The sequence below is a fragment of the Pipra filicauda genome, unplaced genomic scaffold, assembly GCF_003945595.2.
Source record: "Pipra filicauda isolate LSUMZ 115617 unplaced genomic scaffold, ASM394559v2 scaffold392_size659746_pilon, whole genome shotgun sequence".
In the NCBI taxonomy this organism is placed as follows: Eukaryota; Metazoa; Chordata; class Aves; order Passeriformes; family Pipridae; genus Pipra; species Pipra filicauda.
Window position 1 is genome coordinate 70,208 of NW_024104523.1, and position 70,207 is coordinate 140,414.

A 70,207-nucleotide genomic window follows, 5' to 3' on the forward strand; every position below is an offset into this window, starting at 1 on the left:
TTTGTTCTCCTTCTCTAGGAGCTGGAGAGTGTGCTGGTGGGGCTAACGTGGTGGCTGAGGGTCACTGGTGGTCTGGGCAATGCTGGAGTGATGCTGGAGTCTCATAGTGCCACTGCCTCATTGCTGCTTTGGCCACGGCTCCTTTCAAGATCTGAAAAGATGAAGCCAAATGGCGTGTTGGAAAACCTTCCCAGCTCCAAGGGAGATGCTGTCTAGGAATTGCTGGCTGCTTTTGCATGCTTTTTGGGTGTATTTGACCTGTTTTAACAGCAGAAATGCAAGCCCAGTGCAAAATCAGCTAAAGGTTGGACAACTTTCTGATTGAAAACATGGTCCAGCTATGGTGTGGTGGGCAGCTGTGGTGTGGTGGTCCAGTATGTGGCCCCACAAGCCCATCTGCTGTGGCTTATCTCAGTCCCCAGGGCTGGGGAAAGGTTTCTTGTGGCTCCACAGCCTGCTGCTGGCCCATGAAATGCAGTCAGAGCTACGCAGATGCCACGAGCCAGGGCAAGCTGACTCCTTCCATCTCATCCCACAGAGAACAAACAGAGCTCAAGGTAAAGCGCTGAAATTTCGCCGTGACCTTTTCTTAAAGCATTATAATCAAGTTGAACGTTTCCAGTTGTCCCACTAATGTTTGCCCCATGGGAGAAGGCGTCCTGCTTTGAGGGAGGATGTTTGTGGCGATGAGCTCGCTGGCCCCGGGAGCTCATGGCGCTGGATGCCAAGTGCCTGCTGGGGCCAGGGAGGCGGGGGGCAGAGGGCTGGGGCTGCTCCCTGCCTCCCGCTGTAATGCAGCCAGGGGAGGGAATCTACTGAATGCTCTGCATCTGCTACATCCTTTGCTCAGGGCTCTTCGACACATGGATTGTAAAACACACACCGCCTGGCGTGTCGCTGGGCACCCGTAAGGCCTCCCACGTGTGATTCCAGGGTGTCACGGTTGGCTCAGGCCTGTGGGTTCGGCAGCTCCTGCCTCTGGGGGCAGGTTGAGGTTGGCTTGAGGGAATCTGGAGCAGGTGGGGCTTGGTCCAAGGATCTGGGGCATAGAGAGCCTTCAAAGTACAGCCTGGACACAGAGGAAGCCTTTCTGGGGAGAAGGGATGAGCTGTGTTTCCGCTGCTGTGTCTGCTAGACCCGTCTTTCTCGTGAGGTCATGGGCTCTTTATGCTGGGTCTTGTGGTGCTGGGTCTGGGGACATGGTGTTCAGCTTTCAGCAGTTAGAACCATCTTGGCTCAGCCTGAGCAGGCAGCTGTCCCTGCTGTGTCTCCTGCTCCCTGTGGCTTGTCTGGCACAGACACTGGGGTTTCCGTGTCCCTCAACCAGCAGCAGAGAAGGTGATGCTGTCTCCCTTGATGGGGAACAGAACAAAATCCACTCGATGTCCTGCTCGGTCTCCCAGAGCCACACAGGAGGGGTGACCCAAATGCTCCATGAAGGTTGCCCACTCAAGCACAGCAGTGTGTTTGCTGCAGGACTGGGAAGGAGATCCAGCTTGCACTGTGGAGGGGAAGATGTTTTGAGGACCCTTCCCCATCTAGGATGCTCTCACTGAGTTTGACTCAAAAAGCCCCATCACCTTCAGGAATGCTTTTCCTGATTTTTGAAAGATATTTGTGGGACAAAGGATGGAGATACTCATCTGTGTGCGGGAGCAGTGGTGGTTGGAACCAAAGTGCCAGGACAGTGGCACAGGGGCTTCCAGACCCATCCAGATACCCATGGGACTGCAACCAGCCCATCATTGCAGCTTGCTTCAGCCTCACCACCCTTGCCAGGCATTGCACCTGCCTCCCGAAGCAGCTGGGTGCCTGCAGCCACATCCATGCATGAGGTGAGCCCTTCTCCCTCTGTGCCCAGCCGGTCCATGCTTTCCATATCCCAAAGCCTTTGTCCTGCAAAGCGAGGGTCCCCTCCGGCTTCGTGCGCGTGCTGGCTCCACTGACATTTAGCTGGAGCTGGCTTGCAACGATGCATATGTATGAGGAGCAGGCGGGAGGGTGATGGGGGGCTGGCCCCGCGACCCCGCAGACACGAAGCTGCTGCTGCTGCTGCTGCTGCATGAGGCTCCAGGGGCTTGGGGTTTATTTTCGAATTTTTCTCTTTGAAATGTTCCAACAATCCCGGTTCAGTTTTGGCCGGGAAGGCGGGCTGGCTGGGTGGGGTGCTGCTGCTTCCCAAGGGCTTCCTCCAGGCAGCAGCTCTGTTTGCACAAGGCATTGGATGCAGCTGTAACATTCCCAGCAAGGATGTGTTTTAAGCATGGAAAATCTAGTTCACCACACTGTTGAAGTCTTGTCTGAACCAGCTGCCGTGCCATGTCGTTGTTTTTTTGTGATCTGGGCGATGCTTGGGACTTCAGGAGCAGCACCATCCTGTCTGTGGTTGGTCCCAAATGGTGGGTTGTGGGGTGCTAGTGCTGTGCAGGTGGGGGGCTGTGTGCTGGGGGGGTTCAGGGTGGCCCCTCCTGGGTGATATTTCTTTATTCCCCTCCTGTACATACCCAGAGTGCCTAAAGACATGATCGTACCCTACTTGTTTCCTTCCTAAAGTTGGATGGTGCTTACTGGCAACCTGTCCCTGAACACAGCGTTGCCTGCTGCTGCCCACAGCTGTCCTTGGAGGAGGGTCCAGCCTGGCTTTTGGGGGCAGGTAGCTGTGCATCCTGGGGCTGTGCTGTGAGCAGAATGACTTGGGAAGCTGCTGCCACGTGGATGTGGTCCGAGTGGTGGCAGTGCCTTCCCAGGCTCAGATGCAGTCATCCCATGGGATAGTTGGGAAATCAAAGCAGGAGGCCACCGAGGGCCATAGGGTGGAAGGCAGTGATCTCCTTGAGAACCCTCAGCAGGGCAGAGAGGTGAAGCGTGGTCTGGGAAGCCCTGTGACGGGCAGGCAGGTCTGGTCTGTGCATGTGTGTCTGCTTGGACTGTTCCTCACTCCCAGCCATTAATTGTCTGCTGATGGTGCAGCCTCTCAGGCCAGCACACCAGTGCCCCCTCCCCACCTCATCGTGACCCCTGTGTCCCCCATCTGGCACCAGTTCTGGGTGCCTTCCTCACTGGGGTGGGCAGATGACACCACTCCTTCCTCCTGGGCAGGTCTCCCTTGCACAAAATGGCTCCCTCCGAGCTCCCCCCACTTCCCCTTCCTCCCCTTCCCCAAAACTTTCTTGCTCTGGGGTTCGCCGCAGAGCCGTCCTCCGTCTCAGTTGTTCCCGGCTGTCAGAGGTTATATATATCTGCTCTGCTCATGCTCATCCTCTGTAACCATTTTCTGCTACAGAATCTTCTGGCTGCTCGTTGAAGCCTTAATCCGTAATGCAGCGATCAATGGGTGTGCGCCTTCACCACTCGGATGCTCATTTTTTAATCCCCACTGCCTCCTTCAATGTCATCCCTTCCCATTTTTCTTTATAGAATTTCAGGTCTACTGTACCTGCTGATTACTTAGCGGAGACCGCTGGACATCTCCCTTAATTAATTCCATCGATTTCTCAAATCCCACAAGGTTTGGGGTCCTTAGATTTCTGAAGCAGCTAAATGGAATGTCTAAATTCCGACATTTTCCCTCTATAAATTGTTTTGCCAGGGAGACGCTGGGAGGCAGCGCTCCAGCTTTATTTATTTGGAGGCGATGTTAGCCCCGGAGCCTTCCCCGTCCTTGCTGCGGGCACCGAGGAGGGCACTGGGAGGGGGATGCTGCTCACCCTCATTGCCCGGCCGTGCCCCCCATCCCAGGGGTGCTCTTGCAGACCCCCAGTCCTCTGCTGCCATGCATCCTGGTAGTAGCATCCTTTCAGCAAAGGAGCTGGGTGGGACTGGCCTCGGGAAGGGAATAAAGCTCCTGGAAAGGACCTATTTACCAGTTGGGCCCTCGCCGCGTGCGGCTGGGGAAGACTCTGTTGCTATGCACAGGGAGCTTAATTTTATTATTACTCTCTGCTATTTAATGTCTGTCTCTCAGGCAGCTGGTGATGTTTTAATGAAGCTGGAATTGCGTAGTCTGTAGCGCTGGATAATCGTAAGCTGCCGAGTCAGAATCAAATTAATAATTCATGAAATTAAAGTGTATAATTAATTCGAACTGTGCAGATGAGAAGGGACCCGAGTCTTCGACCTGGAAGGAGCACACACATGTCCATAAAACATGCGTACGTCGGTCTGCAATGAGGGAACATCCAATCTGAGCTGGATCCCTGGCAGATCTGCCTCCCCAGCACAAGTCCTTGGGCCGTGTAGCCCTCCTGGCCTGTAAGATGGAGAGGCTCAATTTTGGTTGGTTTTATTTGTGAGCTTCCCTGCACAGACTCTATTTTCAGGATAAAATTTCTACACTAGCATTTGGTCCAAAAATGGTGGTAATAGATGGTTGGGAAATGTTGCTGTCCACGTCTCCCATCCCCTTGGGGAGGAGAAACAAGACGTGCCTCTCCCCTTTATGGTGTCATTAGTGTTTCTGTGGTTGTGTTTGTCTTCTCTGAGCTGGTGCAAAACTACTGGAAATGGAGCAACCACTGGGTTGTTCTTTGAAGGACTCCTGCAGCAAAAGTCCTGAGGGGCTTTTTGGGATTGAAAAAGCGGAGGGGTCAGTTTGGCAGAGTTAACAGTCACCCTGCCGACATGGCAGGGATGTGTCCCTTGGTGGTTTCCCAGTAATTTGCAGTGCAAAGAGCAGCAATATGTGTTCCCAACCCCATAAGTAAAAGCCAAAGGGACTCACAGAGACACCACAAAGGATGTAGGCTTGGAAGTTTGAGATGTACCAGTTGCAAGCAGGTAGGACAACTGGGCAGAGCAGCACTGGAGGTTTTGGGAGGTTTTATCTTTGTGTCTAGTTGTACCCAACAGCAGTATTGCTGATCTGTCTTGTAGGAGGCACTGACCCAGTCCTCACATTTCCCTGCAGGGCCTTGTCAGAATAGAGAGGAGCACTGGGCAGGTGAGCAGAGGAGGTTTCACCCCTTCACCCATGCTGTCTCCTGGGGAGGCGGGTCTCGTTGCATCCTGATCCAGGGTAGGACAGATGGGAGTTGTCTTGGGAGCCATTTCTCTTGAGCCTCTTGATGCACAGGGAAGGGGTTTCCTTATGTGAGCAGGGAACCAAGTGAAATTGGAGGAAATTTGGATACAAGACATGCACAAGCTGAAATGAAGCATCCACTTGGGTCTGAAATGATTGTCTTCCCAGGAGTCTTGAGTTGTCTATGCGCTGAAAACTTGCTTATTCAACCAAGTTGAGATGTTAAATATTTTGCAGCTTTGAAGGCCACAACTTTAGCATCTATGGTCTGAGGAGAAGCAGACCCAACCAGACTCCCCTGCCTCCACTGTTAAATCATCTGAGGTCATCTCTGCGTCTGTCGTAGAGCAAAGTCCTGCTCTCTTTCTGCCTGGCCAGAGCAGGCTTTGCCTATTCGGTTACAGCTTCCCAATTTATGTTATTTTTGTGTGAGGCAAAATGTTGGCATTGTGGATTTGGGGCGTGAATTTCTTGAAGACATTTGTGAGGGAATCTTTTATTCATACGAATTTAAATTTTTTTTTTAAGCCAAAAATCTGGCTGCAGCAAGATAATGTGATTTGCTGTAAATGCCGTGGCTGTGAAGGATCTCAAGCACAAAGCTGATGGAATATATTCTTAGAAAACTATTGGATGAAAGCAAAATTGCACTGAGAGGACAGTGTGGGTTCGTTTTGGGGGGTGTGAATCCGGACCCTTCCCCACTTCTTTAAGTTGACTGCAAAATCCTTTCCCCATGGATGGGTACACACTCTTGCACCATTCACAGCCATCTTGAGTAGTAGCTGTGTTTAGACACCTGCCTGGGTTGGGAAGGGGAGATTTGGTGCAGCCATCACTTCAGTCTGTTTAATTTTTCCTGCTCCATTTGGCAGCTGGTGGCCCTGGGAGGGGAGGAAAGCTGGGAATTCCCCTTTGTCCAACCCAAACACGGAGAGCAAGGTGTGTTTGTGTGTGGACAGGCGATAGACGTGGGATGGTCAGTGGCTGTTCCAGCACTCACTGTGTTTCAGTGGTACAGGGGAATCCTGCCCGATGCAGAATCAAAGCAGAGGTGGAGAAACCACTTTTTTTTTTCTTCCAGGCTCTTGTGCACACAGGAAATTCGAAAGGTTGCTTTTATTTTGCAGTCGGAGGCAAACATAGCTCTTTTTCGTGTTTCATTAAATGAGGTTCTTCTGATCATTTCCAGGGCCTGTTGCAGCTGTTGGCTTTGGCAATCCTGAATGGTTTTAGTTCCAGAGGAGAGACAATATTTCAGTATGGAAGGTTCTTTAAACTCCCTGCTTGTGTTTTGGGAGCCTGGATATAGCAGCCATCCACCCTGTACTGTGTGATGAAAAGGCAAGATACGCAGGACCTTCATGCTCATTAATTGCGTGCAATTAAGCTCTGAAGCTTTTGCAATACCTACTGAAATCAGGCAATTACTTCTGTGGTTGCAATTCTGCTTTTGAAATCCCAGTGGCATCTCCCTGCCTTGGTGGAAATCCTTGTCCCAGGGTTTGGGGTGCTGGTGAGTGGTGCAGTTTGAGGACCAGGAGAGTATAAGATATTTTTGGGAACTGTCCCCAGTACTTTTCTAATAGCTCAGAGCCAACCACGCATCCCGGCCATGTGCGAATAAGGCATGAAACCGAGTCAGGACAGCACAACTTGCTCCCTGAGCTCTTTCTTTCAGTGTTCAAATACAGCAGGCCGTAGCCTGTTTCACCTCTCTATCTTGTGGTTTCTCCATTGTAGGAAGAAAGGGAAGGGCAGGATTTCCCCCTCCCTGTGAGTGTGGCTAAACATCAGTAAAGGGCTCTGAGGTTGCATGGCACTGGGTAAATGCTGAGTGGTATTAATAATAACGTGCCCCTTTTTGCTAATGTGCTCCCCTTTGGAGTTCAGGTCTTTTATTATTATTATTACAGTAGCTGTTACGACACAGGATGTGGGGAATCTGAGGAGTGGAGCTGGCTGCCTCCATCGCTCTGCCTCCATCCTGCTCTGCCATCCCCTACCTGGTGCCTGCCTGCAGAGTGGGTGGTTTATGTACCAACCCCTGAGCAGCTCCTGCTCCCTGGAGGGTGACAGGCAGCTCAGTGGCTCCCTGGCTCTGTGCTGGCTCATCCCCACCAGGTGGGGATGGCGGGGAGCCCTCTGGCTCTTGGGTTGGAGCTGCTCCCTCCTCCTCACAGATCCAGGCAGCTCTGCGGGGGCAGACTGGAAGGTAGAAGGGGGCAGGGTGGTCATGGGGTGGGCACCCGGCAGAAAGGGTTACTGCCAAACACAAACAAAAACACAATGCAAATGAGAGGCTTGCAACAGGTAGCCTTAATCAGATGCTGTCAGATGAATTCAGCATCTCTCCGATTGTCGCCTGCACTAGCCTCCCGTTCGGAAGCCCTCATCTGCTCCAGATGTGGTTTAATTTACTGCGACTTGGCTAATTACTGTAATTAAGGATTAATTACTGTTAATTACTTTCACATAAACTCAACGCCAGTCAAAGAGCGGAGCCTTATGAAGCCTGCCACAGCAGCGAACACAACCACGGCAGCTTGGGTGGGCCCACTGGGTCCTCGGGGCGATCCCGAGCTGGTACCCACTGCCCGGCCAGCCCCTGGCCCTGGCCCTTGCCCCACAGATCACCCCCTTCCCGGCCCTCCCGGGGCTGGTGGGCAGGCATGGCAGGGCTCCAGATGGCATCCAGTGAGCCAGCCACCGTTATTATCGTTAATAATTAGGTAGAGCAGGGATTTGCTGTGCAAACCCTGGTTAGGAAGGGGAGGCCAGCAGCGTCTCCGTCAGGCTCTGGAAAGATGCAACAGATTAGCTACCTTCCCTATCCTCAACCGTTCCCAGAGCTCCCACCTTCCGTGTCCTCCACCACCCCATCCCCAAAACCAGGGTCCTTGCTGAAGACCCTTAATATGTGAGAGATGCAAAACTGTTATGCTTCCCTCAGCGTGACGCAAGCAAAAGGTGCTTTAGCAAATAAGGGAAGAAATCAACCCTGTATCTAAGGGAACGGGAGCCAGGAAAACCTGCCATGGGTGCGGGAAGAAGTGCCAAAATGATTCATGGACAGTGCAGTGTGGAGTATTCCCATGGGAAACAAGGGTCTGCTGGTGGCGGAGGGCCTGCCCTGCTTCCCTGGCTCCCTTAGACTTGTTAGGCTCCGTATCTATCGACCTTATTAGTTTTAAAAGTCCTGGGGCTTTTTCCATCACAGCAAAGGGAGAAAAAGCCTTGGAAAGGGGGGACATGAGGTGTGACAGTGGTACCAAAGCCAGGAGCAGGCAATGCCCCATCCTCATCCGTTGCCTGCGGCCCCGGCTTGGTCTCGTGGCCACGCGTGTAATATGAAGGCAGGGTGGGGAGAGAAAAATCGGCATGATTAGATGGGTATTGTTCTATTAGATCTCTGCCTGCTTGCTGTTGTGTCTCAGCATTTGAAGATGAAACATATTCATTTAGCTCCCAGGATGAATGGTTTTAATAAGGGGAGCAAGATGAGGTGGGGTAGTCCTGATGACTTCAGAGACCCATCAACTCTCCCCCTAAGGCCATTTCGGTGATGACATGGACCACACGGCCATTAACGCCACAATCAGGACAAGTTTTCCGTGTCCATGCGAATCCTTCAGCTGGGAAGAGCGTGTTTTGGAGCCCAGGAGGAGATGTGTATCAGCACTAATCGGATTGAGCCTGCGGGGAGGGCAGGCAGGGAGTGAAGCAGGGGCTCCTGGGATGCAATTCCCTGGGAATAGGCAAGGGGAAGCAGAGGTGGAGGCTGACCATCCAGGGGGGCTTCAGGGGTTGCGTTGCCAGCTAGTGTCTGGTGGATTTCCACCTTCCCAGCATCCCAGAACTCCACTGATGACATCCTGATTAGGGGCTGAGACCTTGTAGTGCTCATTAGCTATTTCAGCAGGATCCAGTGCCTCCCTCTGCCATCCCACCCGGCCCCAGCCGCTTCACTGCCATCCGCCTCCGGGCTGGCCGTGGCCTGTTTAAGCCCCAAATCAAGATAATTCCCATTATCAGGAGCATCTCTGGGGGCAGGGGAAGGGACACCATGCTGCTGCCGGTGTCCGCGTGGCCCGGCCTTGCCGGTCCGGAGCCGGGGGTGCGCAGGGAAAGCACGCTCCGGTGAGCGAGACGGGGAAGCCAGCCGGCGCTCCGGCTGTCAGCTCCGCTCAGCCCGGCTGTCAGGCACAGGGATGCAAAGGGCCTCATTGCTTTAATTGACACCTTCCCCTCGCATCCCACGCTCGACCATCCCAGCCCCATCCTTCCTTTCCTCTTCCTTGTCCTCCCTGGGAGGTGGCAGGCTGCGGTCCAGCCCTCCTCCTTGCCCCCTGCGCCCCTGGAACCACGGCTGGGGAAGGAGTGGGGAGGCCAAGGATGGACCAGGATGGGTTCGGGAGCGCGGCCGGCCGGCATCCCTTGCGTGACAGTTTTGTGTGTGCTGATCTTCCCAAATATCGGAGAATCCCTTGAGGATTTCCTTGTCCCTGTCCTTTTCCAAGGCACTGCAGAAATGTCTCATGGCAGCACTCCTGGGTAATTGCTGCCCATGGAAGGACCACAACCTGAAGACCAATAGGAGTTCTGGTCATGCCTTGTTGTTTTGGAGGCATCTCTGTGTGCTTGTCAGCGAGAAGGAGAGAGGGCTGGTTGCTCTGCAGAGCATGTTCTGGCTGTGCTGTAAGGCCTTATGAAGCCCAAAGGAGAGGGTGAAAGATGGGGCGGAGGAGCTGGTAAGATGAGCTTTATCTTTCTCAGTTATCTCCAGTGCAGATCATACCCAACATGTCAGGGTGTCCTGCTGAAGGCCAGGAGAATTTGCCACTTTCTGGACCAGGAGCAGGGTTGGATGACCACGGGGTGCCAGTGGCTGGCTGTTTCTTGGAAGAGACAGCAAAGGCATCTTCTCTCTCTCCCAAATGAACGGGAAGCAGCACAGCTCAGGTTTCTTGTCTATCAGGAGCTGTGGACACAGCCTTTTCCACATCCTGCCCTTGGCTGCTCCATCCAGTGCCCCACAGCTTGCCCACCTCAGATAGCAGACAGGCTCCACAGTTGGTCCTTCTGTTGGATGGAGGCTTCAGAAAGCTTTTCTAGGACCATGGCTGGTCCTGCAAGGACCAACCCCCCCTCCTTGCCTGTGCCTGCTGGGAGCCTGCCATGCAAATAAAATATAGCTGTGCCTCTCTTCCCCATCTACCCTCACTGGGGTCTTGTGAACTGAGTCACCTCCAGTGTTCATCCCAGGCAGCCAGTGCAGGCAACAGGGGGAGATCTCCTGTGAACTACGCCGTCTTTGCTGTCTATTTATTTTAAATTTGGGAGCCCTTTGATGTCTGCCTTTGCAGCTCAGATTCTGCCAGGAGGCTCAGAGCAGCCTGTGTAATTAGCCCAGAAAAATGCCTCTTTCATGTGGGTCGGGGGACCCAAGCGGAGAAGAGATTTCCAAGGGCTTTGTTCTGCTGCAGAGAAATGTTGTTCAGGCTTTGGTGGGTTTCGACAGAGCTCTTCTCGCCCTTTCCTTTTTCTCCTACTGTGGGGTGGAGCTCGGGGTTTTGGCAGGGAAAGCGCACGTGGCGAGCTGTGGCTCTACGGGAGACTGGCTGTTCGGTGCTGGCCTGGGGTTTGGGTACGTGCAGAAGCATCTTGCACTTGAGCAAGGGATCAGCCAGACCCGTGCTCCAGCTGGCCCAGGGCAAGAGAAAAGACAAGCCAGATATTGCAGGACCGCTTCCCACAGCTTCAGTTTTCTTCCTTATTTGCCCTAAAAAGCATCCAAGGCAGGCGCTGCTCTCCCAAGCCCTGGTGTCCCTGCCTGCAGGCGTTGCTGCTGCACAGTGCACAGCGAGGGTGTAAATCAGAGGGCAGTGATCCCTCTGACATCCTGCTGGCGGCATGTCCGGGCTCTGGGTCAGCTCTCAAACCAGTGATTGCCGGGGTCGGGTGGTGGTCGAGGACGGTAGGTCTGTGTTTGCTGTCCAGCCAGGGTGGTGAGAGCCACAGCAGTTGTGCTGTGACTCTGGGTGTCCTTTCTTGCACCAGGGGTTTGCTGAAGCACGGGAGGCCCTTTGGGTTGCCTTAGGATGACAGGTTGCAGTTTTCAGCCTGGCTTTTTCCCTGCCTTTCCCTCTGCCCTTAAGTCAGCAGTGGCAGATCCGTGGCAAACAGGCCATGTGCTTTCCTCTTGATTTTTGGTGTGAGTAGGGCACTGATGACCTCACTGTGCTTCTGCATCCACTAAAACCTTTTATCCTTGTGCATCATCCTGAATGGTCCTGGATCAGACCAAGAAGCACCTTCCTGTAGGTGCTGCTGTCCTAGATGTGCTTTTGTCCCTCTCCTGCCTTTTTTTTTGAGGAAGGAAGGTGCGTTGCTTTTCAACCTAGGACCCACCCAGGTTGCAGTGGTACCAGCAAAGAGGGGCCAGAGATGCTCTGGCAGGAAAGGTAGAGATGTTCTCCTGCCCTAGGAGGTGGATGCATTGGCAAACTGTTTTTCAGGATTCTATGGCTTGGTTTGGGAACATATATCTGTGTTGAGGTGATGGGGGGGTGATGTACTCTGATCTTCCCCGTGTGACAAGATCTCTCCACTTTTAAAGCAGCAAGAGGCTGCTTTATTGAAAATTGAGCAGTGAATGGATTTGATTTCCCCCATGCATTTTCTCCCCTGGGACTTAAAAAAACCACAACAAGCAGCCCTAACCTACCCAACAAACCCAAAGCCAACGGTAATTACATTTCTCCCCAAACTAGGGCTGTGCCATCGTGCTTCAGAGGTCTTAGCTTCTCACTGTTGTTTCTCATGTATCTCTCGCTTAAAGACGTGGTGCCATGTTCCTGCCTAGAAGGGAGCCATGGGGCCTCCCTCGGGAACCTGCTCCTCTTCCCAGTTCCGATTCCTTCAGCATTTACTTGGGGGTGAATGGATGCAATGGAACCCCCTGCACGTGAGGTCCCTGGTGCCTGCGTGTGCTGTGCCTGTGTATCTGTAGGGTGCAGGTTATATATGGGATTATGGTATTTAGATCAGGTTAATGAGCACACAGGAGAGCGAGGAAAATGGATCATTTATGGTTACGATCTGGCTACTGTCAAAATAGGGTGTTATTTTGACGGTTGCTTTGTCTTTGCTCTCCGAGCAATATGAAGGTAGTTTCTTAGCAACAAAACTGTGTTCGCAAACAACACCGGTGAAAAACAACCCCCCAGAAAAAACGGAGGCGGCCTCCAGAGCACCGTTCCCGTGTGTCCCCTGGCCACGCCACATCCCCTAATTAAATGGAGAATATGTTACCGGACAGCAGGGGCTTGTCCATGGTCGTGGTGTCATGCAAGCACTGCCCTGGTCCCCACTGGAGTGGATTGCTTGGGATATGATCACCATCCTTTTGCAAATGGGTAAACCGAGGCAGCTTGGGATGAGTGTTATGGGGTGGTCTTTGGGTGACACAGGAGGGTTTCTCCTGAGTGATGCTTGCCATCACAGTGCTGACAGGCACTGTCTCGGCCCTCTCTTGGCCAAGGTCTTCTCCAGGGTCTCATCCCTGCATCTCAGATGGATCCCAGAAGGAAGGCGGGAGGGAGCTGCCTGCAAGCCATTTTGGCAGTGGTTCTGCTGTGCAATTTGGAATGTCTCTCCTTTGAAGGCAGCACTGGGCCTGGTGTCTGTGCTGACGTTGGAGTCCATGAGAGCAAGCGGTTCCTCCAGCCAAGTATCTGCCAGGCTGTGTCGGGAGAACTTTTATCATTTCTGTCACAGACATCACAACTCGCTTGTCTTACCATACATCTTCCTAAATGTGACAGAATATTCAGCTGTTATTAATTGAATACTCTCTAATTTAACTGCTTAGCAGGAGGGAGAGCGACTGGTTTGTCTCAGCACCGAGAGCTGCTGTCGGGCATGCAGGAGGTTTTGGGGTATGGAGAAGTGATTTGTGGAGTGAAATGGGGCTTTCTTTAGTATGTTCCCCTCCCCTGCCCCCCCGCCCTGCATGGGCCTGATCCTCATCCTGCCAGGGAAGGGTTCCAGCATCTGCTGTGGCTTCTGGTTCTGGGGCATATGGCCAAGCCCAGGCTGGAGATGCTGAGGGCATTGCTGCTTCTTCCCATCCTGGCATTACTGTATGGAGATGGAGGGAAAGGAATATCCTGAGAGCATGGCCAGAAGCTGGTGATGCTCCCTGGGTGCCTGGGACAGAAGGGTGATTTGGACTGCCTTGTCCCAGTCTCCATTCAGGAGATTGGAGGTGACACCTGCGGCATGTAAATCCCTTCTTCTCTGTGAAACTCCTTGAAGCAAAACTCAGCCCCTTCAGTGGTGTCCTTGATACAGTCACATGCCCATCATGGCCTGACCATCCCCTCATTCCCTCGCAGATCCCAGTTATGACTTCCTGTCTTCTTCCTACTCCTGAACATCCACATCCAAAAGCACCAGAGATGTCCCACGTGCAGACTGGTTGTTATCATAGAGTTACTGAGGAGCTCTGATCCTTTAGAGGACATGGGGGGCACCCCTCCTTACTCTCACCTGGGCAACAGGCTGTTGTGGGACCGTCCTCTTCAGCCACCCCAGCCCTGTGCCTGCTTGCTCTCCCAGAAAGTTCAAAGCCGGAGTCAAGTTTATTGTTTCTATCTCGTTTATTTTAAGTATAGTTTTACACTTTATTATATGCTGTGACATCTTAAATGGAGCCTGTCACTCTATCTTGACTACTGCTAGGGGCTACAGCCACTTACTGTGTCAGGCTTTTCGGCAGCCCTGATTAACGATATCAAAAAGAATGGATCCCGGCACAGGCACAAGCACGAAAACCAAGGGCTGATTTGCATACTCAAATTTTACAACACATCGAAAGCCTATGGCCTGTGCAGGTACTGCCCTGACACAGCCCATGGATGCACATTCCTGCTGCCACACATCCCTGCGTGCGGGACCTGTACGTGCTGGTAAGGGTTGTGCACACCTAAGTCTTATTTATTCAGTGTCTTCAGCCAAAATGAAAAGCATTGCCCTTTTTTCCCTGAGTTTTTTCCTCTCCCTGGACAATATATCAATTAGGATAGCTAAACGGAATAATATTTTTTTTCTCGTGAGCCTGTTGGGATATGCTGCAGAATTACCCAGGCAAATGCTTATTTTTTCCCTGAAAGTAACATTTTGTTAGGTTAATTCATGCACTGGAGAAACAAACTTTCTGTTCTTCCAGTCCAATCTCCACTTACAAGTCAGGTTTTTGTAACCCTGTCATTGAAATGCGAGGTAGCCTACAGTAATTTGAATATTTCATTCTGCCGGCTGCTAATGCACTCTGCATTACAGATGGTACTTGCTCCATCCTTCTGGACTGGGTTCAATTATAAATGAAAGTAGGGAGCTGAGATTTGTCTTTTTGTCTGTGCTTAGTTGGAATAACACAATAAAGCTTGATGGGTAAGAATTCCTCAAGCTGCCTCTTCTTCGCCTGCGACGTCTCCGGTGTAGCTTTCTCCTCTCGATAGCGGATCCCACTTGCCTTTCAAGTCAAGCCTGGAGTATTTGGGTTGGCAGTGGTGGGGTTTTTCACAAGTCATTTTTGGCTCAGATGCAATGTGTCCCCTTTTTGAAAGCTCTCGGCTCAGTCCTCCTCTTTCTCTGTTTATTTATTGGGCTCTGCATCCCCTTTTGCATCGCAGGCCAGGAGCGGTGGTAGGAGAAGCCTCCTCGGGCTGGGGAAGGAGGGTGCTGCATGGCTTTTGTGGTGGTGGGGACACTGCTGGGATGGTGGGGACATCTTCCCTCCCAGTGTGTCCCTGTTGACAGGGGCAACAACCCGGTCCGCAGACAGAGAGGAGCGATGGGAATGCAGGGCAGCCCTCCTCCATCCCAGGGTTGCTACCATGGACTCTTCTGAAGGCCCTGGGAATAACAGGGCCCCTAGAGATCCAAAGAAAACATTTACCTCTGCTTTGTGATTAACAAGAAGGGGGGTTGCAAGCCTCCAGCCCAGCTGCACGGGGGCTCTATATTACATACAGATGCCTTCTGCGAGCTCCTTCCCCATCCCCGGCCGGTAAAAGCAATATTGCCGAGGGAGTCGGAGGAGGTGAGGGCAGGGCTTTCAATTTGGTTTTACATTTACAAGGACCAGATGGCCTCGCTGGAGATGATCTTTGATCTGGGACGCAGCCGGAGTCGGGCAAAGATTTTTTTTTTCTTTTTTTTGCTCCCTTTTTAATCTCCTCTCTGGTTCTGACGGGGGCCTCTCTTGCAGGAGCAGGGGGAGCTGTGCGTCCTTCTGTCTGGCCGGTGTACTGTGGGGCTGGGTGTCAACCCCCCTCTGCCCCAGGGCACTGCCAAACCCTGGAGGTGGGTGAGCTTGGTGGTAAAGCCCTGAGTGAGGTTGTCTGAGGTAGAAGGCAGAGCCGGATCCCGTTACACCACCGCCCCGCAGCACGGAAATCTGCGTCAACAGCCTCTTGCATGGAATATAATTAAACACACACAGGCACCTCGAAACAGAAATGTCACTAATTGATCCTTTTTAATTATTGTTCCCATTTTCTCTGGTGTCTCGCACCCTTCCAGCAGCGCGGAGGTGCGGGGGCTCTCTCCTCCCATCTTGCCTTGCCAGTTTTGGGTTTCTTTCTTCCCCCCACATGTTTTGAATGGAGCGGGAGTGAAGGCATCCGATCCTATTTCACAAGCGCTTGGACTCTTGCAGCACTCTCCCTCCTGTCCAAACAGATCGTTTACAGAAGGGGCCTCTATTTAAAGAAGGAACTGAACGTTCAGAGCTGTTTTCTGGCCTTAAAACGCTGCCGACCGGCTGTTGCCTTTCAAAGAGTCGGGCTTTGTCTGGCGCGCTCGAGGACCGCGTTTGACGCCAGGCTCAGCAGGTCGGCACGGTGGTGCGAGGGACTGAGCATCGTGCAGAAAATGTGCTCGTTTGTTTGCCTGGGATCATTGTATCGCAGCAAAGTTGTGTTCAGGATAGCGTGTCTTAGCCCTGGGAGCTTGATGGACTGTCTAGGCTTGGGCAAACCTGACCTCTCTGCGGTGTTGTGAGTGGGACAAGCTTGGAAACCGAGCGAATGGAAGAGGAGCATTCAGGTAGTTTTTGAGGGGTTTTCTGTATGGCGTAGAGAGAAAGACCTAGAATCATAGAATCATTTAGGTTGGAAAAGACCTTTAAGGTCAAATCCAGCCATTAGCCCAGCACTGCCAACCCTGCCACTAAACCATGTCCTTAAGTGCCACATCTACATGTCTTTTAATACCTCCAGGGATGGTGACTTGTGCATAAGTCTGCAAGGATTTACAGGAACATTTAGTTCTGGAGAGTTGTGGTACTTCAAAAGCACAGGGGTGACATGCATCCAGGCTCTGGGGAGGCTGGCTCTGGTCCTGCCTTAACTGACATCTGTAACACTGAAAGTAGATGCCTGAAATTGTCCAGTTGCTGATGTGTTGCATCTAAATGGTGGCTACATTACACTACAGGAGCTGGAGTGGAATTTCCAATACCCCTGGTTGTGCTTTCTTCATGTGCTTTGCGCTTGACCTGTCCTCATAGGCATACAGCTCACTTTCAGATTTGTCATTGAAAAGGTTTTTAATTGCCTGCTGTCATGGCTGGGGAGACATGGATGTGTGGAGGGATGGTTTCTAATGCTTCTGGAACAGGAGACTGTCTCAGGGAAGAGCAGAGTCCAACCTCCATAAGGCAGACTCTGGTCCATGGCTGACCTCAGAGGAGATGGTCACCGATGGTAGAACTTCGTACTCAGCAGTGGCTACAGTCTCCCCTTTGCCAGGGCAGTAGGTTTCCTACTGCAAAGTCCATTCCTTATGGGTGGAGAATCCTTGCTTCATAGTTCCTTCTTGCTTCTCTCTTGTCTATATGCACCAAAAAAATGGTATTCTGTTCCTGCAGCCACCTTCTCCAAGCACCCAGGCTGCCTTCAAGTGATCAGAAGATTGACAAGGGCCACGCTCAGCTCTTGGGCTGCACCAGGAGTTTGCTGCTGGAAATGGGAAGGTGGTTCTGGGCAGAGACTGTGCCCATAAGCAGGAGACGGGGAGATCCCTTGGCAGTGGAGGGAGAGGACATGGCCCCAGGACACTTTGCAGTGGGAGCAGTTCCATGTGTGTCCCAGCTTTTGTAAAGATGTCTGTTGTTCTGTGCTGCCCACTTTGTCAGAGAGAAAGGGAGGGAAAAACCAGTGTATTCTCTGTGATGGCTTGGCTCTCCTATATTGCACAAGATCCCAAGTCTAGCCCATGGCAAGGCCATCAACTTGGCTACAGAGCAGCAGCACTCTCAGATGTGTGATAGGCAGTGGGTACCTTCAGAGTATTTAGCAAACCCGAGACTTGAGTGGGACATTGCCATCTAACGAGCTCCAAGCCAGCTTTCCTTGGACAGAGTCTCACAGGTCATCTTTTTTGAAGGATGGCAGGAGAAGAGAATCTGAAATGCAGCTTTTCAGCTTGGGTTCCTGCCAGTCTTTTTTCACTTATGACTTTCATGCCCCAGCCACTTTGTGCATTGAGCAGCCATTCGCAGAGGCAGTGTGTCCAGGGGAGATGACCTTTGGAGAGGGGAGCAGGTTGGAAAGGCAGCTTCCTTCTGGGGGAAAACCTCTCTTTGTTTGTTCTCGGGTTTCAGGGCTTGGCCCAGGGGAAGGGGGGGGTGGAGGAGGTGGGGGGGAGTGGTCAAACTGGGACCCTTGTCCTCAGAGGAGCTCTGGAGGCCCCGGCTTCTCATTAACAGATTCAGCTCATTCAAAGGACCCACTTCTTTTCAGCAAAGAGAATTCATATGCAAAGCACCGCGCAGATCCCAGCCCAACTGGCGTTCAGAAAGGGGGTTTATGGCTGGACCTGACCTGGGAGCAATCCCATCTTTTGTTTGCTGATTTGTTCCTGTAGGGCTTAGGGAGCCCCAAGTCTCCAGGCGTGACAAGCGCCAGGTCTGAGCCATCTCCTGAGGTGGGGACAACGACTTACTCTGTCTCTCAGTGACCATTTGTGCTCTTGGTGGTGCAGGGGCAGCTTGGGTCCATCACCCAGACTCCACCAGGAGAAGGTGAAGTCCTGGCACAGGAGGTCTTGAAGGCACTGAGGCTTTTCTCCATGGTATATGGTCCTCTCCTGGCCAGGCCAGCCTGTGGTCAGTCATCCGAGTCACATCTTCTGCTCAAATCTGGCCCAGCAGCAGAGCAGCACTGAATCTCACTCTACTTTCCTTTAACTCCTGCCACTGCTGCTCTGAGCAACTGGAGGTTGGTCCTGGTCCTGGTGGGATAGAGGAGGGTGGGATGGGGGAGGCTGGGTGACCGTGCACAGTGTCTCCCTTATGGTGTGGTTGGTGTGGCTGGAGAATTTGAAACCTGCTGGGGTTTGCCTGTGCAGATAAGGAATTGATTCCACTTCATGGCTGTAACTGGAGCCTGCTAATCCTGCCCTGTTTAGGAAAGGGAAAACTGCTTTGTGAGATAAGCTGAGTGTGGGATTGCTCTAGCCAGCTTCAGCATCACTCCCCAGCATCAGCCTGTTTCAGGGATGCATGAGGTGCTCAGTGGGATGGGAAGGGAACCTGTGTGCGGGCCAACACTTATCCGTGCTCTTCCAAGGGCAGAGTGCCAATAGGACAGGGTTGAGCCCTCGGTGCCCAGAGTTCAGCCCTGGTGTGATGGATTGGTTGCAGAGTGTTACTGGGCGAGATGAAGCTGATTTGCCTGATTAGGTGGAGTTGTGAGGGTCTGCTGCTCCATGGACGTGGCAGAGGTGGCTTGGCAGCTGCTGTGACTGGGCAGGGAGGAGGTCATTTGTCCACTGGGGGGGTGGTTGGCCTTGATTGCCTTGTTTTTAATTTTTGCAAGCACTTACATCCTGCTTGGCAATCTGTGTGTGGTGCAAGAGGTTCAATCAGCTCTGGCTCTGAGTGCTACCTGTCCCCAGATTTCAGGTGTGAAAATTACAGCTGGGAGTTTTGCTGCCGAAGCCAATGGGAGTTGACCACCAGCCTGCAGTGAAGCATCCATGAGGAAAACATGGCTTGTGGGGTCAGGACTACAAAGAGAAAATTAGAAAATACTTAAATTTGATCCACTGTGTTTCAGTCAACAATGATGTAGCAATAACTGAGCATGTGGGGCCGGTGTCAGAAGTTTCCTTACCAGGCTCAGTTACTACCCATGAGCTAAACTGGTCGGCAGGAGCAGGATACAGGGAAGGACTGGAAAGACAAGCTCATCTGTGTTCATTCAGCTTCCCCACGGAGTCACATTTCATGGAGAATCTGGTTTTCAGTAATCACAGCAACATTGTGCCTTATTTTTGTGGCTATTTTAGATCGTTGTCCAGTTTGGGGGGGGATATTCTTTTCCATCCCAGTGTGTTAGTAATAATTTTCCAGACCTTTTGATCATTTTGTAGCTAGATCCTCGCTCGCTATGGCAACCCATTTGGCATTTGGGATGGGGTTAGGAAAAAACTGGTGCAGACTCTTTACCAGTTCTATGAAATAAGTGTTTCTCTTCTGCAGCTTCGGTGGCACATGCAAGCTGCATCCTCCTGAAGTGATGGAGAGCTGCTGCTGGGAGCTGAGAAACTTTTTGACATGTGATAAATTCCCTTCTCCTGTTTCCCACACCCCAAAATTAAGGTTGTTTCTTTTTTTTTTTTAATTTGTGTTGGATTCAGCAAATAACTTGGACACCCTCCACCCCGGAAAGGTGGGAAGTTACTGCTTTTTAAAGCAGTTTGATTGGTTTGAAATCAACACAAATTTTTATTAGGAAAAAAAAGAGAGGGGGGGGGGAAATGGTAACATGAAGTGGGAGGGGATTTCATTTTTGATTTAGGAAGCATTTTTGATTGATCTGAATTTGGGTTGCGACGCAAGTTCTCAAACTGGTGGTGGGTAGAGGAGAGCTGGGGGAAGTGACACTGCCCTGAGCATCTGATGCTTCTGCTGTTGTTCATGGCCTTGGTTGGGTCTCCATTTGGGTTCATTGGCCATGGCTGGAGCTACATGAACTATTGCTCTGAACTGATGTGACTTGCTCCCACCTCTCTGGGAGTATTTTATCACAGTTTTATGGACTCAAGGAACGCTTCTCCACCTTTAAAAGCATCTCTCACAAAATAGTTTGAGTGCTCTGTTTCCAAAGAGCCCTGAAGGACACTCCTGTGTTGGGAGATGAGGTGGGTTTGCAGTGGTACAGGGTGGCTTTGTAAGTGCTTCTGGGTGCAAGCCTCTTTCTTGATTTGTTGCTGGGATTTTTGGTTTGTTTTATGGCTGTGAAAATTGGTGGCAGAAACGGCCCATCAGTTTCACAGAGTTCCTCCTTTTTCTGGGAAAGAAATAAATAAGTAGATGCACAAAAAGCCATTTTGCCAGCTGAATTTTTCCATGCCTCATCTCACGGCAGCCTGTTTTGGAAAATCTGAGCAAAAATCTGTTCATCCATTTGTAAGCTCTGGAAAGACTGGAGTGAGGAGGGGAACTTTTAATGTCAATTATAAGAAAAAAACATGAGCTTCTCTTAATTTCTGCTCCCTGGAAGGGCGTGTGTCAGTGTGTTTAGAAATTCTAGCTTCTATTCATGTTGGAAATAGGTATTTGCATTTTGGTGTTGATTTTTCTCAGTGGCTTTATGTAGATGTGATGAATATATCCAGACAAGGTCTAAATCCCTGTGATTGCTTGACAGTGAAATGCTCCACCTTGGTTACCAAGACTGTGATTCCCATTTAAGATGGACATCGTGTGCTTTGCCAAGAAGGCATTTACGTTGCTGTGTCATGTGGGCCCTTGACTTGGCAGTGTGAAGAATCAGCTAGAGGTGCTTTAGCATCCTCCACAAAGCTCTGAGGGTTTATTTTGACAAATAGGCAACTTTTTATTTAATGAGAGAGCTGTGAGGGTGGGGAGGCCCTGGCACAGGTTGCCCAGAGAAACTGTGGCTGCCCCATCCCTGGAAATGTCCAAGGCCAGGTTGGATGGGGCTTTGAGCAACCTAGTCTGGTGGAAGGTGTCCTTGCCTGTGGCATGGACTTGGAATGAGATGATATTTAAGATTCCTTCCAACCCAAACCGTTCTGAGATTCTGTGATAAGATCAAAAACACTGAGTTTTCATTGGTGTGGGGGATTTGCTGTTGCAGAAAAAAGTAGGCTGCAAACATGCTTGCATTGGAAAAAACCCCAGGAGTTTAGGTAGGTGCATGGAGTTTGGGGCCTTTTCTGCACAGAGAAAGTTTGGGAAGAGCAGCTCAAGCCCATGGCGTCATGAGTCAATCGAGGAAGCAAACCCCAACTCTCCTGACTTGCTTGCAGCTACACATACGAGTACAAGGAGGATGCAGCCAGCCTGCTGCAAGCCACTGAGCATGTAACTGTCCTCAAACATGAGGCAAACGGGAATATTCTTGTCCCAAGTTCAGTGCTGTTGATCTTCAGCATTCACAAATGTAGTCTCAGGCTCCAGGGAATATTGAGATGGGCTTAAAAGAAGGTGATTAGTTACTGGTTTTGTTAGGAGGGACATTTGCTGGCATTGTGGCTGTCTCTGTGTTTACTGGCTGTTGTTTTAGACCTGGAGGTGTAAAAACATATGTTTAACAAAAACAACATTTTCCAGTGAGCTTGTGTGACTCCTGAAGCTGCATCTCCCCAAGCTCATGTTGGTGATGGTGGCTAAATTGCAAAAGGTTGGAAGAGGGCTGATGTTCCAGGTGTGCTTTGAAACCAGGCTGGGCACTGTGTGGGTCTGTGCAGGAGTTTTGAGGTTCCCAGGGAGGAGCTGCAAAGCCTTCCTTGGCTGCACCACCCCTCAGGGGCACCCAGCGGTCCAGGAAAGGGGTTAGGTGTCATTGGTGGCAGATGAGTGTCTTGGTGGGGAAGGAGGCATCTCATCCCACAGTGAGAGCAGCTCCACCAGTGCCCGGCATCTCTGGTTTCCCCATGGGAAGGTCACGCCAAAGGCCAGCTCAGCCCAACAAGGGAATTGTCTATCTGCCTCTCCTGAAACTCTGTTGTTGGGTGGGTTGTTTCCACCCCCACCCCCTCGCCTCCCCCACGGTACATCTTAGGCACAGTGGAGGCAGGAAAGAAAACCCTTCTGAAAATCACAACGTAATTACTCCCATCTGCTCCGGCACTGCTTCCCATTTCTGCCTGCCAGGATGCTTGTCTCCGATGCTAAGTAGCACATTATTTTTGATAAGTTGCAATCATTTACTTGAAATCTCCTTCTCCTTTAAAATGTCCCCCTGGAAAGGCAATTCAGCAAGTTGGGAATGGGCAGAAACAACCATGAGAAAACTCCTTCAGAAGCAGCCGAGCTCGGGCAGGAGGGCAAACGCTCCTCCCGAACTCCTCAAAGCCACCCAGCAGGTTTCTTGGTAGGGTGGCTTTGTTTAAACACCCAGCTACTGGGTCCAGCCCTTGGCTGGGGGTGTCAGCAAATGGGGCTGCAGAGGAACTGCCAGCTCATGTCATTATCGGGAATCTTAACCTGGCAGTCACAGGAATTTCACGGGACCACGCTTCTGGCTGCTGAGGTCAGCGGAGAACAGCCACACCAGCCCTGGGGAACCTCTTCCTTCCTTGTCGCAGCCTAGATTGGCATTCACTGTATCTTCTTCTTCCAAGATGTTCCCACTGCATCCCTGCAGAGGCTGTTCCCACTGCTCCACCTTGCCTTAACCTCTTCTGGTGTCTCCTGCTTCGTCTTTGGCTTCCACCCCAGAAGTCCTGGCTGGCACCTAACTGGGATGAGCACACCCAAGGAGAGACATGAGAATGAGAAGTGGTAGGGAGTGTGATACCACTACAGCCTGCAGCCTCTTGTGAGGGTATATATCCCATGCTGGGAGTCTGGCTGGGACAGCCCCATGTTTCCCACATCCCCTCAGTTTAAGGACACTGACCACAGCAGGATAAACTGCTCCTTCTAGAAGAAAAGTGGAGCTTGAAAGTTTGAGCATCCTTTTCTGTCGTCTACTGCTCAGCCACAGTCTCCTGCTAAGCTTCTGCCATCACCCCCAGCATGATTGCCTTTGTAATGTAGTTCTTCTGGTGTTGACTGCACACCTCTAATCTGGAGGGTTTGGAAGGGGTTGGGAGAAAAGAGTTACTAAGTGGAAGCATTTTGGCATGGCCTTGGAGAAGAGAGGTAGCTGTGTGCTTGACTCCTGCACTTTTCATATTCCTTTGGGAAAATGCTGTCAGGAAAATGGAGTAAATAAGGAAGGGGAGGGTGGCATAGAGGACCAGAGGAATTTGGTACCCTCCTTCGTGGATTTCTTAGGTGTCTTCACAACCCCAGACCATCCCCAGAGTGCTGTCCATTCCAAAGGCATTCGGCAAGGGCTGTTTCTCCTGCCCTGTGCCCCCCACCCTGGCTGTACCTCAGACTGTGTGGCTGCCCCACCACCCCCACCACACAGGTACTGTGGTGTGGAGACACAGACACATATGGAGTGCTGGCTGCCCAACTCATGTGAACATGGAACTGGCTGCTCTGCAGCTGCTCCTTGGAGATGCTGGTGGGAAGCATCTTGAAGGATGTGGAAGCTTTGGTGACTCGATGCAGTTTCCACCCTGCATCCCTGAACTGCAGGGCAGACAAGGAGCCAGGAAGCTATTTTTGTCTTTGTCTTCTCACCTGCTTCTCTGAGGTCAGTCCTGCTGCCACTTCCCTGTGTCCTGCACTGCAGCCACACCACCAGCCCAGAACTAGGACTTGTCAACGTACTCTGAACCCCATGGCTATGATACCTTCCTCAAGAGGGAGAAGGAGTAAGTGTGTGAACTGGGAACCATTTCCCAGCTGCTGGAACAGGTCTCTGTGACCCTGGTGACATCCACGACCGGACTGCAGGCTGGTGGCTCGATGGTCCCCAGCTGCTCCCACTGCTGCCATGGGAGGTGGTGACCCTGTGACAGGGATGCTCCTCGGTTCCGCTCCACGATCAGCCGGGCAGGGACAAGGCACATGGCTTGGGTTTGCTTTTAAAATGCACCCACATATATATGTGTGTATATATATAACATACATATATATATTTGCGTATGTGTGTATGTATATATTTACATATAAAAACCCATCTTGATCAGTGGGGGACCTGGGCGAGGGCCGAGCACCATCTAGTGGCTTATGCCGTGGCTCTGGGAGCTGCCAAGCCAGCAGGAAAGCAGCCAAGGACAGAAAGTCTTGCATGAATTTTCCTCCCCCCAGCTGCCAGTCGCTCTCTTTCTTCTTGTTCTTCCTTTTTTTTCCTTTTTTTTCCTTTTTTTCCCCCCCTTTTCTTTAATCAGGAGCAGCAAATGGCGAGTCCTGGGAATGCCTGGATCCCTATGTGCCTGTAGCCCCTTGGACCACCGGGAATCATTCTGCTTTAATTTATTCTGGTTTAATTTGGTGAGAGAGCAAGGTTCTTTCACCATCAGCTGCCCAGGCAATACAGGTTGGGTGCTGCCTGTACCAGCTCACCCCGAGCCCCCCAGCCAGCAGAGCCACATCCCATCACAGGGGGCAGTTTGGAAGGCTGGAGCTGCCAAGGAGCCCAGCAATCTGGGCATCCTGGCAGGAGGCGTGTTGGAGCCAGGAACAACACCAGGAAGATAAAAAAGGAGCTTTTAAATAATCATTTTGTCTTCTCCTCGGCTGAGCACAGCTTTCCAGGGATAAATAGGCAGCATCAGTCCTGCTTAGACACGTTGGCCTTTCCATTTATTTACTCCCATGCCTTATTTCAGTCAAACAGCCGAGACCAGGCTGGCTCCACACGGTCCCCAGCTGGGCTTAGGTCACTGCTGTGGGGGCACATGTCCCTCCATCGGATGCTGGGAATGCACCCACCCAGCAGGTGCTGGTCTGTGCGTGTGGCACAGGAGTAAAGCTCACGGGAATACACAGTGCTTTTCATCAGGAAGCAGCTCTCTAAACATAAACTAATTAATCACTCGTGCCTACCTGTCAGGTCAATGATTCCTGAGATTTTTAATCTAAAAATATTCCCTTTTGAAATCCAGATGCGCCTGTTTTGGCAACTCTGCTTTTGATTTGTTTATTTGAGGTTCTTTTTATTATTTTTTTTTATTTTTAACCTGTGTTGCTTTCTTTTTGTATTTGGGCTTTTGATGTGCTTTAATTTACTGATTTTTTTTTTGTCCTGGAAGAATAGGAATTTATTCTCTTTTATTTTCATAGCAAGTTTTTTCTCTCCCCACTGTAGCCTGTCACCTTCCCTCTTCTCTTTTTAAGGAATTTGGCTACTTTTACCTCTTGTTTTAGTTTGGTGTCTGGACCGCAGACCCCAGACCATTTTGTTGATGAAATCTGTCCTCTCCCCTTGGATTTATTCATCATGGCTGGGTGCCAGCAGTGCCGTGGGAAGCCTCCCGTGGTGGGGGGAGATGCCGGTCCTGTCTCCTCAGGGCTCGGCAACTGGCACCCAGCTCCAAATTTGGCAGTGTGCCTCCATTCCTCCGTACAGAAACGATCCTCCCTAGCGTGGAGTTATTTATTATTAGATCATTTTATTGGCTGTTTTACTCTTCTTGGAGATTTTTCTCTCTTTTCTTTCCCCCCTGACCTTCCCACCTTTGTTATCAGTGAATATTTCAATACCAAAAATGCCAGTAAATGCATGAATGAAAAAGTGATTAAAATGAATGAATGAAATGTCCTGAAAATAGTAATTTCAGTAGACTTTGAGGCTTAAAAAAACTCCCACAAGCTCATTTTAGACTTAGCCAAACCTCTCAATTTTTTACTGATAATAGCTGTGTCTTTAACTTATTTCAGAGTGAGGAAGACCATACTCTCTGGTTGCTGGGGTTTTTTAGCTGCTCTGGTTTTATTTCTTGTTGCCAACTGATTTCCCACTGCTTTTTGGTTTTATTTGAATGACAGGGAGAATCACTTGCTCTTGTTTATGCTGTGGATTTGAGGGGGGGTCATATTCATCTCAGGTGTAGCGGGCACAGCTTTATCCATGCAATGTTTCCCAGCTCTGCATGTGCAATGAGTGTGTGCTGGGGCTGTGTGTGTGTTTACAAAGTGCTTGGAGCTCCTCTGCCAGATGAGATGGAGAAATACAATTAATTCCTCTTAGGAAATGCCTTTTTTGTTCACTCATCAAGGATTTATTGTATTTATTTCATTTATTTTGCAGCTCTGTGTGTGTGCGTGCAGAGATCTCAAGTTTTCCTTCTGTTTTCAAACACAGACCACAGGGGGGGGTGAGGGGGGGCACGTAGGGCATCTCCGTCCTTCAGACCTGGGACATCCCAAGCAGTCGGGATGCTCCCATGTTGTTTTTCCAGGAAAGCCCTCTCAGGAGAAGGACTTTTAGTTGGAGCAGTAATTGAGGCAGGGAGTACAAAGAGGGGAGGAAAATTCTCTCCTTGGAAAGTTGCTCTGGAAGGATTAATTTATTATTGCTCCTTTTCTCAGCGTGGTTTAGACTTCAGTGGAATGTCTGGATTCTTTAAAAAAAAGCCATTTTCCAAAGAATAAAATTGATTTCATACATTTTTTGCGTGTGCTCCCACTGTGTGGCTAAAAGCATGGCCTTCAAGCCCTCTCTGTCTGTATTTAACAATGAGGAAACCGAGGCACCATCAGCCCTAGGCTCTGTGTGTCTTTCTCTGCCATCTGGGGTTGATGTAAATGACATGTTGGGTGACATGAGAGGACCCCTGAGCAAGATGAGATCAGAGCTGGAGACTCCTAACTTCCCATCCCATGCTTGAGTCGGGATATGGTCCCTATCCCTTCTGGCAGCAAGAACGGGTGCATTTATTGGTTTTTGATTGGTGTTGCTAGTTTTGCTTCCTATTTGAACAGAAAATGTGGATTTCTGGTTAAGCTCTGAGCTGAGCTGGCTGCCAGTTCTGCCCTACTTCTTTCCTGCAGGAAGGAGGGGAAGAGGTAGGAGGGGAAGCAGGGAGCTGGAGTGCCCCTGGAGAGCCAAGTAGCTGCACTTGGTGATGAGTACTTGGAGCACCAGCCTGTTGGGGTACCTTTTGGAAAGGAAGAAAAGCCCTGTTGATGGTCTTAACTTTAGACGAGCATCCCCTTCCCTGAATTAAGTCCTCTCCCCTTTGTGTCTCTGGCAGTGCTGAGCATCCGGGGAGCGCAGGAAGAGGAGCCCACGGACCCCCAGCTGATGAGGTTAGACAACATGCTCCTGGCCGAGGGGGTGGCAGGCCCCGAAAAAGGAGGCGGCTCAGCCGCCGCTGCCGCCGCCGCCGCCGCGTCAGGAGGAGCCGGCTCTGACAACTCGGTGGAGCACTCTGACTACAGAGCCAAACTCTCCCAGATCCGACAGATCTACCACACGGAGCTGGAGAAGTACGAGCAGGTAACAGGCTCCTTTGCGGCAGAGGGGTGGGTGGTGGTCGCGGGACGGTGGGAGCAGGAGCCGGAGTGGGGGAGCTGCCGTTCGGTGCCGGCACTGTGGCGTGGATGAGCACAGCCTGGATCGCTACTGACATCTATTGTTGGGAGTGTATGGGCAAATGCAGCTGGGTATTGGAGTGAAAACATGCTTTTTTAGGGTTGGGAGAGCTGGAGTGTTGTGCTGGGATGTGGCACGAGAATACGCTCGGCATGGGTTGCCCCTTGGATTTGTGCTTTCCGCTCCTCTCCCAAAATCTTGCCCACAATTGACCCTGTGAAGGAGGAGCCCTCTTTATCTTGCTGGCCTCGGTGGCAACAGTTTTTTTCCAAGCAAGACTTAAATCAAAATCTTCCTTGAATATAATTTCTACTTGAAAAGCTCTTTTTCCAGAAAATAATTTCTTTTTTTCTTGCGGAAAATTATCCTTAAAAAAGAAAAAGAAAAACTGTTCGGGTCATAAATGCAGCTATTGGTAACACTGACAATTGCATGAAGAGCTTCACAGACCAACGCTCAGAACCAGTTCCTTTCAAATGCTTCCAGATGTTCTGCAGACCTCTCTTCACCACTGCCCTTGTGGTTTCTACCCAGAGGTTGTGGTTTATGGAGTGTGAGCAAAAAGGCATCCCTCCTTTTTGGGTGCAGGATGGGCTCCACAGCCAGGGGTCAGGCAGGGTTTCAGGTCTCTGGTTTAGAGACAGCCCAGCCCCTGTTTTAGCTGGCTAACTGGATGTGTGGTGGGGATGAGGAATGCCCTACCCCTTGAGGTGCCACACTGGCCAAGCTGAGGTACATTAGCTGGGTGCCCCTGGGTTGGAGCTGGAGTCAGGGTGGCCAGGCAGGGCTCTGGTGTTGGAGAAGCCGAGCGCTGTCACACCATGAAAGACGTTTTGGCAGGGCATTAGAGGAGGCAGGGAGCAGGCAGAAGGCTGGTTAGAAGAATGACCTTTGGTGGCTCTCCTCAGCCCTTGCTGTCACTCCCTCAAGGCATGGAGACAGGGTTGTGCGATAAGAGGAAGCCTCAGCCATGATGGGAGTGGAGAGCACGTCAGGGCTCCTCTTTCAAGGCCCCAGGCTGAAGAGGGAGGGAGAGACCTCATGTCCCCTGCTACCCAAGTCCAAGGAGAGGCCCTTGGCACAGACAAAGACAGGCTTCAGGGATGGACCTTATCTTCTGCTCCTTCCTCATCAGCTGAAGCTGGGGATGGGCAGTTGGAAGGGCTGTGCTGGCCTCGGGGGTGTCTCCTTGTTGGATCTGAGCTGTGGTGGGGATTCAGCTTGGAAAGGTGGGGTGTGACACTGGAAGTCAAGCCCATGTCACTTGTCCACAAAGCCAGTACTTCTTACCCCTGCTTGCCCCTTTTTCCCCATGATAGGATGGGAACTGGGGACTCTGTCCCCAGAGCAGCTCCCACGTCCCAGGAGCACCAAAGGCATTTCCAGCCATCAGTGTCCAAGTGCTGCCCTCAGCCTGGTTTCTGGGGCTTAGTTCTGGGAATCAGAGGATCCCATCATGCCCATGAGTTGCTTGTGCAGATGAAAGAGAGGACAATGAAGTGGCCTTCATCTGGCCTCAAAATCCCTGCCTTGTCCCCTCTCACTGCCCTGTCCTCTCGGCACAGCATGGGGACAGCAGAAGCAGCAGACAGTGCTGTGCCAGCAGCAAACTAATTGGGATTGTTACCTGCTTGCCCTTACTTGTCAGGGCTCCTGCCTCAGTCAGGCTTTAATTATTATCATTATTTACTTCTTATCTGATGTGCCAAGAATGTGGAACAGGGCTGTGTTTCTCTGGGACCTGCTTCTGTGAAGCACAGGGGGCTCTGCAGGACACGTGGTGGGGCTGTAGGAGGAGGGACAGTGGGTCAAAAGGTTCATGGTCTTCCTCGGACACATCTATAGCTCCTCCAGTCGCAGCCAGAAGAACAGTGGCTGGGACTTCTTTATGCTTTATATGAACCCTATATGAACGTTCCCCAACTCCATCCATGATTCCCCTGAGAGCAAAGAAATCAGCTTCTGCTCTTCCCAAAATGTTTGTTGGGAGTCTCATGTTCTCTGCTTGGCAGATGAGAGAAACTTCTCTCTCCCCCAAGTGCCAGCACACTCTTGATCTTGGTCTGCCCTGAAAAGCCCCAACCACTGAGGCCTTCACTCAGGTCTCCCTCCTTAGCAGCACTGTCTCTGTCTTGTCCTCGACACTGTCGAATGACCTTCCGATCCTGGGGTTTCTTTTGCTTTTCTTGCCATCCCAGGCATGCAACGAATTCACCACCCACGTGATGAACCTGCTGCGTGAGCAGAGCCGGACCCGACCCATCTCGCCGAAGGAGATCGAGCGGATGGTGAGCATCATCCACCGCAAGTTCAGCTCCATCCAGATGCAGCTGAAGCAGAGCACGTGTGAAGCCGTCATGATCCTGCGCTCCCGATTTCTGGACGCACGGTGAGTTCATCCCACCTTCTCCCCGCCCACCATTCAGTGTTGTTGAGGCCTCGGAGAGGTGTTCAGAGGTTCTGGAGTGAATTCAGGTCCATCTGAAGGGCCGTATCTCCTGATCTTGAGCCGCAGAGGTTATTTACCTTCCTTATCCCTTAGTTGTCTGTGGCTCAGCAGGGGAGGGGACAGCAATTCAAGACATCCAGCTTCTGTCTCGAGGAGGCTCCCAACTGTACCTTGAGAATTGCACATCCTGGTTTTGCTGTGGCAGAGGGAAATTCTCTGGCATATTACAACAGTTCTCTGTGATGGAAATGTGCACTTCAGTTAGGGATGAAAGCGCATCCTCCGGGCCATCCTGTCCCCTCTAGATTCCTACCCTTTTCCTACTGTTCCCATTGTCCCAGATTTTTGATTTGCTGTAAAATTATTTCATTTCCCAAGCTGACTACGTGTAGACTGTGGCTTGGGCTTCAGCTTGCAAAAGGGAGGAGAGGCAGCTACACTGGGGCTACAAGGAAAGAGCAGACAGATAATGCCTATGTGTAATTGGAACAGACTTCCCCAAGGATATATCCAGCGCTGCTTCCTCAGCACAGAGCTTTGCAGAGTAGCAGTGATGTCTTTGGCCACGACAGCCAGGTGTCAGGAGTCAGGAGGAGCAGAGGAGCTGGATGCCAGTTTTCAGACTCTTCTGTGAGCTGGAGGGTACACAGGGATAGTTTCAGATGGAGAATTACTTGCTTTGGAGGGTGCTGAGAGAGGTGTCACCAGAAGGGTGCAGAGGAGAAAATTCCTGGCCGTGAAGTATTGCACTCCATACTCCCAGGAGCAGGGGAAGGAGGGAGGGAAGTTGGAAAGTCAGAGTATGTAAAATTACATTTCTATTTCTAGATCCCTGGCACTGATTCCCTTTCCTTTTCCTTCTATTTCTCCCTCTTTCTCCATGTGAAGGCGGAAGAGACGGAACTTCAACAAGCAGGCTACGGAAATCCTGAATGAGTATTTCTATTCCCATCTCAGCAACCCTTACCCCAGTGAGGAAGCCAAAGAAGAGCTAGCCAAGAAATGCGGCATCACAGTCTCACAGGTAAGAGAGATCAAAGACTGTACTAATGGGAAAGCTCAGCGTGGTGAGGGGCGTTCCAGACCTCAGGCAAGTCAGTCACGTCCCAGTGTTGAGCATTTAATTACTTAATGAGCTTAGTACAAGTTAGTGAGAGTGGATGGGAGAGCAGATGGCACTTGCAGATTGAACCTATGGATGGAAAAGGACAGTCTGGGAGAGGATTTAGAAGGGATGAAGACTTCACGGAGCGATGGCTGTGTGTGCAACTGAGGTGTTACTAGCACAGAAACTCTGTGGTTCCACCTAGAGAGTCAAAGTCTTCTCCTCAAGGAATTAGTGCTGGACTGGCTTGCAAGAAGAGCTTGTTTGAGCTGAGAGTCCATTCTTTAAGCCAAGGGATTAAAAGCAGTGGGAAGAGTTGTGCAGATTTTACTTGGTAAGGTGGGATGGACAGGTCCTGGTGGGAAGGATCTGGGTCAGGCAGGCTAATGGCCCAAGGAGGATGGGCTTTCTCAGGGTCATTTCTCTCTGTCATTACCCTTGTACTGCAGAACGTGACATCTCCCTGACTTGCTTATCCCTCAAAAAAGAGCAGTCAATAAAGGCAAACTGAATCATTTCCATACATTCAAGGCAGCCATGTAGTTTCTGGAGTCTGTAGCTTTGACCTGGGAGCTGCTGGGATTTGTGAGGAGTGCAGTCAGTCCTTGAAGTGTTCAACCCTACATTGCTCAGGCCTGCCCTTCTTTATTTCCTCTCATTTTGGAGGAAGCTGTGTGGTTGAGAGCCAATCTGTGTGGCCTCTGGTAGGCTTGTCCTCATGTGAGCTCAGTGGTCCCTCTAGGCTCCCGTTATGTTCCCTGTCTTGGGCTGCTTCCCAGCCCCAGGCACGTGCCTGCTCGTGGCTTGAGTAAACTGAAGACAGCAGTAGCATCTGTTGTCCTTGTGAGAGCATGTCTGCCTTCAGCAGGAGCAACAGCATCCAAGGGTAGGTGTCATCACCGTGTTGGATGCCTGCTGAGTGACTCCAATTGCCTCCCCTGGGTCACAAGACCCAAACGTTGATTCTTCCTGGTTACCTATGAGAGATAGCACATACTGGCTTAAGTAAAGCTCCAGCTGTCCTGATGTTTCCCTTCTCACTTCTAATTCATCTGTTCACACTTGCAACTTTTCCCTTGCAAAGGCAAAATGCCCAGGAGAAATTTTGCACTTACTTTGTTTTTTGACTGTGCTGTATCAAGACTGTTTTGTGCCTATCACCAGGATTTCCCTCCCTTCTTCATTCAGAGAAGGTAGAAGGAAACACACATCCAGGTTTGGTTTTGCTGGGACTAAGTGGGAACATGTTTTGCGTGAATCTGTGTAAGTCACAAGCAGAGTTGATCTGAACTCAAAGGCTGACCAGGCCAGGCAAATTCTTTGCTTCACAAGTTTTTAGATGAAGATTGATTGTGGTGGCCATTTATCCCATCTTCCTGCCCTGTGATACTCACCCGTTGGCTCCAGCATTTGAAGCCAGAAGAACTGTTATAGAGAGATGGCCAAGTGGGAAGATCACAAAGGAGATCACATTGTCATTAGTGAGAAAGGCGGACCAAGAGGTGAAATGGAGCTCCCTGCAAACAGCCCCTGCTCCTGGTGCCATCCAAATGTTCACTCCCAGATCTGGATTGGGTGCTGATCTGTCTCTGCAGGTTATATTTTCTTTTCCTGCTCTGCAGCAGTGCAGGGTTGGATACCTGCAGCTCAGTAGTGGCGGATGAAGCCGCTTCTGCATGGAAGCTGCTGAACGCTTTAGGAGCACTGCAGGTAGAGATCATCACAGGAATAAAAGCTTGTGGGCTTCAGTTATCAACACCCAAGCCCAAGCAACTTTCCTAAGATAAGGAAAAAGTCATGGGCTTCCAAGGATGAACATCCATTATTGTATTCTATGTCTTGGTGCTTGTTCAGTCCATTTGAAAGGGGGAGCACTGATGAACTTGCTCACCAGCAAGCAAAGGGAGAATGTCCATGGAGTCCCACCAAAGGATTGATCTGCTTGCTCAAGGTTGCAGCTCCAAGCAATTCCAGGAGTGTTGGAATTCTTCTGGGAGAGTTGCAGCATCCTCAGGCATTTTTCCGTTCTCTTCATCCTGATGAGCTTTCTCAGAGGTCAGTGGTGGCTGGAAGTTGTCTCCTGCTTAGAGACCTGCACATAAGAAGACATTCCCCTGACTCTGTGTTCAGTGTTGTTGAAGAGAAACCGAGAGCTGCTTCCCAAACTATAGGTCAAATATTTCCCATGTCTTCTCTGAAGTAGTTCAGTGTGACATGTTGCCTGCAAGTGAACAGGGTTGTCATTATCAGCAGGCCTCTGGGCAAACACAGTGGAAACATCTCCCACCTCTTTCCAAGGGACTCACTTGTTTCCTGGGACCAAAATGAGGTTTTAGGACGAGCCCTGTACTCCCTCTCCAACCTCCCACGGAAATTCCCAGTTGATGTGGTGGCTTGTGCTAAACCTTGCAAAGCCAAGCTCAGCTGGAGGAAGAGCATCCACTTCTGGCCTTGTGCACTGATTTTACTCAGATGGATCAAAGAAGAGCTTCAGTAATACCAAGGCAATTTCGTGTGTCAGCCAGGCCCCAGACAGTGTGCTGAGTGTTCTCCCTGGAAACCACATTAGCTTCTCCAGAGGGAGAATGGGTGTCTGGGAATCAGGGCATCTGTCCCATCAAAGGGATACCAAGGAGGAGGCAAAAAAAAGTTCCAAAATGACACATACTTTTTTTCAAAATTCAGGCTTTTTTGAATCCGTCTTATATTTTCGTGGGGTGATGATTCCTGTGGAGCATCCCATTTCCTTAAGTCGATATCCCATCTATAGAGGAACCAGGTATATCCACACAAACCTAGTGCTCCCAAGAGGGTCCCATCACCTTTACTGGGCTTGATCTGCCACACATGGGTAGAAGGTGCTTCCTTCCATGGCTAGGAAAACTTGGGGGGCAAAAGAATATGCACTGCTTACCCTGAACTAATCCACCTTCCTCACCCAGGTGATCTTGCCAGAGCTCAAACATTAATGTCTTTGTCTTCTCTTAAACTCACTCTAGGTATCAAACTGGTTTGGAAATAAGAGAATCCGGTACAAGAAGAACATAGGTAAATTTCAAGAGGAAGCCAATATTTATGCTGCCAAAACGGCTGTCACAGCTACCAATGTGTCAGCCCATGGAAGCCAGGCTAACTCACCCTCAACTCCCAATTCAGCTGGTTAGTTTTTATTTTTCTTTTATTTCGGGTCGTTAGTGTTCGGTTTTTTGTTTGTTCTCCCCCCTCCCTCTAATCTCTCTCTTGTTTTCTCCTCTTGGTTATTTCAACTTTTATTTTCTGGGTCTGGTTTGCTCACTTTTGTGGTCTTTAAAAAAATGAAAAGGAGAAATGGGTTTGGTTTGGTTTGGTTTGGGGGGGCACTTTATTTTCTTTGCTTTTCCCCCCCCTGTTTTCTCAGTTTTTTCCTCTTTCCCTTTCCTGTTATGTTTTTCATTGGAAAAAGGATGTGATCAGACCTTGTGACTATATTGGGGGTTATATGCATGGATGGTAAACACAAACCCAGAAAAATTATCTGAAAACTGTTGCTGGGATTGCTTGCACTTTGTGGGGAGAGAAAAAGTGATGGAAAAGTTATTGCATAATGATTTTATTTCTCTGGGGCTGAAAGCATGAGTGACCCTAATGGATAAAACCCAGCATTTCTGGGATGTCCTAACTCATGCCATTTTGGGGGTTGTTTTGGATAAATTTGTGTTCTTTGATTTTCTTTCCACTGTGGTTATCTTTGATTGCTTACATGACAGTGTCTGGATCACCTGCAAGAGTGTGCTTTGTGTGTGAATTTTATTTTCCCTTTGTGTCAGTGCGATCCAGAGAAATTCGTGGGTCGTTTCCTTCCCTTTCCCCCTTTCCTTCCCATTTGCTGTGGTTTCCATTTGTTTGTTTTGAGGGTCAAAGGCACAGAGCACTTTGCCCAGATTTCAACTCCTCTGCTAGAGAACGATGCTTAGTTCATGCGTGGTGCCTTCTGCAAGGTCGACTGACCCAAAAATGATCCGGGGCTGTGGTCAGCTGGTTGTGCTCCCAAGAGTGATGGAAAACTGGGATTTGTTTAAAAGAAGGGAAAAAAGTGAATTTCGTAGGTGCAATTTACTTTGTTATCCGTGCAAATATCTGTGTGCCTGTTTTCTTTTTAGGGGTGGGAGGGAGAGTGGGAATGTGCCACTCTTGTGCCTTTGAGCTTGGCATCTGCTCATGGTGCCCTTTCCCAGGGCTTCCTGTTATCAGGTGGGCTACTCAGAGGAAGGAGAGGAGTAAAGAGGATGGGGGGCAGCAAGACTATAAGCAGACTGTGTAAATGCTGGTTGCTGTCAGGACATGCTTCTGTAGTGAACACAACCCTGCCTGTGCAGGTATAAGAAGGATCACACCCCAGAAGCATCCCTGGATCAGGAGGATTTGTGTGGGAAGTGGAGAGCCAGGGAACAAAGGAAGAGAGCAAGCAGTGGCATGGGTCTCTGGCTGATGTCCAGAACCAGTCCCCCAGCAGGAAGGCAAAGGCAGCCCGTTACACATGAGCTAATGTGTAAGTGAGGGTTGATTGCTCTGTGCTGGGGAGCTCCTCCACACCTTGAAGGGGCTCAGGTGGATGGCTTTGACAGAGCAAGTGGAAAGAAGTTCAGTTGGGCAGTGAAGTTCCTACACATAACCCTTTAATTTCCAGAGGACATGGTACTTCTAAGGGTCTGCCCCCAGAGCCACCAGGAGCAGAGATGTTGCAGGTCAGAAGTGCTGGTGGGACACATCTCTGCCACCTCCTCCTTGCTCAGGGCTGCCTGCCCTGGCTCAGGTGAGATGCTCTGAGGGCTCAGGTAGATGCAGCAGAGCTCTGCAAGGACAGTTTGCAGGAAATATGTTTGATTCTTTTTGCTTGGTTTGGAGATTTTTGTTCCCCTTCAATTGCCTGAACTGCTGAAGATTTAGCTGCAGTTTAAAAAATGTCATTCTTTCCAAAGAACTCACTCAAAATACATGGTCAGGTGGGGTCTCTTAACATCCCCCCTGTAGAAAAGGCTGGAGGGAATTCTGCTGGAGAGGGCAGAACTGTGTGTGATGACGGAGATGCCTGCTGGCTGGAATGCTGTCCTGCAGCCCACGTCACCTTGGAGCAAGGAAACACAACTTTCCTTCTTTTCCTCTTTCTTCAACTGGAGTCAGATCCAAAGGCCTGGAATAACAAGAGAAGAACTTCAAATTGCTTAAGTGGTTTTGGATCTGGCCTGCGTGTAGGAAAATAAGCATTTCCCCAGTGCCTGCCCAGTTAAGTAGTGCTCCGGTGCAAGGCTGTTTCTTCGCCTTCCCCACAGGCAGTAACACGGTTGTTTCAGAGATAAATTGGCCAGTACCCTGCAGTAAACAGCTGAGATAATCCCTGGGTAACACTGCTCTTTCAAGGAAGGACAAACAGTCCTGTTATTAACAGGGAAAACTTGAGCTCCTGGGTCCTCTTTCTGGCTCGCTCATCTGTACTCCGGAATCATTGACCTCTTTTCACTTGCCTGATGTGTCAGCGGTGCTAAAAGCAGGGCAAGGGGAGCTCACAGGCCATGGAGATCCTTCTTCTGCTAGAAATAAAGTGTCTCTAACCTGGCCTGGATCCCACCACCCTGCCTGTAGACTGCAACAGTGGCAAAGCAGCAGGGAGGCCCTGCTGTCAGCACTGCAGTGGTCTCTGAGTCAGCTGGCAGAGATGGTGGGTCTGGGCGTCCTGGTATGTCCTCCCCCTGAGAAGACAGCTGGAATTGCCTGAGATTTTTATCTCCCAACAGTGGCATGCCAGGTTGAGGTCTCCCCAGCTGACCATGCAGATGTAACAGCTCAGTCAGGCATCCCTGCATTGTCACGTTTTGGGACAAAGATGGATCCTGAAGACATCTGGGGTCATGCGATCAACTTCAGGTTGCCCTGTAGGTGCTGGCAACAAGAAGTACACTTGTACATGCTGGGTCTGAAATACCTGTCTGAGGAAGATTTGAAGGATTGTGTCCAGGACCATGAGCCATCCAGATGTGTTGAATTCCCCAGGGAGAAACATGGAAGTAGACGAAGAGGTGAAGGACTAAGATGGATGATGCCTCTCCTTTTACACCATGGACTTCTATCTGTTCCCAGATCATTGGCTGAGATTTTGGTGAGGAAGGAGCCTGAATGAAGATAGGATTTGCTGGGAATTTTTCGGACCTTCTGGTTTAAATACCTTGTAGGACATGTGGAAAGAAAGTAGGCAGAGGACAGGTCATGAGGAAGAAATGGCCAGCAACGTAGTCCCTGGAGGGCCATGATGCTGGAAGAGGAGGTGGAACTGGATGCAATGGGACCTGGGACAGGAGCTAAATTCATTTCTGCTGTGGCTACGCAGGCCCATCTGTTCTCTGCATTGATGCCCATGTTACTGGAGATCAGTGAATGGCTTCAGTCAGTCAAAGAGATTGGCCACACATTGACAAGGGCAAGGATTGCATCTGTCTGGCCATCTGGCACGTTCAAAGCAGGGTCCCCCATCCTCAGTCACCCAGGCCTGAATGTCAAACACCTTTTCATCGTGAATACACGCAGTTGGGCTTTATCAGCCAGATGTTCAAATAAGCTGAGATGTCTGGCTCATTTGGGCTAACAACTCCCCATCCTCACTTTGATTGCCTGGACAATCTCAGCACAAAAACCACATGGCAAATGAAAGCTATTTTATGTGGGCAGACCCTTTTGCCAACCAGAGTCCTCAAGGGGCACACACAGGTGATGACATCCAGTGAAATCTTCCATGCAGAGCAGCCAACATTGTCCTGAGCTGTTGTTTTTTTTCCTGCTTACCTTTTTGTTTTGTAAAAATCTTCCTGCAAAGCTGTTGTCTGGAAATGTACTTCATCAGGCATAGGTCTTGCTGTTGCTTCTCTTCCTTTGTCCATTTGTATCCAAAACACAGTGCTGGAGAGGACCCTGCTTCAGCAGAGACTGTTCTGGTCGTGGCCTCACTGTCTAAAGTGTTGGCAAGTGAAAAAGAACAAGTGTCCTGCTGGATCATCCCTGGCTTTTAGACCTGGTTTCAAACTCAGTGGCTTTGTCCAGCTGAGAAGCTGTGTGGTCCATCATGTTCTTTCCTCATCTTTGGCCATGGTAGAGACACAAGAAAAAGTTACAGGAGGGGTAAATCCTGTGGTCTCAATGCATGTGTGTCATTGCCGTTGACTTCAGCTTTGGTTGTGTTAACTCTTGGTGCCATCTGAGTTGTCAGGTACTTTAGAGAAAAGGATTTATAAGAGGTCCTGGAAAATTTGAATTGGAAGTCGAGACCATCAGAACACAGAAGACATTGGAGAACCTGGAGAAGAAGCTTTTTTAAGAGCTGGAGAAGTGGTGCAAGAAATACCAGCAGTCAAACTTTTGAAGATTTTTGAATTGGAGGCAAAACTGAAGTGGGTTTTGCTCATCAGAAGCATTAGGGATGTAAGAAATCTCTTCACAGGCATTGTTTTGATGTAGGCTTTCACCCAGGGGTAAGATTTGACAGCCATAGCTTGCTTAAACATTTCCAGCACTCCTGAAGCAGGTGCTGACCTCATAGAAACTCAGTACTAAGGTGATAGGTCTTGATGGTGATGGATTTAATGAGCTGTCTGGATGCTGAAGATAAACCACCCCTCCACAGTGCTACAAGTCATAAAAAATATTGGGGTTTCTAGTAGGTTTTTAAGTCTACACACAGTGGCATCAAGGGACTTCCATGCCAAGATCAGAGCCCTTTTTACCCGGGTTCACAAGCTCAAAGGCGAGCTTCTCTCATTTGTTATCTCTCAATTCCTGAGAAGCCCCAGACCAAGCTATGACCATCAAAGACCCGTGGCGTGTTCAGGATGGAGCCTTTCAGAGCGGGCAGATTAGATTTACGACGGAGCCTCCTCTCATGAAAGGATTTGACTTGGATTCCTGGAGGATACCTGAGCCTCAATTTTCAGGCCTCTTCACGTTCCTGCCCCCTCTCCCACCCGAGTGTGTCAGCTCCTCTTAGCCGTGTCTCCGAGATTTCGGGCGGTTGTAATTTTCAGGCGTGGTGAGGAGGCAGACGGTGGAGTGCTGAAGCAGCAGCGCGGCGGCACAGAGGGCTCTGCAATTACGGCTCTGATACAAATGCATCCATACATGCGGGGCCATTGGTATGCGCATATTTATCTTTGCATCCACATCAGCGGCAAGACATATTTACCGTTTAGATATGCACATATATTGTAAAAATACCCCTTGCCAATAGCAGTGTATATCTTGTAAGTGACATTTCCAGCGCTCCTCATGATTTCCGAGACACCGTCGCTCTTCAGAACTAGAGTTTGTGGCTGTTTGTTTATTTTTATTTCCTCCTTCCCAGTTTCAATTTTATGGCCAGCTTTGTTAAGTTTCAATAAAATACCAGTTAAGTTTATGGCATTTTTATTTGTTATTGTTGTTATAATTTTCTTTTGGTAGGGGAAGGTGGGATGAAATGTTGCTCTGCTGGGGGCAGAGTGGTAGCAGTGCCGTGCCAGGTGCTCAGGGATTCCGGAGTCCTTTTCCCAGCTCTGCCCCTGATTATTTGTGTGATCTCAAAGGTTTCTGCTCACCTGAGAAGAATAGGAGAATATTCTCTGCTTCTTGTGAGCAGTAGCTGCAGTCTTTTGGTTCTAAGCCACTGCAGGAATACAAAGCTGTGTTACTGCCCTGTGCTTTAATTCTGGTAGTCAAATCACTCAGAAAATGGGGTCGAAGCATCTTTATGTGTGTGAAACATGCCTGTCTTCATGCTTGAAGTTGAGCACTGTCAGGGTGGGCTGTCCTCAGTCTGCCAGCTCGTTTCTCTAGATTTTTTGCCTTTAAAATAGCAAGTAACCTGAGAGGTTGGGAAGTGACAGGAGCCCTTTGCCAGCTGAGCAGAGGAGGCGATGGTTACAGCTGCCTTCTGACTAGTCCCCGTTATTTTACGCAGCGCTGTGGGATTGCTCTCTCGAACAGGTTGGGCAGGGTTGACAGTGAGCACAGACAATGAGCTATTCCTGGCTTCACTCTTTTCAGGCACTGGTGGGAGGGTCCTGATCCAGGACTCAGTGTGCTCAGGATAAGTCTTTCTCTTGACACTCTTGGGCGTTGTATCTGGCGGCAATGTTTCTGCTTCCCTTCAATTCTGAGAATTGCCAGCACCTGACAAAAGAGCCAGTGACCAAGAGAGCAGCAGAGAATTTAGTGAACATGAAGGCTCCAGCATAGACCTCCCACCTGCTCCCTGACCTTTCTCACAGGTGGCTTCCTTTAGAAGAGCCTTCCTGGTCCACCTCCAGGGCAGAGCTGGGACCTATCCAGTGTGTTTTTTCCCTCTCCAGCAAGGGGAGGGGAATTGCCAGGCATTTCTCAGAGCATACGCATGAGCCATAGTTGGGCAATTCCACCAGGACTGTGGTTGCCAGTCTTCCAAGCTGGAAGTGGCAGTGTAGATGATGAGAGTATATTTGGGACTGGAGCTGAAAGCATAGCTGACCTGGGCCCCTGAAGTCTCTCCTTTCCAAGGCTAACGTCATGTATATAACCAAACCTTGCACGTTGAGCTGTCTCACACTTAACGCGCTGATCTGCACGATAAGTTCTGAAATAATCCCATAAAACCTTTTTATTTAATTTTAACCCCCTTGCCTCCTTCCCTGCCTTCCAGTTACATGATGGGTTTGTTTCTCCCATTCAGTGGTGGAGGAGGTGCTCAGATATCTCGAAGCTGGAAGCAGAAAACCTTGTTTCTGCAAAGGATTTTTTTTTTCTTTTCATTTGTGGTTTGGTTTTTTTTTCCTCCTGATCTCACCCAGTTGTCTTCACCTGTTATCATTTTTTAGAGTGACATTGGTGACTGGTGCATGTCCATGCAGTGGGGAATTTGCTTACAGAGCTCATTCCTCAGGGGCAGCTGGCCCAGGAGAGCCGTAACAACCCTGTGTTCTCTCGTGGCCCATCACAATGAAAGACACTTACCAACATTATGGGCACTGGGAATCTAGCCCAGGTGCCTTCACATTTTTGCGAGACTTTGCTCCTGGTGCGCAGTTCCCACCAGTGATGGGTTCCTAGTGTCCTGAAGGCAAACCCCACACACTGCTCCCTCACAGAACCCTCTGTGGCTCAGCCGGAGCTCCAACCATGAAACTGGATGGGGTCTGGATGTGCTCACCCTGCAGACAGCAGCACAGAGTGGAATTACCCACCCTGGTCTGAGCTTCTCAGCATGGGCTTGGTTCACCCAGTGCAAAGGCTTCTGCTCCCGATAGCGAGGCTTGTCTGGGTAACTCAGTTCTCCAGTGCAGTCTGCTGGGTGGACACCCCCAACAACCGAGATTTTTCGAAGCTGCCTGAAGGATTTTGATGCCCTGAAATGAAGGGAAAGGGCTGTCCGAGTCCTCCAGGCTGTATTTTGTTCGTCTCAGTCAAAAGCATGAAGAATCCTTCCTCCAGCCGAGGAGCTGTTGAAGAATATTCTTGGCATTGAGCTGTAACAACGTGTGGCTTTGAATAACCTCAAGAGTGCATCCTTTTTTTTTTGCTTGCTCTGTTCTTCATACTACTAACCTGACTGTGTGTTTTGTTTTTGTGGTTGCTTTGCATGTTGTTCCTTCCTCTTGGCTGAGAGTCATGGGGTGGATCTTTTTCCTTTCTGTGATTCAGGTGCCTCACTCTTTCCTTTCCAGGTTCTTCCAGTTCTTTTAACATGTCAAACTCTGGAGATTTGTTCATGAGCGTGCAGTCTCTCAATGGGGATTCTTACCAAGGGGCCCAGGTTGGAGCCAACGTGCAGTCACAGGTAGGGACCCATCCGATGTACTGCCAGTGAATGCATTAGTGTTGGAGGAGCCTTTGATTGTATTGGCACTTCTCCCTCCCGTCTGAAAAGAGCAAATCTCAACCAGCACAAACGAACCAACCAACACTTGAAAAAGGCAAACCAAACCGAAAAACCAACCGACCAAAAAAAACAACAGCAACAACCACCAAAAAAAAAAAATCAATCCAAAAGAAACTAAAAACAAACGCCCAACCAAACCAACAACCATGGTCTTGAGGAGACTTGCCCACACTTTGTGAATGCATTTGGCTCTGGCTTGATAGTCGTACTAGGAGGAAAGAAGGTGTAGGAGAACAGGCAAAAGTCAAACAAAAGCAGCTGAGGTTTAGGTTCTGCTTGCTTTATTCTTCCAAGGGAAGGGGCCAGATGTTTGGACTGGTGTCTCGTTTTACAAGGCTTCCACGACTCCTTTGATGCCAAACCAGGTATCTGCTGAAAACCAATGAATGTTCAAATACATAGCTAAATTTTTTTTTTAGATTTTTTTATCATTAAAAGCCACCCTTCACCATCTCCCCACCTCCCCAAAGCACAGGCACTCACACCACTCATGCACACACAAGCAGGAGAGAGCAAGGGAGCTTTGAGCAGCGTTCTCGAAACATGAACCCATGCTTGGGGCAAAAAGAAAGAATTTAAAATATCCAGTATCTCACTCAGATTTCCCACCTCCCCTCCGATGTCCAGATATGCCGTGAGTCCCCTCTCTGGCATCTAAGGCTCTGTTCTGTGTTGAGAGACAACAGCCACTCTGACACTTATGCATTGGGCAAGGAGAGCTCTCCAAAGCTGAGGCTGCTCCCTGATGGTGCTGAATGTGGAGCACACATGTCATCTGTGGGTGATGAGACGTGCTCACCACACGTACCACTGCTGGGCTGGGCTGGGGGCAGTGGAGGGAGAGGAACGGGGCAGCCAGAGGAGAGCTGCTGGTGCCTTTGCCATGGTAGGTATATTTCCTCTCTGGGCCCTCCTCAGTGGAGGCGCTCAGCCAACTCCAAAGGATCTCCTTCCACTGCTGTGAGTTTCCAGTGCTTGGGGTCAAGGGTGGAAGGGGGTAGGAGTAGGAACTTGAGCATGATGGTGGAGCTGGCTGTGATGATGTGCTCCAGGAGATCCCACCCCACGCTTGCCATGCTGTTCTCCCTCTTCACTCTTTTTCTCGAAAGACTTGGGACCAAGGAGAGCATGACGGGGCCACCGGGACAGGCAAGGGATGGTGAGGGAGGCAGGAGTAGTCCTCTGGCTCATCTCTCTCCACAAGACCAACCCCTCTTTGAATATATGCCTTTATTTTTATTATGATGATTATCATGATTATTATTCTTGTTACTGTTTTATCTTGCCAAAGATCAATGGAAGCGGCTTTGGCCACTAACCTTTCATTCACTCTAATTTGTGTCTTTGTTGTCGTTGGTCTGTTTAGGTGGATACCCTTCGCCATGTTATCAGCCAGACAGGAGGATACAGTGACGGACTCGCGGCAAGTCAGATGTATAGTCCGCAGGGCATCAGTGTAAGAAAAAAAAAATAGGCTCGGGTTCTTGGTTTTTTCTTTTTGTTTTTTTTTTTTTTTTTCCTTGTTCTCTCACTACCAATTATTTCAAAGCCATAGGGCTCAGAATGCCACTTAGTAGGACTTGTCTTTGCCTTTACGGTCACCTAGTTTATTGCTTCTGTATCGGTCACGCCAACGGCAGAGCTTTGCCCACAAAAAAAGTGGCGACGGGGCAGGCTTTGTGCAGGCAGCTGGCGTCTAGGACTGTCAGAGCCGATCAGCGTTCGCCTGGCACCTGCGGCCACACGCGCTCGGCCGAGAGGAGCTGCTAAACAGGTGACACCTCGTGTAACCATGGTGGGGAATGTCACCGCGAACGCCCCGGTCCAGAGGTGGCTCCACGCAGAGGCCAATGGCGCCATCCTTGAGCGACCATCTAAAAATAACCCGCCCCCGGCCGGCGTCCGAAGGCGCGGTGGCGATGGGGTTGGCAGCAATAACGCTCGCAAATAAAAGGAGAAAAAAAACCCCACAGAGCCAACCAACGTCAACCCAAGAAAACCTCGCCCAACCAGGCTGGGGGAGGATGCAAGGGGGAGGGCGGTCTCTGGAGCATCTTCTCCTTGTTCTTGGGTGCGCTGGCGGGTTCTGACTAGCATGAAAATTCGTAGCGACAAGCTGTGTCGCACAGGGGGAAATCGATCAGACACACACAAGGAGAACCCAGTGTAGATTCGGGACAGCAATCCAACTTCATTTCTCAGATCAATCGTCCACCATCTCAGTGGCGGTGACAGCAAGCTGGGAGAGGAGGGCAGCCTGGAAAAGGAGGCTGCGAGCGTCGAGTGGGTGGTGGCAGCGGTGTCCAGGGTGGCACAGAGGAGGGGACGCCTGGCCCTGGACATGACAGGCTGCCACGATGCCCATCCGGGAGGCTGAAGGTCGAAATGGGGTGGTCTTGAGCTGGGAAGGGAGGTGATGGTCCTCCAGGTGGGATGGTGGTCCTGCAGCCAAGACCCCCGTAGGGTGCACTGTCTAGTCCCATCACCCTTCTGGCCAAGCTTGTGCCATTTGTGGCAACCTGGCATGTGACCATCTTTGGGCCATCATTGTGTGATGGCCACTGTGGGCGTGGGGAGGGGGTGCAGTGGGACAGGGGGCTGTGCTCCCCTCTCCTGCGGGCACCGGGGCTTAGTGGGCGGCTTGACGTCAAGGAGGCAGAGGCAGGGAGGATTTGTGAAGTAATGTAATTGAACATGTGCAGATAATTATGTCTCATTACATAAGCCCCTTGCAAAAACGGCACTTGGAAATGCCACATGAAAGAGCCTATCGTTCCGCATTAATTTCTCCGTGCGCTGAATTTATTCCCTTTCTGGCTTTTTAATACTTGGAGAGTAAATGAATCGCAGGCTGATCATGATAAGAGATGATACTTTTGTATAAATTAAAATACCCCCAAGGAAAGAGGCTGAGCTGATTACAGTTGCAGTTGGCTTGGAAAATTACAGTGGCCTGGGTTAAGCCAAAATTTGGGGGGTGGGGAGGTAGTTGCTGCCAGGGATTACAAGGCAGGGAAGGGACAGCAGGGGAGAGGAGAAGAAAGAGAGAGTGGAAACTTGAAAGCCAAATGGGACGAGAAGACCTGGACTGGTGTTTTTGACTGTGGTAATGGGAGAACCAGTGTTCCCATGAGCAGTACTGGGAACTGCTGAGCTGAGCATGACAGGGGCTCATCGGTTCCCCCTGCCCTTTCCAAAGGGGGACCTGGCATGTTTGGCACCTCATGTCTCCTCAGGCTGGTTTTCAAGGAGGACAGAAACCCAGATTGGCCCGTGTTGGTTGTTGTTAAGAGACAGGCAGGGTGGCAAAGGGTTTATGGCACGAGTTTGTGGGTGACTGCTCATTTCCCCAAAAAACTGTGGTAGTCACAGGGAATGAGACAGGGAGTCCAGAACTAAGCAGATAGTTTAGGAGGCATCTTCTGGGTTGTCTCTCTATCCCAAAATGTTTTGTTTCCTCTGTATCCTGGGGATACAGGATAAAAGCTCCAGCCTGGAACTTTTATCATCACTTAATGTCTTCCCACCCAGTGAGGTCCCTTGATCCCAGTTTGTCCACCCTGAAGTGTGGCTGCCCTCTTGGAAGCATCGATCCTGGGCAAGGTCCTGGGGAACTCCTCAGTGCAGTCAGGATGGCTGGCTCGTGGCAGGCAGGGCTTCCCTGACTCTCCCTGAACCCTTTAATGCCAAGGAAGGGCAGCAGAATGTGGAGGAAAGCTGATTGTGACACAGAAAGCTGCCGTCCCCGCATCACCCGAGCATCCCCGTGAGCTGCTGGAAGGAGATGAGCCGAAACCTAGTCAAGAGCCCTGTCACAATGATGTCTGCACGGGGCTGAGGTTAAGTCATCCCCGGAGCCCGTCAGCGCTGGGAAGGCAGCGGCAGGTTGCCCGGCTCCACCGCTGGAAACCTTGGCAGGGGACACAACGCTCGGAGTTTGCCTTCCTTGATGGGGGATGAATTTTTAAATGCGTGTAAGTCGTGACAGCTGAGAAGAGGAATCTACCCAAAGCCCAGCTCCCTCCGTGGCTCTGCTGCTCCACGGCTGACAGGCCACTCCGCAGGGCGGAAAGGGCTGGAGTCGGTTCTGCATCGTTAGCAGGATAATGGGCAGTGTCCCAGCCATCCCCATCCCTGTGACCCGCAGGGATGGCTGAGGCTGAGGGAGAACGGATTCCTTCTCCTCCACAGGTGGAGACAGCGTCAGGCAGCACCGGTCCCAGCAAGGGATGGGAATGCTCGTGGTGATGGAGGGGTGGTAGAGGCCGGAGCTGCCTCGTGGATACCCAGGCTCGGGTCACACTGAGAAGAAGGAAAGACCCCCCCACCTGAAAGGAGGGGGTGTTTGGGGCCTGAGCCAGCTCTTTTGGCAAACTTTGAGGTGTAGGGTTTTGCACCATTAAGTGACTGTTTTTGAGTGTCTGGACTCTCTAGACAGTGTCATAGGGTCCACCTGTGTACCCAGGAGGGCCCTGAGTTTAGGGATTTCAAAGCATTTAGATGCTCAGGTTCTCTTGGGCTCCAGTAGAAGTTGGATCTTTATTGCCATAGTCCTCTGGAGGGTCCCACCCCAAAACGTTGCCTTTCCTGCCACTGTCCCATGGCTGTAAATTTACAGAGTGTTCTAGTTCCACAACATGCTAGTGAATGAGCGAACTGTAGTCATCTTAAAGAACAACCCTTTCAGAAATTTCTTTTTGGACTTTAGTTTAATTTATAGATCGTTTAAAAGTCTAAAATGAGAGACTGTTTTTAAGTTCATCAGAGTGTGAGGTTTTTGATTTAAAACCACTGCTGTGCAGAGCTGTGCCTGTTTACAGCGTAGTGCGTGTGGACAGGGATGGTGGTGGTGGGTGTGAGGGGGAGTTTTGGATCCACTCTTGTCAGCAAGGATCACCAGGCACTGATACCTGTAGGAGCTGAGAGCTCCTCACTTGGGCTGAGCCCTTTTGCTCTAAGAATTTGAGCTTTGGGAAGAAAGTTGTTGCTCTGTTCCTCAGCAAGCTGCAGTTCACCATCGTGGTCAAGCTATGGTTCATGGTTATAACCACCAGCTGGGGTGTGGAAGTTGTTCTGGCAGGGCTTCAGTGCCCAAGCTCCATCCATCAGAGATGCCTTGGTGTCTTCTGATGGCCAGGAATGCCTGGACATGACCCTTGGAAAGGGATATCCAAACAAGGCTGTATTCTCTGCTGTGTGATAAGACCTTCAGTGCATATTGTAATGAGGCCCTGATACAAGCTCATAAAAGCTCAGAGGTGTGAAACCTCTTTAAGGCTGCTCTGTCTGTCAGACTTGCCAGTATCTGGTGTGTTAGCAGGTTAACCTGACACCCTGGGCCATCGATGGTGGGACAGGGATTTGGTCACAGAAGGTGGGATGCCGAGACAGCCTCTGTGCTAAGCAGAAGGCACCTTTAAAAATTGGCAGAAAGTCATCTCCCAGCCCCACGTAGGAGGCCTGGGCAGGGAGCCAGCCAGACTTGCTGGAGGTGACAAAAATACTGAGACCTGTGGAAACGGGCACCAAAACCAGTTGCTTCAGCAATCCATCACCGGGGCTCCAGACTTGGACAGTCACCAAGGCCTTGCCTGTTTTTTGGCACAAGAAGGGGACATCTGAAGAGATGTCTTGGAGACCGTTGCTCTGTCTTTGGCTTGTGCCCCTCCTGAGGAAGTCACAGCTGTGTGCAGACACTCCTTAGAGGATCTCCAAGGAGCAGCAGCTTCCTCAAAAGACTTCCTTATCTTTCAGGGAGATCCCAAGCAATTTAGTACACTCAGATCCCAAGAGATCTCCTTGACTCAGAAAGAGGCAGAGCCATCTGGGTGGACTTGGATGCATCCTGCATGTGGCTCGATCCGTGCAGCAGTGGAGTGAACTCCACTGAATGAGTGGGGATGGTGTCTGTGTGCCTCTGCCTCGAGGAGGATCTGGCCTCCTTATAGAGGGCTTGTCCATACCAAAGGATGGTGTCAAGATGTCATGGCCAACCTTGGGGCCTCCTTTCCATCACTTGACCTGTACCTTCTGGCCTTCCCAGTTTGGGTGAGCAGGAGGGTATGGGGTCTGTGGAAAGTCTCTCCCCAACATTCTCTTGACTTCCCACTGGGTGTGACCAAGGTGGTGTTCAGCCACACAAACTCCTGCAACACAGGAAGGCTGATTGCCAGACTGGAGTGCCATGAGGCTTCCCAGCATTTTGGGGAGAGGGGTGCTGAACATCGAGACACTGCAGTCACTGCCTGCAAGACACTCTCCCTCTCGCTCCTTCCAGCCGTGACTGGCGTGCAAAAGCCTCGCTAAAAATAGTTGAGCACAATAGGGACGGAGCCCTGCTCCACACGGCCCCCTCTGCTCTCCCCCCTCCTGCTCGCCGTAATGACCCTGCAAACACTAAATGGCATCTGAGTGCATTAAGCAGCAAACTCTCCGGTGACATAGCAATTACGGCTCTGAAATAGATTTGGTGCGTCACGGAAGATAAGGGTTTTGAAAGTTTCTGTTGTGATTATAGCTTGTAACTCCAACAAATAACAGGCTTGGTAATAAGAGGCTGCCAGCACAGCTATTGTGGTTCTCTCTCACTGATGGCACGTAAATTGCTATTAATGTCCTAAGTGTACTTGAATATGCCAGTCTCGGGGCGGTGGAGTTGGCTCTGTGTCTCTCTTTACGCGGCCTGTCATTGTCGGGCTGATAATCTACAGTAATTGCTGCCTCTTGCAGCAGTCCAAGACATGGAAGGGTGGATATTGCATCTCGGGGAGCACAGGGATGGTGGGCCGGGGCCCGGGTGTGGGTGGAAGCTGGTGGGGGCAGTGGGCATGGGGTCTCTGCAGGCGAGGGGTTCACGGGGCTGGTAGTGCTCGTGCACAGTCTGGTTTCACACTTGCACCCAGGGTGGAGTGGGGTTTGCTAACCTGCTAAAGCGGGACAGCGACTGCTGCCAACTGGAGCTTGGGCAGCGCTTGGGAAGGATTAATTAGCCAAGCACTGAATCAATGTCACAGTGAGCAGAGGAGGTTGGGTGCGACATCTGCTCCTCTCTAAAGGGGATGGCAGCCACAGAGGAGCAGCTTCTGTGCACCGCTGGCTCCTGCCTACAGCAGCCAGGGCCCTCCAGTAGCTCTGCTCTTGAGAGGCTGGAGAATTTAGCTCAGTACCTGTTTTTAGAAGAATAAACAAGTTGTCTGCCATGCTTTGGTGTACAAACCCTCAGGTGGCACCTCCGTTGCACTGTATCTTGGCTTCCCTCAAGGAGGTGGGGACATGGAGCTATTCTGGGGGACATGGCACAGCTCATCAGTCCCTTGGGACCTGTTACTTGTTCTGCATGTTCATAGCACTTGGCTTCAGATAACATCCAGGCAGGGGGTTCTGGAGTGAGATGTTTGCTATTTTCCTCTTTCCTTATGGGGAATGGTCATATTCGGTGGTAAAAGAAAACCCAAGCAGCCAGAGCTCAGGGTTTTTTTGAGAAATAGTTTTCTTTTAAGGGACGGACATTCTATGAGCACTTGCAGTTTATCAAAACCCCTGTTTGTTACGGAATTGTTTCTGGCCCCAACCCTATGGATGGGGTGGGAGGTGGGGGGAAAGCCAGATGGGAAATCTTGTCCTCCTACATTGGTTCCTGCTGAGGGAGGAAAAGGGGTTTCTGAGGTGGATGGGTGACTTGGGTAGGGCCACATGTGCCGTGCCATGGGGTGACTGACATCTCCATGTCTCTCTTCCCACAGGCTAATGGAGGTTGGCAAGACGCTACTACCCCATCGTCGGTGACCTCCCCCACAGAAGGCCCTGGCAGCGTTCACTCTGATACCTCCAACTGATCTCCCAGCAAATTGCATCCCTGGCTGAGCCGGCCCCGGCGGGGGCGGGAGGGGAGGGGGCCTCTCCTAACACCGCAGCAGTCAGACTGGAGGTGAACCCAATCAGCACACACAAGAAGACTCCTTCTCTTCTCTTCTCTTCGTCGGGATGCTTTTTTCAGCCAATCTGGACACTTCTTTATACTCTCTTCCCTTTCTTTTCTGGGTAGAAGCCGCTCTTCCCCCTCCCCACTACCGCCACAACACCACTCCCTCCCCCTCGCCCCTTCCCACCGAAGGATATGTCAACAGGTAGAAGGATTTTAAGGAGGAAAAACAAAAATCCACAGCCACCTCACAAACCAACCCCAGACCAGTGTACAGCCTCACACTCCGTGTCTTTCTGAGGAGCCACGAACGTCCCTCAGTCACGTCTCGCTCCCTCACTGGCAGGCAGCCCCCTCGCCCCCCTGTCTCTCATGCTACCTCTCCGTAGGGAATTGCCACCACAGGCCTGCTGCCACCTCGTCTCTGCTGGCCCCAGCATCGCCTCCCGTGCCCAGCCCTGCCTCGGTGAGCTGTCCCTCGGGCACCACGGTGACAGGGCGGGTGGGCACAGCCCCTGTGCACGTAGAAGGAGCCAGTGTGCTCCCCTTCATTTCCAGTAGGTACCAGCCCATTCCCAGCCTGGGGAAACTGCCAGCAGTTCCCGGTCCCTGCCCTACTCTGCCACACATCCCACTGGCTGCTGTGAGCTGGATGAGCCAGGAAAGGAGGCAGAGGCAGGTGAGAAACAGCCATCGCTGATAACAAGTCGCTGAGCACCTCCGTGGAAGTGTGTGGGATCAGGCATGGATAGTCCATGGGACCCCAGCAGTTTTCCCACAGCACCTAGGGAGGCTGGTGGTGGACTTTTCCTGGTGAGGAGAGTGTCACAGGGTGCTGACTCATGTTTCCAGGAGTGTGCCATGGTGTGGGAGAGGAGGAGGTGGGTTCCCCAGTGCAGGCAGGACTTGCAGGGGTTTGTGCCACCCTCTGCATTCCCAAAGCCCTGCCGAGCTGGCAGCGAGGGACAGGCAGCAGGATCCCAGAATCTGGATGTGGTGGGCTGAGCGTGTTGGATGCTTTTGGTTACAGTGCCACAGGTTTGCTTGAGGGCAAAGCCCTCAAGGATGAGTGGGTGCCTCCCTTGGGGATGCCTTTCTGCTGTGAAGGGGCTGGTTTTATCCCAAGAGTTACTCTGAACAGTGACCACAGGAGAAATCATGGGATTTTCTGCCCAGCTTTTCTGATCCACTGTTTGGACAGGCAGTGGTTGCTGGTAATCAAGGCTTCATCCTGCTGAAACGCCCCTTCAGGTGGCTGATGCTGGGAGGACATGGCTTTCGTGGAAAAGCAGGGAGAGGCAGCACCAGTTTCCCTGGGCTAAGCTTTGTGCCAGGGTGGTACTTTTGGCCGTCGGTTCTTCCAGCGGGCACGAGGAAGCTGAGCCAGCCCGCAGCAAGACCCTGGGTGTCGTGGGGACTGGTGTGGGTGCAGCATGCCTGGCACCTTGTGATGGATCCCATTACCTCTTGGCTGCATCTCATGCTTTTGAATGTCCGTGCCCACCCTGCTTGTGCTGGTCTTGAGGTGGGAACTGCCAGCACAGAGCAGCATTAAGCAAGAACTGTTTAAAGCTCTGCCAAAAAAATTTTCACCCTTTTGCTGGAAAAGATAATGGTCCTTGGCTTGCAGGGCACAGCAGTGGTGTGCCCACAGCTCTGACACACTGTCACCTTGCAACGCAGGGGCTTCGTGTGTCCAACAGTGAGACACTTTCTGCTCCTTTTGCATCCATGCCAGGGATGGGGACCCTATGGCAGAGTGGGATGCTACATGCGAGGTCTAGGGCTGCCTCCCAGCTGTGGTAAGAGCACTGAGAAGGTTGTTTCCCTGCAAGGACAGTTTTGTGCTGCCCACCTTCCCCAGCCCTGCACCTTCCTGCATTCCCCCTCCTCCTCCTCCCGTGGCCTCCCTCAGTGCTGCCTTTTGTCCACTTCTAGCTTGTTTTACACAAAACTGTTCTGGCAAAGTGTTTCAGGGATGTGGGACTGGGTTAGGTCTGTTCTCTGGAGCAGCAGCAGTGCCGTGCCTGCAGGAATGGCACGGTCCCTCCTGGGAACCAGCTGGGAATGAGCTGAAACCACCTGCTCACCAGAGCCAGCCCATGCCGGGGCTGCCTTCCCCTGCCCTGCAGCCACTGCCCCTCCTGCCTGTCCCCCTGCCCGTGGCACCCCCTGCCTGGGCCAGGCACTCACTCCTCCATGGTACTTTGCAAATCACCTCCTGGATTCCCCAGTTGGTCCCTCCAGTTTGCGTTGGCGTAGCTGCTTGCTTGCCTTTTTCTTTGCTTTTTTTATTTTTGGGTTTTGTTTCTCCTCCCCATTCTCCTCCCCTACTCCAGCCCTGAGTGTTGTGGGGTTTTTTTTCTTCTTTTTTTAATTTTTTTTTTTTTTTCTGCCCAGAAAAACCTGACTTCGATACCAAAAAAAACAAACAAAACAAAAAAGAAAAAAAAAACCACAAAAAAAACACAAACAAAAAAAAACCTGCAGAAACTCAAAAAAAATAAAAATTAAAAAAAAATCACAAAAAAAACTCGACGATTCTTTCAGCTTTATTAACATTTTCCATTGTTTCTTGCGATTTGTGTCTCGTTCTTTGTAGTATTGATGATAACGAACATTTGATAATGAATGTTCTTGTATATTCAGATAAAGGAGAAAAAAAAAACCAAAAACGCAGTCGGAATTTAATAGTGTTTATAATAAAAGAATAAAAAATGACCCTCTTAGCACGCAAAACTGAACAGGGGGAAGGTCCCGTCCCTGTTCTTTCTGTGGCAACAAGCGCTTCATTCCTGTATAGTTTATAACATCAAACTACCTACATTCATCTTCCTTTTTTTTGTTTGTTTGTTTTTTCCCATGGTTTGTTTTTTTTTCATTTTCTCGCATTTGTGAATTAGTTCAAGAATGCTAGAAAAGTGTAGAGTTGTGCACACTCATTTCTTCTTACACAATGTTTAAAAAGTGACGGTAATTCATTTTGTAAAACTTTAAAAAGAAAAAAAATGGTTGGAATAGTGAGCATTAATAGGTACAGTCTAACATTTTATGTTTCTTAACGTTGAGACCCAGAAATGACCTTTTATTTTATTTTTTTGGCATTATTTGGGATGGGAGGGGGGGGCTTTGATGATGATGCTAAGTTTATTTTGACCTGTCCGAGACGATGGCCTTGCCGCTTCCCCCGTGCTTTTGAGTTGTGACCAGAGTGATGTGAAAAGTGATGCTGGTGTTTTTTGGGGGGTGTTCCTCTTCTCCCCACTCCCTTCAACTCCCAGCTCTAGAATATCTTTCTGTGGCTGCCCTGGGGCTGAGCAGTGGGTTTGTGTCTCTGAAGAGAGACAGAATTCTGAGGGGTTTCAGAGAGGAATGGGGAGTCAGGTGCTGAATCCCCATGGGTCTCCATGCTGGGGGTGTTGCTGAGCTGCATGGAAGTGGTGAAAGGGCTTGAATCCTCCCCAAAATGTGTAGATGCCCAAATGCTCTGCCCTGAATCCCAGTATCCCCCTTGGCCCAAAATTGAGGGATTCGGAGCAAGGAAGGTTCCAACCTCTTTTTGCCTACAGACCTTGCTGAGAATGGGGTCTTGCAGCCTGGCCCTCAAATTCAGCTGCACCAATGTGCTGAGAAAGATGAGGGACAAAGGACAGGACAATGCAGCCCCCACCCATGGTGGGACATGGCCCAAAAGCCCCCAAATACAGCCTAAAATCTGGGTGGCTGTGGCATGAGATTCAAGGAAAAGCGCTAAGGAAGATGCCATTTGGCATCACTTCAGTTTTCTCTTAAAACAGTTCCCCCCCCTCCTCCCAAAAAACCTGAGCTTTTCACATCACTGAACGGTTTAGGGTTTGGGGTGTTACTTTTAATCCCAAGGTTTCCTGGAGTCCTTTTGTTTTCATACACCTTTATTATTATTATTATTTTATTATTATTAAGACGATGTAAATCAGACATTGCCTGGGGGGTTGGTTTTGTCGGTTTGCTTTTTTTGTTCTTGCAAAGCCCTTTCTATCCCTTGTAAAGATGATCCAGTTCGGAGTTGCTTTTTCTTTTCTATTTTTTCCCCCATCTTTTTTTTTTTTTCTCTTCCTAATGGATTCCAAATATTAAAAAAAAAAAAAGAGAAAAAACCCTAAAAAAAAAAAAAAAGACTCTCTGTTCCGACCTGGTTTTGAAACTTTAAGCTTTTCTGCTTCTGTAAAGAGAAAAAAAAGGCCTCTGTCTTTCTGATCCCAACTGAGACTTTTATGTTCTATGACGATACTAACAAGGTGTAGGTTTTACAGTTTCCTGATTTGTACTGGTAATGCATATTCCAAATAAATAGTTTCTTTTGTTGCAAAAAAAAAAAAAATTCAAAAAAAAAAAAACCTGAAACCAAACCTGGTGTATTTTTTGGGAGAAAAAAGAGGAAAGCAAGATACCTTGGGTGCCTTCTCCATGGGATGCAGGGGGCGGGAAGGTTTCGGGGTGCAACAGGGGAGTGAGCAAAGAGTCCTGCTCCTGGTGGCGTGGGAGCCAGTGGGATGTGATTTGGGATGCTGCCTGAGGTGCAGCATCCCTGGTGCCTCCCACCGTGCCTCAGTTTCCCTGGAGGAGGTGAGTCGTTCTGGACATGTGGATTTGTCCATACAAAAAACCCATTTTCAAGCTTTCATTGTCATTGCTGGTTCACTGCTTTGTTGGACTTGTTAGTGCACTTCTTTCCAAAAAAAGCTAGAATGGAGATTTTCCTTATCACGCCCAGGGCCAGGGCAGGGCTGGGGAGCAGGGGAAGGCTTTCTAGCTTCTTCTGCTTTCCTGGGGGGTTTTAGTTAAAAAAAAAAAAAAAAAAAAAAAAAAAAATTGAAAACGTTTCTGAGAAAAAAAAGTAATTTTAAATTTAAGAATAATTTGCAATTTAAAAAAGAGCCTGTGCGTAGGATGAAAACCAGGACAGCTCTAATACCTCCGGAGATGGAGGTATTAGATGGAAAAGGGCGCAGCTGGAGGGGGTGGCCGTAATTCCCCAAGCTGGAGAAAGGGGGGCAGGATCCCTGCCACAAACACCTCCGACACCCCACGGGGACCAGAGCGGATGAAAGAATTCCCCTGGGAAGTCAGCACGGGGATGCTGCATCTCGCCTGGAGCTGCCGCCCCGCTCCCCCATGGATTTCTTGTCAATGATTATTCAATCTCCAGCCTGACCTTTCTCTTCTAAATAACACGGCAATATCAGCACGGGCCAGCCTCCAGCTCCGGCTGCAAATTAACTGTATCGCTCTCCGGCAGGAGACCCCAGGAGCTCCCCGGCCGCCGCGCTGCCAGACCGCCCCAGGAATTATCTCCCTCCGCCGGTGCTCTCCTAATACCAGTTTAAATATCATCTTGCTCCCAGCTGTTTAGTTCTAATAAACGCTCATCCCAGCTCCAAACAGAGAAATGCTAAGTCTCACCGGGCCCCGGTGAGAGAATCGCCCCGAAAAGGCGGGTGGCAGGCAGGGATGCTGGGAGGGGGGTGATGGGATGCCCTTTGGGGCGGGGGGTCCTGGCACACATCCTGTCGGTGCCAGGGTGGGTTTGAGCATGTTGCACCTTTCCCAGCTCCAGTCTTTCCCCCCCCTCTGTAGAAAAGATGATTTTAAGGTGGGAAAAGGGCACATGCAGAGAGCTTTTGGGGGCGGCTGGAGGAGTCGCAGCATCCTCCTCCCCTCTATTCGCCCTCGCTGGTCTGCTGGTAGCTCGAAGAGAAACCAAACCCGCAGGATGCAAACTGGGTTGTTTGCCTTTTCCTTGCTATCCCCTTACCCCTCTCTGCATCCACACCTTTTCCTTCTCCTCCTGCCACTCACCTATAGGATTTTTTTTCCCCCTACTTACCTGCATTTGGGCAACAAAAAATAGGTGTTTGCTCTCTGGGTGAGAGCAAACCCCGAGAGTATGCTTTTACACTTTTTCCATTTCACATTATAATACTTAAGACCAAAAACTGGAATGGGGGGAAAGAAAGACATGGCATGCACTGAGTCTCACGGATACCCACAACAGAAGCTTCAAAAGGCTTTTGGTGAGCAGAAACCGACGGCTTGGTGACCTGCCAATGCCCTGGGACGCTCCAGGTCTCTCCCAAGCTCCCAGGAGCATATCCTGACCAGTGCAATGCCTCTGGCAGGTTTTTCCCCCCGCAGGCAGCTGTTCCCGGCATTCCCGGGCTGGTATCCCCGCACCGGGAGCTCCAGCCAAGAGCCACCACCACCGTCACCGGGGCAAACGGCGAGGGCTGGCCATGCACACCCTGGTTATTAATAATCCCTCCCAACTAAGCGAGGGGCTGGGAGACGTTAAAGTTACAGTTGGCAGTAAAGCCCCGTCCGTTTGCTGGAGAATTTAATATACGGCAGAAGTTTCGCCTATAAAAGGCGAGGGTTATGTTTTCCTCCAGTTCACCGGGAGTCTATAACTTACGACCTCCATAAATGTGAGTGGGTCTCACAAGTCAGCCCATCAGTCTTTGGAGTAATTCTGCTTTGTAGTAAAATACTTTATCGTGCCTTGGATGCAGGCAGCACCACCCCCCCTCCTCTGGGTGGGTGGGAGGTGGTGGCTGTGCCCATGTCCCTCCTCTGCCAGCACCGTGGGGATGGGGTAGATGCGTGATGCTGCCCATCCTTTGGGCATGGTGGGTGTAGGAGCCTAGAAAATTAAATGAAATAAATAAATTTTAGTAAAATAAAATTACAATGCAATAAAAGTAGATAAAAGAATAAAAAAAAAACAAAATAAAAAATAAGGTAAAATAAAATAAAGATAAGATAAAATTAAATTAAACAAAATAAACCCAAACCAAAACTATAAAATAACATAAAATAAAATAATGAAATGAAATAAAATAAAATAAATTACCCTGCCTGCAGGCATGAGCTATTGAAAATGTGTGCTACACCTTTTAATTATTGCTAATGAGGTAGAGTTTTAATAGCTTTATAGGGGAATTGTGGAATCCTGTGTGCTGCCAGAGCTGGGGGTTGCATGGGAAGAGGAAACCCACAGATAGTGATGTGAGGGGGGTCTGGGTGCTGGGAGAGGAGAAGGACGGTAAGGAAGGAGCCCAGAGGAAGGGGCAGATGGATGGCACGGAGGCAGGGCTGGACCGACCAAGACCAAGAGGAAGAAATATATATCAGAAAAAAAGGAAAAAAAAAAATAAAAGAGGATTGTCGTCACTGCCTTGCCGCCTCGCCCGTCCTCTGGGCCACCAAAACGCTTCCTTCAGCCCCAAAATGAACCCCGGTTGCCTACAGCCATCGCTGGCCCCGGGCAGGGCAGCTGAGGGGCGCGGGGAGAGCACAGCTAATTAAAAATGCAAATGAAGGAAGGGGCCGCACGGCTGCTGTCGCCTTCCGAAGGTGCAAATTACAGGAGAGGTTTATTGGCAGCTTCTTATTCGGAGGCTACTCCGAGTCCGAGTCCCCCCGCGCCCCCCTCGCAGGGCGGGCAGCCCCTGCCTGCACCGCTGCGGCAGGCTTGGTCTTTCCTCTGCTCGAGGGAACTCAGAGCAAGGAAGAGGTGACAGGAAAAAAGACGAGAGAAAGTAAAGATTATCTATTAAAAAAAAAAAAAAAAAGAAAAAAAAGAAAGACGGCCATCTGATTTTTGTTAGTTTTTTTTTTCCCCCCTTTGTTTTCTTTGTGGGAAAATGATTCTTCAGAATGAAAAAAGATACATAATCAGAAGCAAATACTAAAACAAATTCCACAGGGACTGCCCCCTGCCAGTGGCACCACGAGATCACATCGCAAACACCTCAGTCTGCTCTGTCCATCTCCACCGGGCTGGTGGCACTGCCCCCAAATATTCAATATATACTTGGAAACACTGCAAAACCCCAGCTGCCATGCAGCCAGCATGAAGAACAAAATCAGGAAGGTGGCTTTGGGGTGACCCACATGGGCTGTGTCCAGGCAAGACCCCAAGCAAAGCTGATCTCCCCCCCACCCTTCCAAAACCACACGGATTTTACCCAATTCTCCTGTTTTTTGGGGTGGTTTGGCAGTGGCGGGCAGCGATGGCAGGGACTGCACCAGCAATTCTCGCACTCGCTGACTCAGCTCCAGCACAGCTCCCTTGTCCTGCTGCTAATTAGGCTCCAGCCTCTCATCTCGTTAATAAGCTTCCACTTCATTTGCATACAAAAAAAAAAAAAAGGAAAAAGAAAAAAAAAAGAAAAAGAGTGAAAACAAGCAGCTCATTTTATCTTCAACATGTGGCTAATGCTTATTAAAATATTTAACCTTTTATTATGGCACAGAAACATCTGTTCCAGCAGATCCCAGAGCTTCTCCTGCCTGCCAGCTTCTCTCAGCCAGACCACCACGCTGTAAGGGCCACCCTATGGAGGGTCCCCATCGGTGCCCACTGGCACACAGCTATTGCAAGCCCCTGGGGCGATGGGAAGATGCTGCAAAGTACGGGGAATTTCAGCTCCTGAGATCAGTGTCCATGGTTTCCAGCATTTCCAGAGCCTGGTTGGGGCATTAAGTGGGTAAATCCCGTCGAGCAGCCTCAAAACTCGTCCTTAGGGCCATGTGCAGTCTTTGCACAAAATGCCCTCCCCAGCTAAACAAAAAGGGCCATGCTAGTGAGACCCTGCTGCTGCCCAGACCCCTCTCCTATCAAGACCCCTCTCTTATCAATAGACTCCCCTGTTGAGACCCTCCTCCTATTGAGACTCTCCTTCTATCAAGATCCTGTCTCCTCTTGAGACCCCCTCTCCAGACCCCCTCTCTTATCCAGAACTCCTCTCCTATTGAGTCCTCTCCTCTCCTATTGAGACTCCTCCTTTCCTTTTGAGACCCCCTCTCTTACAGAGACCTCCTCTCCTATCAAGACCCTTCTCTTATTGAGAGACCCCTCCTCTCCTATCTCCTATCCTACTGAGAACCCCCCTCCTATTGAGTCTCCTCCTTTCCTATCAAGAATCCCCTCTCCTATCAAGACCCCACACACTTACCAAGATCCCTTCCTTTCCTATCAAGACCCCCTCTCCTATTGAGACACCCCCTCTCCCAGTGAGATCCCCTCCTCTCCTAGCAAGACCCCCACTCTGGGGCTGCCTCTCGGAGTCCAGAACCGCAGGGACAAGCCAGGGTGAAGGTGAAACTGCTGTCCCAGCTGTGGCCATGCAGGTTATTTGATGACAATTAATTAACTCGGGACTAAGAGGTTTGTGAGGGAAGCAGGGAGTGCTGCCTGGGGCTGGCACAGGCATGGAGGGCTCCCAGCTGCCCTCTGCCAAGCGGGGGGCTCGGATAAATCGGCCCCGCTTCCAGCATGGCTGGGCTCATGGAAAAGTCTGCTGTGCTAAAGGGCTGGCAGCTGCACAGCTGTGACCTCTGTATGAAACAGAAGGCACAAATATAATCGCCTATATGGTGTATTTACATACACACACGTGTATGGATTTGGGTAGAAGGGACCTGGACCTATGAACCCATAGGATCTGTAACCCTGGTGAGGCCAAGCAGTGCGTTTCATGCTTGGAAAATCAGGAGGAAAAAAATTAGAGAAACTGCCGCTATTAAGTTCCTCTGGGTGCTGAGCCCTCCTGCAGAAGAGGCTGAGTGTGGCCAGTGCTGTCAGTGCTGGAGTGCCAGCCCCAGTGTCACCCCTCAAAGGCCAGGCTCCCTCCTGCACAGTGCACGTCACGACAGCGTCAGTGCTCTGCAGTGCTGCTGGCAGTGCAGAATTGTGTGGAGGAGCACAGGGACAAGCCCTGCTGCAGCCTCCAGACAAGGGATTTGGTGGAGGGGACACAACAGACTTGGGAAGGCTGTGGCTGATCCTTTTTGGTCATGCACTGGGAGGAGTTCAGAGGGACAGATACAATCTGCAGCCACTTCCACCTCAGCCTGGTTCCTCCATCCCCTTAATTACAGGCACTGAGAGGCAGTGGCCCTGTGTGTTCCGGGTATCACTCTGGATAGTCACAGTGCTTCTCTGGCACTTCTGACAGAGCTTGGGCACCAAACCTGCTTTAACAGCCTCTCCCCACCAGCTAAGAGGTGTCAGACGTTGTGGCTGGATGGATCACTCTGGGGCCACCCTCAGCTTGGTGGCACTTTCCTGCATGGGACAATCCAGCCATGCTATCCCTGCCCACCCTCCCACATTTGGGTCCATGTCTCAAGACACATTTTCCTCCAGACTGGAGGAAAAGGCATTGGAGGGGCCACCCTGGCTCACTGAAAAACAAAGTTAATTAAGCTCTTTTTTTTTTGCTTATTAGTGGAGACAGCCTTATTAGAGATATTTGGTGCTAATGATATGCAAGTACTCTGCTCCCATGGAAAACTGGATTGAAATAAATGGATATACAGCTCAGCTGCTGCCATGTCTTTAACCAGCACTTCCCTCACATTATACAAATTTAATTGGCCCTAAAGTCCTGCTTGTTTTTTGCTTTTTGACATTTACTGACACCCCTCCCTCCCTCTTCGTTTATCCCTGGCCACTTGCTTCTCCCCAGCTGTCCATGGGAAGATAAATGAGGGGATGCTGGGCCTTTCCCTGCTCTTACTTACGCCCCCTAACACCCCCTCAAGGTGAATTTGGGCCAGTTTAAAGGCAGAGAGCAGAAGTCAAGCTAAGCAGTAATTTTTGCTTGTCTACAAGTGGTTTCTCACTATGGTATGAGAATTCCCTCAAGTACCTTTGCTCCTGGAGCAAGAGGCAGCACAAGAACAACACCCTTGAGTCTGGGTGTCCCAGAGCCACTGCTAAGGGTTAAGGGATAACTCTTATTCTTATTGATAGAATGTTTTAAACTGATACAGGGCAGGTTCAGTTTAGATACTAGGAGGAAGCTCTTTACTGTGTGGGCTGTGAGGCCCTGGCACAGGCTGCCCAGAGAAGCTGTGGCTGTCCCATCCCTGGAAGTGTTCAAGGCCAGGTTGGATGGGGCTCTGAGCAACCTGGTGTAGTGGAAGGTGTCCCTGCCCATGGCAGGGGGTTGGAATCAGATCATCTTTAGGGTGATACAGGACACAGCACAAACCATTCCATGTTTCCATGATACAGCCAGCAGATCCTGACCCATGGCTCTCAAGGTGAGAGTCCCAGCTCAACAACTCCCCATCCCAGGTCTTTTGTTCTGTCACCTTAGCCTTCACCCCTTGTTATTATAAGCATGTTCCTTGTCGAGCTCTGGCTGCCAGGCAGGGCCTGGAAAATGATGCAGGGAAGTGTCCAAACTCCAACCCTAGACTGGGTACTGGCACCTCGCAGCAGCTGAGCGCCGACAACAACATCGCCTTTGCCTCCTTTCAGAAACCTGAAAGCTTGACGTGTGCTGGAAGGATAAAAAAACCCGCCCAGGCCAGGGGCTGGTGAGAAGACTTTGAAGCTGATAGTGGTTGAAGGCTTGTGGGGAGCATCCCGGGAGGCTCCCGCTGCGCTGGGCCAGGTGGAGGGGCGCCTGCAGGCGTACCTGTCTGGGGCGATCAGGGCTCCGGCCTGTCTGCTGCGCGTCCGCTGAAGGTCACCCGGGCTGTCCCTGTCCTCGGGCTCTCTCCTGGCTGTGCAGACGCTGCCTTTTGTTGGGAGGTAATAGCTGGTGTGTGACTGCAGCAATAACTCTTCCTCCCTCGCCGCGTTTCTCAGCGGGATGGCTGCGGCCAGGGCTGCTTCTCCAGCAGGCTGATCTGTGTGCTCCGTCAGCCTGGCCGTTCTCACTTGGATTTCTCCATCACTCCTGCTGATGGAGGGCAGGGAGATGCTGCCCCATCCCACTGGAGCGGCAGCAGGGGGAGAGATGTTGCACCTAGCAGCAGAGCAGTGGGAAGCAGCTGGAAACTGGAGCACCAAGCCAAATGCAAACTAGGATCACACTGGCACTGCTGCAAAGCAGAGGACCATTAGCTTGTGTCCTGCTGTGGCCCCTGGCATTTAAGAACATCAGGAAAAGGCACCTATATCGTGCCAGTCTCGGTGCAGCACAGTCAGCAAACGGGTGTGCTGGGGCCCCACCATGCCACTTGGTGACATGGGGTTCTCATCCAGGTCTTCCCTTCAGCTCTCAATAGGTGCCAATCAGCCCAGGCACAGCAGCATCCTGGCCAGGGCACAGGAGGGCACGGGCACCCAAAGGGACAGGTTGGTGCCCCCATGACTGTGTATCCAAGATCCACCTTCACATCCTGGTTTATTACAGCTGGGCTGCCTCCCTTTGTCACGGGGTTCAGCAGAGATCAGCTAACACTGGTCTGACGACACTGTCAACATGAGCCTTCCCAGTCTGTGCCAACATAAAGATTCAAAGCCAAAAGAAATCTTTTCCAGGGGTCCTGAGAGCACTCTCAGCTCAGGCACTGCCTGCACTGCCCCTGATGTGGCAGGATGATGTTCTGGCCACAAATCCCCAGGGATGCCTCCACCACCCCTATGCTGGGCACCTGCATCTGCAGCAGTGGCCCCAACCCTTGGCAGCAGAACGGCCGCTCTCCCTGCCCTTTGATCCTCCCCGCCACTGACAGCTTCCCCGAGGATGTTTTGTTGGTGGTGTCACCCTTGACCATTAGCTCTTCACGCATGACTATAACGTGACATCTCTGATGCGGTGCCGCCAGCAGCCCGCCACTTCAGGGAGCAATTAAAGCCGAATGAGTCACTGCGGGGAGAGCATCTTTGACCACACGTCTCTGTTTCCCCCCCCCAGCCCCAGCCCCACACAGCCCCCTCTCCCCAAACTGCCTCAAAATACCTTTTCCCTACCTCTTGATTTGAGGTAGCCAGGGGGAAGGGCTGTAGGACTGGCAAGATGGATTCAGGAGCCAGGTCCAGCACCAGTAGAAGGTGACCCATCCTTATGTATGGTTTTTCAGGGGCATCCCAGCTCTGTCTTGTGGAGCATCCCATCCTGGTGGGCTTGATCAAGATATTCCCTGCTCCTGTGGCATTATTATTTTAAGACCGGGGAGGCCAAGACGCTGGGCTTTTTATGCGATTAGCTGCTGAGATGAAAGTTAATTAGTTTTCAATTTCCATAAAGTACCCCACTGACAGAAAGATTAGTTAAACCTGCTCACGACTGTGGAGGATCACTCAGAAATTGGGAAGGGGTGAAGGAGGGGAGAAGAGGGCAGATAGCAAGAGGGGGATTGAAAAGGGGTTTTAAACTGTGTCGCTGAGCTTTGCAGGGGTCAAAAAGGCAGCTGGACTCCGCTGGTGGCCCATGAGAAAGAGGAGGGATAGAGGTATCTGATGAGAGAAGTGGAAAAATAAAATCCAGGGATATTTCTGGGGACAGACCCCACCAAAAAGGTGTGTTGCTCTGCCAGGTCTCTGCTGACCCCTTCCTTGTCCCCTGAGCTGAGAGGGGAGGCTGAGTCACCTCACCTGGCAATAGCACCCATGGCAAACACAGCTCCCAAGCTCTGGGGATGGGGCAGTTGCGTTCTGATGCCTTTGTGCATGTCCCCCACTCTTTCCCAAAACCCCCTCCAAAGTAACCACCCCTCTGTGTGAGCCGGTGCAAGCCGGGGGTGCTGCAGATCTGCCACGTGACAGCGATGGAAGTGAATTGCAAATGACACTTCATTAACGGCTTGAATAAAGCTGTTTTCCCTCTTTTCCACTATGCCCAAAAGCGACTGTAATCTTTAGCACAAAGTGCTCTTCAAACCCCAACTCAACCCAGTCGAGCTGAGAGGCTCTTCTGGGAGGGGGTTTGCCCTCTGTGTCCTCTCCCCGTCGGTTCCCGGCTTCTGGGACAGAGCGATGCTCCTTGCAACAGGGCAGGAAAACAGTGGGTGAAAAGGTGTAAACGTCAAAGAAGGAATGTCTGTGCTCTGGAGCTGGGCAGAAGGATGCCCAAATGCTTTTGGGGCAGGTTTGGGCTCACAAAGGGAGGGAGAGCATCCCGACGTGGGAAAAGGTGTTTAATATGTGGGTCAAGCCCAGCAAAGCACGGCCGAGGAGCAGCCACGTGCTACCAGGTCGCTCACCCGGGATGTTCAGCACATATTTGATGCCGAAGCCTGAGCACGGTGGAGTGGGGACAACGAGACATCGGCAAACCCACCAGGAGGGCAGCATCCCTCTCCCTCACTGCTGGAGAGGAGAGAGAGCTCGATGGGAAGCAGCAAGCGCCAGCCGTCCCCGGGCTGCGGGTCCCAGGCTGCGTGGCCCTTCTGAGGGCCGCGCCCAGCTGCCGGGGGGTGGTGGGTGGTGGCAGGGAGGGCCGGGGCCGCGGTGCCCTTGGAGAGCGCGGCGCGCAGCTGGGCACGGCGCGGCATCCCCGCCACGGCCCCTTCCAAAGCCAGCTGAGACCCCGGGCGCCTGCTCGCACACTGCGGCGGGGGGAGAGCTCCCCCGGCCGGCATCCCACCGTGCCCACCCACAGCACCCCACACACACCCGCAGCGGGGGTCCCTAAAGCCACCAGCGTGATTTTCCCCCCACGCGGCTGCAGGGACCCCACTCTGTGACCCACGAGGCCAGGCGGGGCCGGGCCCCTGTCAGGGTGAGCGGCTCCCGTCCCCGCTCCCACCTTTGATGTTATTCGGCTGGACAGAGGGATGTCTGGGCGAATCATTTTCAACGCTCTTCCATATTCATAATGGGCTAAATATAGGGGAGCAAAGTGGGACCTGGCGGGCAAAGCCCTCCCCGTGGTCAGAGCCGATGACTTCTCCGCCGAGATGAAATGCTGGCGTCAGCCCCGCCGCGGCCCCAGGGGCACAGGGAACCGTACCCCGCCAGCCCCCCGAACCACGGCGCAGTTGTTCGGGGTTTTTTTTCTTTTAGCTCCCGGTGGCCAAATTCAAAATCACGTTTTCAGCCGGTCGAGGGAGTCAGCGGAGCAGCCCGGGAGGGGTCGGCCGGCCCCGGCACCCCCCGCCCTCCCCCCGGTCCTCTTCTTCATTAAGCGAGAAGGTTAATGATTTCAATTAGAGAGAAGGCAAGCAGCTAAATGAGTATAAATAAAGCTTTTTCTGAGCCGCGGCAGGGAATGGGCAGGAAGGGTGTGGGGGGAATGAGGCTTGTGGGAGCAGTGTGGGGATCCCACAGGAAAATACCCACAGCAGGGGAAAGTGTCACCCATCCTGCTGTGCTGGGCCCTTTGCCAACCCCGGGCTGATGTGCTTACAGAAATACTAGCAAAGTTGTGACTTTTGCACCCACACCTCCCCTCCTGCCATTCCCCAAGGAGTAAAGTCTCTGTCAGTGGGACACTGGCTTTCCTCCAGCCCTTGCAGAGCCCCACTTGCTTACTGTCCTCAGAAGTCCTGAGCTATGCCCGTAGCCAAAGCCATCCTCAGCCTGACTCACACCAAGAAAAAATACTGCATAAAGTTAAAACTAGCCCTCTGTTGTGGAAAGTTAAAACTTGCCCCGTGTTCTGGAAAAAAGATACTGGCTCACTGCAGTTTCCCAAAGCAGCTGTAGCAAAACTGGTACTTACTGTAAGCAGGAAAGACCAGGAATAACATCAAGTTTGGCAAACAGTATTTGCAATATTATGGATATCTTCTGATAAGGTTTATTCCACAGTAAATCTGCTGGTCTCCCTCACCAAAGGGTGTTTGTGGTGAGGGGTGGAAAGGTAAGACCTGGCAGAGCACCTCTTGGAGCTCCTGGCAGGAACATGGGAGGCTGCCCCTCCTTGTCCCCCCTGTGCTGAGCACTGCCATCGATTTCCTGGTTCAGCAGCAACTCCCATGCTGGATTTTTACAGCAGGTACCTACAAGCCTTTGACATCCATTGGGTGTGGTGGCTCCTGGGGACAGAGGGAAGTCTAAGTCCTAGGTAAAGTCACGTTCAGGGGTATGACCATGGGAAGCAGGTTGAATTTCCTCCCCTGCTGTGAGTTTGCAATTCAGTGTGAGACAAGGCGAGAAAAGAAATGGAGGGGGGTTCTGTTCTGGGGGCTGAATTAACATATTTTGGGGCACCTGGTGTTCAAATAGCAAAACATGTCCCTTCCAGCACAAACAGGTCAGCTCCTGAACCGGGCTGGCTTAGCAGAAACTGAGAGTTTATGCTTAATATGAGCAGTTTCACTGAATGCAAAGCAGGAAAGGCACAGGAGACTGTATGTATGTGTGTGTATGTATGTGGGTACGTGTGTGTGTCTCCTTCACGCCACAGCACAGAAACACAAGCACAAATGTCCAAATCTGCTAGAAACAGTCCATCAGCCCCTTGAGAGGTTTGCTGCAGGTGGGTCTGCTGGTGTCTCAGGGATCCCGGAGCATCTCCAACCCAACCAGCACTCACAGCAGTGGATGGCTGAAGGTTTAGAGGAGAAGAAAACCAGGAGAAGAAACTACCTGCATTAGGGGTGAGAATGGTCTATCAGGCTGGCATTGTCCAGGACTGCAGGATGGCAGCAGCAGGAGGATGATGGTGCAGCTCAGCTGCTGTGATGACAAGTCACGCCCTTGGCATCCTCCAGGACATTTTCTCCTTGCAAGAAACTCAGCAATATCTTCTCCCTGGAAAAAAAAAGAAGTGTATTCTGTGACTCATTGAAAAGCTAAGATAAAGTACAGCCCCCACACTTGAATAGATATGTGGCTATTTTAATAGATGAGGCAATAAATAAAACCTGGTAGAGATTTTTCAAGTTTTCATTCATTTTTGATAGAGAGAAATTACTCCATTTCCTCCATAAATATGAAAAAAGTTCTCACTAGGGAGCTGGGAGCTCCCAGCACAATTTCCAAGTCCCCCCTAAGGCACCCAAAGTGCCTTTGAGGGCTTAGGTGTTAGAAATCAACCACGACAAAGTTTCCAGCTATCTTGTGCAAGAGGAAAGAGGAAAGCCTCTAAACCCCAACCCTAGGGGGATGTTTTTAATTAAGTTGATTCATTTACAGCATGCAGTCTTCAAAAATAAGCATTTTAAGCCGATACCCTGGTTTCAGAGAGGCTGAGCTTGGGAGCAGGGGGTGGTCGTGTCTGTCTCCTCTTTTAGCTATCAGACACAGGGACATTTTGGGGGGCTCAGGGAAAGCAGCTCTTCTCTGCTGTGCTGCCAGCAAGAACCTTCTCTGCACACAGGCTTGCAGCACGGCAGAGCCCCAAATCTCAGCCCTGGACCTCCAAAACGCCTTTGAGTTCACCTTTGAGACACATTTAGTAACTCGCCTTAATATTGATGCCCTCCCCACACATCGGCGCAGAAGGACTCTCGGCCTTGGCCGGCGTAATTATATGTTCAATATTAACAGTCCCCATCTGTCAAAGCTGGCTGGCGCACACCCGTCCTCATCCCGCGGGGCTGGGTGAGCACTCCACCATCCCCAAACCCTCTGGAGAAGACAGGGATGGTTTTGAGATCCCCTTCAAATGATGGTTTAGGGATTAGACTGGAACACTGAAAAGTGCCAGACTCCCAGCTCATTTTACTTGGCTCATTAGCCTCCTCCTGCCTGATGGATCAAGGAACCACAAAACTGGCTGCTGGCTTTGGTCAGACCAAACGAGTTTGACGCTTGGTGGCCAGAATACACGACCAAAGAGGATGATGCAGCCAAAGACCTGCAGTTGTATCTGCCACAGTATCAGGAAAAGATCAGGAGACATTCTTGGTGTGGTGTGCTGCAGGCTTGGGGCACCTTTGACGAGCTGCAGATGGCCCCAGCCATGCAACTGAAATTTATTCTTCTCCAATACCTTCAGCTCCATGAGATCTCACTTGTTAGGACATACACTTGCCAAGTCCATGCAAGGACTGGGCAATGTGCAGGTCACAGAAAGGAGCCCAAGGGCTCTCCCTCCACCCCACGTATGAACCCCCAGAGCTGTGCCAGTGACCTTGTCCAGGGAAGTCTCACCATCAGCAAATCATGGCCAGACTGGTGGCATGAGCTTTCCCTACTGCAGAGGGTCCAGGCAGGCTCAGGGAGGGGGCTGCAGGCCCTGGCACAGCAATTTCCATGGGGATGGCAAAGCAAGAAAAAGGGGCTTTTTCTAGTTGAGCCTTAACACTGTTAGAGCCTTTTCCTCTGGGTAAGCATGAAGTCTGGCTCTTTCCTGGCTGTTATTAAAAGTCAGGGCTAAAATCCCTTTGGGAGTGGGGAAGGAAGATAATCCTCACTCCTTCTGACCTTCTTTCCCTCCTCACTTTGCAAGCTTATTGCAACTCCTCAGGAGTAGCTGCTCTGTATGATACAAACAAAAAAAACCCAAAACAAAAACTCCAAACAAACAAAACAACAAAACCAAAACAAAACCACAAAAACCAACAACAACAACAACAAAAACCAAACCAAAAAAAGACACTTTCACCCTGGATCAGCCAGAAGGGTCCCTTCAGCAGGAGCCAGCTGCCCCCCAAGCACCCTATCACCCACATGGGCTGGATGGTAATGCCTCACCCTCCATAAACAGAGTCAGCTGGCAACATATGTCTTAAACCTACTAGAAAGGCAAAAAAGGGGTGAAATATAAGGGAAAAAAAGAGCCCTAAGCCACCGATCTTCTCTCCTATCCCTCCTCTGCAGAATAAACAGCTCAGAGCGCTTTACTCTTCCCTTCTCCAGAGTCACAGACATCTGTCCTCTAGGCTGAGGAATCGCGTGATGAATTGCAGCAGCAGAGGGAGGGGGGTTGCCTCTGTTTTTTTTTTTTTTAAAGCCCCCAAACTACGGGGTTTACACCAAGAAAGTGCTGACGCAGCTCTCGCAGTGCAGGGGATGAGGGATGCAGGTTGCAGGCATGGGAGAGGAGCCACGCCGGGAAGTGAGAGCTGGAGACCAAGAACCTCCTGCGCTGGGATGTGTGCCTTTAATGTCAGGCTAATCACTGCTATCGATGCTGATTTAGCGTTGGGAATGTGGAAATCCCAGGGCTGCTGGGCGGGTTGTGCGTGGCTCCAGCTACCTCTAGTGGAAAGCAGGAAGAAGCGGCACCAAGGCCACGTCAGGGGCTTGATCCCCCCCAAGGGGCTCCACATCCTCCTGCTTGGAAAACTGGCCGCAATATTTAGCGGCGAGAAACGCTCAACCCAAACACGGGTGTATGTGACTAAGTCTAGCAATTGCCATGGGTTTGGGTGGCCTTTCTCTTCCAGAAAGGCCAGGACCTGCTTATTCCATATGGCTGGGCTGGGTGCAGAAGCTCCACATTGTTTAAGACCTCAGTGAGCTTCTCCCAACAGCCCCTGCATCTTGGTCATCCTCTCACCAGAGTGGCCAGTGATTTTGCAAGACCACAGGCAGAATCAGAGACCCATTTTTCCCAGGGTGACTCATTTGTCAGGGCTCTGTGACCTCCCTGTAAGGACATGCAGCAAGGCTGGGGGCAGAAGGATGGGCACCTTTCTCCTGGGCTGCTCTTTGCTGAGCCACCGAGACACGATCTTAATTAGCATTGCAACCTGGATATAAATTAGGAAAATCAGTGTTCAGTGGAGGAACCTTCACTATCAGCATTGTAATAAGCTAACACTTGCTGCAAAGGTGAATGGTTGCAAGGAGCTGACAAAAACATTAGGGATGACCATGATGAGCTTTCCTCTGCTGGCAAAGTGCTTCCATGGCTTATCTGTGCCCAGGAAAAGGCCCTTTCATTGGATTTTCTAGATGCAACCCCATGGAGATCCTTCAAGCCTCAAAACCTATTGTATTTTCCACAAGCACTAAAGTGATTTTACTTCAAAAAAGAAAGAAAAGTTACTTACTTATTCACACGAATCCAGGAGCTGATGATTTCCAAAAGGTCCCCACACTGATTGCCCTTGACACCAGCAAAGCAGCAAGAGGAGGCAGCAGTTACAGTCCAAGCAGAGGCCCCCACTCCTTGGCTCCCCAACCCCACACAGTCCTGCACCCAGAAACAACTTCTGTACACATGGCCTTTAAAATTATATATAAAAAAATAAAATTATAAAGAAACAGAAATATTTTTCGGTACCTCCAGCCAACTCTGGCTTTGCAAACTTGGGTTTGCCTGGGAGAGACCTCTTCAAGTCAACCTGCAGCAGGCAGATGGAAAGAGAGGCAGCTAGTGGCACCCAGAGCAGAAACCACTTTTTCATGCTCTTCTTTGCACTGTCACCTGAAGGTAAGGCAAGCAGGCCATGCCATCTCCCCCTAGTTCCAGAAGTCGCTGAAAACTGTTGCAAAAAATGGTTAACAAGCTTGAAGTGTCAGGGACAAGTGGGGCTGATGGGAAGGATTAGACATTAATGAGAGCCATCTTCCAAAGCATCCATCACTCTGCTTTCATGGGTTTCTTAATGTGGTGGGAACTCTGCCATGGCTGGATTCCTTTTATTTAAAGCAGAGATAAAAAGCTAGAGTGGTATTAATATTAATTAAGAGACAGA

General features: G+C 50.7%; 1 protein-coding gene across 1 annotated transcript; it reads left to right on the forward strand.

The window, feature by feature from the left end:
* The first annotated feature begins 4,909 nt into the window (after nt 1-4,909).
* Nucleotides 4,910-49,936, forward strand: LOC113984921 (pre-B-cell leukemia transcription factor 1). The gene is made up of 8 exons (XM_039385079.1): nt 4,910-4,939; nt 27,164-27,408; nt 29,703-29,893; nt 30,842-30,977; nt 34,058-34,217; nt 41,753-41,865; nt 43,334-43,423; nt 49,710-49,936. Exons 2-8 carry the CDS (start codon nt 27,214-27,216, stop codon nt 49,800-49,802), a joined length of 978 nt encoding a protein of 325 aa, XP_039241013.1. The 5' UTR covers nt 4,910-4,939; nt 27,164-27,213; the 3' UTR covers nt 49,803-49,936.
* The last annotated feature ends 20,271 nt before the right edge of the window (nt 49,937-70,207 follow it).

Excerpts from the sequence above, each read along its gene's own strand:
- LOC113984921 (XM_039385079.1), top strand. The coding sequence starts at position 27,214 with ATGAGGTTAGACAACATGCTCCTGGCCGAGGGGGTGGCAGGCCCCGAA. Across the intron at positions 30,978-34,057 it reads GCGGCATCACAGTCTCACAG|GTATCAAACTGGTTTGGAAA; the intron begins GTAAGAGAGATC and ends AACTCACTCTAG. Across the intron at positions 43,424-49,709 it reads ATAGTCCGCAGGGCATCAGT|GCTAATGGAGGTTGGCAAGA; the intron begins GTAAGAAAAAAA and ends CTCTTCCCACAG.